Consider the following 71,667-nt stretch of genomic DNA (forward strand, 5'->3'; position numbering starts at 1 on the left):
TCAAGTGATTTAGTGATAGAAACTTTCGTGGTTGCTCGAGGTGCCGAGGAAAGAAAGAGAGACGTGCTGCGAGGGGAGACGAGCGTTGCAAACTTTCCAAAAGCTTCTTCAAAGTTCAACCTTCAAGAAAGGTTAGTAAACTTCTATACTCATAATAGTTTTTAATTACATGTACTTGCTCTTTTGTCTAGGTTAGTAAAAAACCGTTTTTACTTGTAAAAGAAAATTATTAAAATTCCGCCGCTTACCGAAGCGTTAATTATTTTCTTAAACCCTAGATCGATTCCAACAGATGTGTCACGGACTCACCCACTTCGTGACAGATGTGTCACGGACTCGCTGACTTCGTGACACATCTGTCACGAAGTCATCGAGTCTGTGACACATCTGTCACGAACCAGGATCAAAATGAGTTTCTGACACTCACCTTTCGGGAAATACCAGTGGTAGGACTCTCCAAGGCGGTCGCAACGCCCGAGGACTCAGCCTTGTTTTTTGGCTATATCAAACACAAAACAAAATCAAATAACCATACATTGCTCTAATTAAGTCACTTCATTTTTACTGTATACCTTCTTTATCTTTGTAGGTGCGACGATGAACGCGTCGTCATCGTTGGAATGCTTGGACGGCGAAATTATTTTCCTTTTCGAAGCCGTCCTAGAACTTCTTCGAACGTTTGAGGCCTCCTCGACCTTGGTTCCTTTAGACTTTGTCATTGAATATAAAACCTAAAACAAATCAAGTCACCAATTTTCAACAACTTCAAGACCAAATACACACACACACACACTCGCCAAACCCTAACATTGTTCAATCAAATATACACACGAGCACGAAACACACACAAACACACACTCGCCCAAACACAAATACACACAAACACTCAAAGACAACACATTCTCGGCCAAACACAAATACACTCAAACACCCAAACACAAATACACTCAAACACCCAAACACAAATACAATCAAACACCCAAATACAACACATTCTCGGCCAAACACAACAAACACTCGCAACAATCTTTTCTTCTTCTTCACCGATTAACGTCAAAGCTAAAACACAAAGTCCTCCAAAAAAAATACAGATAACCACAACAACATCAAAAAAATCGCAACATCTCACTTAGTCCTCCAAAAAAAAATCGCAACAATAACAATCTACACAACAATCTCACGATAACAAAAAATCGCAATACCAGTTAACCATAACAACAATCTCACAAAAAATGAAAACGAGACTTACCTTGAGCGAGAAACCCTAAATCGCGATCGGGGGAGAGAGAGCGAGAAACTGAGATCTTGGGTTGAGCGAAATCGTGGGTTTGGTTGAGCGAAATCGTGGGTTGGGTTGAGCGTGGAGGTTGAGCGACCGAGTGAGAAGAAGAAGATGAAGATGAAGAGGTGTGCAAGAGATAGAGCGAGAAGAGAGGCTAGAGAGCGAGGAGAGGCGCGACAGAGAGAGAGAGAGAGCGCGAAGATGGGTTGGGTTGACCGAAATCGTGGGTTTGGTTGAGGGAAATCGTGGGTTGCGTTGAGCGTGGAGGTTGAGCGACCGAGTGAGAAGAAGAAGAAGAAGATGAAGAGGTGTGTGTGGAAAGTTTTGAGAAAAAAAAGAGTGAATTGGCTTTGGAATGGTTTTTTTTTCGTTTAAATGAGTTTTAAGGGTATAATAGTCTTTAACCAGTGGTCTAGGTACTACATGTGTCAAATTTTTCATTTTGGGCTATATTTGGTAAGGGACATTCATATGGTATTATTTGTGTCAATCCCCCTTAAATATAATCTCGTAAAACTTGCCGAAAGTGTATGAATAATGTTTTTTAAATCAATCGCAATAGCAGGAATGGTCCGTCTAAGTTTTATTTATCGTGAAAACAATGATTTTCAAAAAAACAATAAGAAAGAAAAACAGTTCTCTTAGCTGTTATTTATATTAAATATTTTTAGTGCAAATAGTGTTTCATTTTGAATGTTCGCTGGTGTGGTCTTATTAATGTAATATATTTAGGGAAGGTATGTGTATTAAGCTTAAAAGATATTCTTATATTTCTGAATGTTAAACGGATAAACTACGCATTTCGATCATTTCGATTAAACACATGTGATATTTTTTCTATATTTTTCTCGCCAACTCTTCTGTCAACCTTTTTTTTTTCCTGGCATCACATATTATTTATTTTCTCGCCAACTCTTCGAGTTCTCTTTAATTATGCTTTTGCGAAATGCTATGCATAGGCTACATATTCCAAGTTCTAGTTAGTTAGCACTTGATTGAATGATGTGTTTTCTTTTCTCATGAATTGTTTGGCAATGTCATATAATATTCATCTATAAATCAACACAACGAGAGCACTGAGTTGTGTGTGAGCTGATTCAGGAAGTACTTCAGGCGAAAGAAAAAAAAAATTGAATAAAGCTGTTACCATAAAGAAAAGAAGAAAAAAAATAAACATGTGACATGTTCTGTATTCACAATTATTAAACAAGAATGCGTCTCTCGTGTGCCATAATGATACTAAAAAATATCTATACATCAAAGTAGTACACTGAAGAGTATAATACTTTCTCGAACCATGCCTTTCTTTTTCTAAATTCAATCTCCAAGTACTCAAAACTTTGCATCTTCTTTAATCTCATGAAAATCTACAGAATCACCAAGCCAAGTAGCCGTAACTTAAGGTAAAATTTTCAAATTTCTAAGGTAGCCTTACCTTATATAATTAAAGCAAATACTTACTGATGAAGCAGGCAAAATCTACCTCGTTAATCGCTACTCGAGCAAAGCGTTCAAAACACCCCTACAGAAGAAGAAAACCTCGAGCTAGTCGGTTAAAATTCTAAAATTACCAAGCCATATTTTCATGAATAATTTTCTTTCTTCTGTTTCTTACCAAAATCCCATGCCTTTTTTCGTTTGATCTCTGTGGAAAAATTAAGATTACAAAAAAGTAGTTCAATTAGAAGAAATTAGTTCAAAATAACAGCTGAGTAAATACCTTTCAGTTCACACCAAGAATAAAAATATATTCCAATGGAATATGACCAGACACGTTTTACCTTGATTTCCCATCGAAAGCGTCGTTGATTTCATCAGGGGTTGGTCTCTGAGGAAACTTTGTCACCGTAACATATTTTTCTTTCCCGAACGACTCATCCACTCTCTTGTACAACTCATACGGATAAGGATAAGTCATCCTAAAAAAATAAAAATAAACTAATATTAGTACGTAAATTTTGCATGAAAATTCTCCGACGCACTACGAAACTCGCAAACCCGAGAAAACTATGCGGTATTCTTTATTTAAGTAATTTAATTGTTTACGAAAGTAATTAGGCTGACCTAATCGCACCCATGATCGGGTATTGAGTTCCAGCGTAATAGAGAAGCCGAAAGAAATAGCAGTTCTCGAACGACGCAGCGTACGCCAGTCTCTTGTCACGGCCCATTGTCTTTCAAAAATTAAATAAATGCACACATAAATATATGACATTGCCAACCAATTCAAAAACAGAAGATAAAAGTTTACTTACTTGCATGATTCCACTAGAAGCCGGTAAATCCTGAAATACAGAGAAATTTGTGAACTTTTTAATCATTAAAGTTATTCCGAGCTATGACTAAAATGAATCTTCCGAAACCTTGAGCTTAGGGTTGACGAGAACGACCGGTCGATCCCCAGCAGCTTTTGTCATGGCTTCTAGATCCTGCACAATCAACATTTTCTCAGTCGAAATTCAAAGTAAATAATAATTATACTAAATTTAAAATAAAAACAAAATATAACTAGTTTATACTTACTTCAATGATACAGTTTCCAACGGCATTTTGAGGAGCGATTAAGATAAACATGTCGTCTTGTTCGTCTACTTCCGAGGCACCTAGATAAAGCCAACAACAACACTTCTCTTTTCTTGTTTGGTCGCGCAACAGAAACAAAGCAGGGATTTGAAAGCTGTGTTGTGTGTGTGTAAACCTATAGATCCGATGTTGATGAAATTTCCTTTCGCGCCATAATCACCCCAATCCATGAACTCCAAAATCTTTCTTGTGCCGGCAAGTTGCAAAGGCATTCCTGCGAGAGCACCGGCACCCATAGATCCTTGGACACAAACCTTTCAGAGAAAAAAAAAAAAAATTATTCGGGGTTACCATACCACTAATCGGTCTACTAAATCCGTTTAGCGTAAAAAATTTATATATAAAAAATAAAAAAATAAAAAAATAAAAAAAAAATCTTGTTCTGGTCCATTGATAACCGAGGCTAAAACTGCGGTAATTAGAAATGCAAAAGTAGGAAAATAACTTGATATTATCATAAACGCCTATAAAAATATCATTGTAAACCAAGAACAAAGACATACTCATTCAAACCGAATATGTCTAATCTTTCGGGAGTTCTTGTTTGAAAAGTAAATCCTTTTTTTCTTTTCTTATTATAGTGAAATTAGGATGATCGAGTTATACCTTGACGCGTTTTCCATCATCGGCAAAAGAAAGAGCGATATCCCGAACAAGTTCCATTAACGTGCCTATTCGATAAACGTCCTGTTCATGGAGCTCATAATCAAGAAATAGTCAACGCAGAATGAATCTTAGGGAGTTTAATCAATGAAAATAAAACCCAATCCCTTACCATTTCCGGGTTCAGCTCGGGGATATTAATCTCCACCTATAGAAGAAGTGTTAGCTTTTTTTATTTTTGTTTTTCTCACACTATCTCATGGGATCAGTTAATTAAACCTTGAGGCGAGTTTTTCCATTGCTTATAGCTCTCTGCGTGGCTTGTAACACATCGTCGTAAAAATATTTCCTGATTTCTTTTGAATGAGGAATGTTGTTCAGTCTAGTAGGGATTCCTATCCAGATTTCCTGTAACAAACTACCCAAAAAATAAGAACAGGAAGAAAATATATGGGGGAAAAATCAATAACTTAACGAATTTTTTTCCATGAAAGCTTGTAACACAACTTATAGCCCTAAACCTTTGAAGACGACTTCTTCAATTCGCTACCACTTTGAAGTTTTGATTTCTCTGAAACATAGAAATGACTCGATTACCCAAAAAAAAAAATATATATATATATATATATATATATTATTATCCAAATGGAAATCAGACTTTGAATATGTTGCTGCATAAGCTTACCTAATTTTTCTGTCTTTTCTTTCTCTCTCTGAACTTCTGATAGCAATGATTCAATGTCCGCAAACACTTGTTGCTTCGAACGATTCCCATCAATCTTTGCAGTATTCGATCAGAAATTTCTTATAATTTGTACTCCTAAAACCAAGACGCATATTCAAAACTAAAAAAGCATCGCCGAAATACCTTTCTCATTACGCTTGAGTACGTCGATAAGATCGCCGACACGTTTCGCTTGTATATATCGAGGCGTGATTTCACCTTCTCCTCGGTATCGTCCGAACGCGTAACAAGCCTCTCTTTGATCTCTTCGGTCTCCGGCGGGAAACTCGTGACATGGTAGATCTTCCCCGTTTCAGGGTCCAATCTCCTCCCAACGCACCTGTCGATCAGAGTTTCATTGGGAACCTGAAAAAAAAAATCTGATCAGATCATACCACTGTTCATAACGACCCCAAAAGATCGAAAAAGAAATTGCGGGCAATATTATAATTTATAAACACGTACGTCTAACACGATAAAGATATCGGGCCTGATATTCATCTTCTCGAGACTCTCTGCCTGTGCCGGGCTGCGAGGAAAGCCATCGAGAAGCCATCCTCTTTCCTTCGCGTCAGCTCGGGAGAGCCTCGATTTCACCATCTGTTTTTGTAGAAAGAACCGAAGATAATTTATTGTTTCAATGTACACAATAATAATTCATTTCGAGAAATGTGATCAGTGTGAAATTCATACAGAAGTCACGATTTCGTCGGGGACTAGGCGACCGGAGTTCATGTACTCCTTTGCCTTGTTCCCGATCTCTGTCCCGGCCGACACCTCGGCTCGTAGAAGATCACCAGTTGATATGTGTACCAATCCATACTGTACAAAAATTCGGCGAAAAAAAAGGGTTCACTTTAGCATATTCGTCTGATATATAGACAAATTTGAACATGCCGTAATATTTGAGCTCAAAACCGTTCATCTTAGAGAAAATTGAAGTGAATACGTAGTGAGATCATACCTTCTGAACAATGAGCTCGCATTGTGTTCCTTTGCCCGAAGCCGGAGCACCCGAGATCATCACCTTCAATGGCTGGCTTTTCGCTGAACAGTTCACTTTCACAGCCTTCCCAACAAAAGGACGAAATTTATCAGCAAGTGAGCAACAAAATATCGAAACGCATTGAATTTTGGGTGTTAGACTTGGATGAACTAACCTTGGTCTTGGAGGTGGTTTTTAAGAAGGTGACATGGTTGTTGTTGCGTAGAGTGAGAGAGAAGGGCTTGTATGATTGTTGGGAAGACAGAAAAGAAAATGAATTGGAAGGAGAATGAGAAGAGGATGAAGAAGAGTGAATTGAGAGTGAAGGAGTTGAAGAGAGATTGGCTGAGCGAAGAGGAGTGAGTGAAGTTGACGCCATTGTTGTTGCTTGTTGAGTTTCTCTGCTCTTCAGAGAGAGAGAGAGAGAGAAATGGGCTTCAAGGTTCAGTGGCTGACACCAACTGACAAACGGTCACCACTTATTTCTCTCGTTAGTTTATTTTTTATTATTATTATTAAAACTTTCCGTCAGCTTTTTTATTTTTAATGATAAATGAATAAGTTACCAACAAATTGTTCAAGTATGATATACCTTTTTTTTTTTTTTGAGGGAAGTATGACATACCTATTGAAGTCAAACTGTAAATATATTTAGTAAAAAAAAAAAACATATCTCGTAGTCACATTATAATCATAATATTCTTCTAATAGTATAAAAATATAGAAAAATACCCTTTTATCTTTCAACTTTTTTTTCCAAAAAAAAAATTAAATGAATGCCCACTTATGAAATCATTTTGAAGTTGGTATGAAGGTCCATCACTTGTAAAATTAACACAGCAACAAACCAAAAGTCGACACAACAGTTATGAACAAAAAACAACTTGGGTTTCTCAAATTTCTGTGTAGCCCATACCTTCATATGAGCAAGGACCGTTATTAAGAAGAGAGCTTGGAAGTTTTGAAGTCCACCATCATTGAAGAGCAAAATTTAATTACAGCCAAACTTATAAAGAGTATTTAAAGCATTGCACTTTCATAATGATCTTGATTGTCAAATGCCATATTGATATCATGAACCTTTTAATCCATTCTGCCAAACTTTACGCCACAAGAAATATGTAATCATAAAAACTCCAAACAAAAAAATAAAGTAAAAATGTTTGCCTTTCTTTTATCAATTTAAGAAACTAACGCTACATCACAACACAGAGCTCTCTCTATTACAAGTATCAATCACTGTAGAACCATTTCAGCTATTCAAAAGAATATTCAAAAGCTAAAAAAAATATTGTTCGAAATTATTACTCGCCGCTATCGCGTTTCTTCTTTCATCTCCCTAACAATACCACAGAGCAAACCAAAATTCGACACGAAAAAAACAAAAAACAAAAAAACAACGTAAACAACACATCGACGACTAATAATAAAGAACAACCTCCAACACATATCTATTCTCTAGTCGAGCTTGACAGAGGAGAACAAGTAGTGAACGAACCAGAAGGACGAGAGAAACCCGACAGTCCCCGTGGAGAGCATCACCGCGATGGCGATGAACAGAGAGTATCCCAGGTACAGCGACGCCGAGACGGGCCCGCTCAGGCTCTTGAGGTCGAACACGAGGTAGTTGACCGAATACAGAAAGATGTAAATCGCGACCGAGCCCGAGGCGAAGAACGACTTCCACCACCACCGCCAGTCCTCGACGCAGAGGTGCATGTAGGTCAGCACGAGCGACACCTCAGCGCAGACCACAACGAGCAAGACCATGACAATGAGCAAGAACCCGAAAACATAGTAGACCCGACCCATCCAAATGCTCGACATGATGAAGAAAAGCTCGATGAAGAGAGTCCCGAACGGAAGCGTCCCGGCTCCGAGGACGAGCATCCAAGACGGGTATTTCTGCGCCGGAACCTCCCTCGGGATCTGGTTCGTCCTGACGGGGAACTCGATCGGGGCCGCCTTGGCGCCCAAGTAACCGCCGACCATGGTGAGAGGTACGGCGATGCAGAACCAGAAGAGGACTAAGACGACGAAGAGCGAGAACGGGATCGCGCCCGTGCTCCGGCTCCCCCAGAGGAGGAAGTTGAGCGTGGTGAGGATCGCGAACGAGATTCCGGGGAAAAAGCACGCGGAACGGAATGCCACGGAGGTCCAGCTTCCGGTCCCGCCGAGGGTTCGGAAGAGGCGAACGGAGACGTATCCGGCGGCGATTCCGAGGATCATGTAGAACGAGAGCATTCCGGTTAAGAGGGCCCCGCGGGAGGCCGGGGACATGAAACCGAGGGCGGCGAAGAGGATCGTCACGACGGCCATTCCGAGGATTTGGACTCCGTCGCCGACGACAACGCAGAGGAGGATGGGATTCGCCGGGGCGCGGAACACGTCCCCTACCACGAGCTTCCACCCGGAGAGCTCCTCGTTCATCTGGGCCTGGGCCTCCTTGTCCAGCTCCTCGTACCTAAAGAAAGACGCATCCATTCTCGGTTAAATAAACTTTTTCAATTTTTTTTTTTTTTTTTTTTTGTAAATGAAACCGAAATTTATGTTGAAGTTAGCCATAGATTTGTGATTGATATCATTATGAAAAGTTGGTTAATTTCGAATGCTAACCGAATATGCACCTTAACTCGCCTAAACATCCCTTTTCGGCCATAGTAAAATCTCGGTTTGCCAAGCATTTGTGATTAATTCAATCATAAAAAGCTGATTTATTTCCAATGTTAACCTAAGTCAAGCAAGTATGTATATGTACCTTTACTTGCCTAAGATATATTATATTAAAATCTCGGTTCACCAAGTATTTGTGATTAGTTTAATAATAAGGTCTGTTATCTTTGGGATGTTAAGTTAGCCTAACTCAACTGGATATGCACCTGCACTCGCCTATAGATACATTTTCGGTTAAATAAACAATTTTGAACGAAATTAAGGCTAAAGTTAACCATAGTATATTCTCAGTACACCAAGAATATGTGGTTATTTTAATTATAAAGTCTATTAATTTGGAATGTTAAGCTAACCCAAGTCAACCAAATTTGCACATTTACTTGCCTAAACACGCATTTTCTATTAAACACACAATTTAGATTTTTCTAAAAGAAACCGAAACTAATGTTAAAATAAACCCTTGAAAAACTTGGCATCTGTAATTAATTTAATTTAAATAGATCAAAGAAATAAAAACGGTTAATTTACGCTAACCTATCCGAAAATGGGAAATTAGTTTAACCGAAACTAAGTTGAGCAATTATACCGGGTAAGATCGCGCCTGACGGTGCGGAGGAAGATGACGAGCACGATCCCAGCCAAGAAAGTGATGACCATGAGCGAGTTGAGGATCGAGAACCAGTGAACCTTTGAGCCTTCCATCTTCAGATACGCGTCCCACCTCGATGGCCACTTGATATCGCTCTCCTCGAACGCCACCTCGTACGTGAACGCCAACGGCTCTCCCTCCTTCGCCGGAGCCACCACCGAGGTCGGATCGCACGCGACCCTCCCGGGGTACTTATCGTGCATCTTCAGCCCCTTCGTCACCTCGGGGTCGTGCCTTGTGTTGCAAGGCACCACCTCGAACCCCACCACCATGTACCCGAGCGCGTCGCCGTCGCCGGATTTCGGCTCCGGCGGAATGAGCTCGGCCGCGTCTCCGGTGCCCATGACGCCCGAAACGTTCGGCTCCTCGTACTTGTGGACTAGGACCTTGAATTTCAGGTGGTTGAAGACGTAATAGCTTCCTTTGAGCTTGACTCCGACGGGGAATCCGGTCCATCGGAGCGTGTATCCCTCTTTCTGGGTGTAGCGGATCGCCGGGAGATTCTCGAGGAGGAGGTTGACTTGGTACATCTCGTCGATCCTCTCTGACAAGAGCTTGAATTCCTCACCCGACAAGGGTTTGGTCTGGCAGAGGAAGATGTCGGACTCGTTCTGGAACGTCTTGAATCTGTACGGAGAGCTCTCGATCCGGTCTCCCATGAGAAGCTCGCCGAGATTCTCGGCCATGTCTTTGACTCCGCCGGGCGGCTGGCAAAAAGGGAGGCTGTAGTATTTGAAGGGCATTTCGGTCTCGATGGAGGTCAGAGAGTTGACTTTCGGGCTCAATTCGTCTCCGACGAGGTGCTTGTGGGGGTAGCTTCCGGGGAGGTAAAACCCGTGGGCTTGGGTTGCGATCATCGTCGAGATAACGAAGACCCAGATCGCCAGTCTGTTTGAAGGCTTCATCTTTGGCTCAGATCTGGAAAACCCAGATCGGGAAATGAAAAAAAATGAAAGACTGTGTCAAGATTCAAGAAAGATTGAGATCTTTGGTTTCGCTTGACTGTATTTTTCAATCAGAGACTCGCGAAAATAAGTTTTTGAAGAAGTGCGAGTTTTAGAGAGATGAAAGAGAATGGTAACTGACCTTTGGAGAGGAACTAGTCATGTGAGAATGGGAGAGATCTCGGAGGTCTGTGAGTCTCTTGTGAATTTTTTTCGGGGGTTAAGGCAAAGAGGGAAAGAGAAAATCACGATATTGAAGAGTATTTGTGGGAGTGATTTGTTTGTGACACGAGAAAATTATTTATATTTTCACTTTGCGTAATTAAATACGTCACCGACGAGGCGACGAGTCTCTCTCTCTCTCTCTACTTTACGTTTTCTTATTTAATAACACTATTATTACAACAAGTGGTCCTCTCTTTTAACACTTTAACATTGTTGTAAGCAATTTCCAAAGACCAGACCTTTTTTTCTTTGAGATTTAAAAGAGAATAGTTACGAAGGATTGAAATGTCATCATAAATTTAGGGTATTTAATTTACCATATCTCGACGATTACCAGCAATTGATATGCATTCACCCACGAAGCTAGGTAGTACTGAAGGGGGGCTTAATTGTCAAACAGTAAACAAATAATACGTATATATGCTATATAAAATAAGAGCTCGGTTATTATGGGAGAAATTTCATTAATTGGGCTTAATAAAACATTAAATATCAAGTGTAGACTTTAATGTTTAAAAATATCATAAAATGGACTTTTATATCGAAAATTGACAAAAATGTCCCTGTGACTTATATTATCGATTTGAACGACTTTCCCTCTCACTCTCACTTTATCTCACTCGCTCAAATCTCTCATCTAAAAAAGTTTCCCGTACGATATCATACGATATAATACGACCCTGTACGATTCAATACGATATACTACGATGGCGTACGATAAACAAGCTTCAATCTCCGGCGGCGCTGATGCTCAGAAATCCCGAGTTCTCAAAACGTCGAAAAATGTGAGTTTTTCAACTAATTTCTTGTTAAATCTCATCGAAAATAGTCAGAATATGTATTAGGACTTAGGATTTATCTGATTTGTGGTTATTTGAGCTGTATTTTATCATAATTAGAAAGTTAGGGTTAAAAATTGGGGCTGAAATACGATGAGAATCATGCATCGTACGATGTCGTACGATGATGTACGATGTCGTATGATGAAATTCATGGAGATGTACGATGCGATACGATGTGTACGATGGGTTTAAGTTTTTTTAAAAAAAATTGTCGTGCGATGCCATACGATGATGTACGATAGTTTTTTAAAAAAATGTAAATTTTTTTTATTTACGATGCTATACGAGTCTGTACGATGCCATACGATGAATTATGATTCTGACCTAATTTTGTCGTTTTTTAGGACAATTTGAACTACATATACAACGTCTCATTCCCGGGTCGTATCACCTACGGTGGGACGGGGATCTTGAAGCTCGTACGGAGGAGATTTGAAGAGCTCGGGATAAAAGATCGAATCCTCGAGACTCCGTTCGAGCAATTTTTTTCGGAGAGCGAGCTCGGTTTCTCACCGGTGCTCGTACATACTTTCCTTCAAAAGAAGATCGAGGCGACAGTACGGGGGGAGATACATTTTGGTATCGGAGGCAAACGAGTAAGATTTGGACGCCTCGAGTACGCACTCGTCTCGGGGATGAGCTATGAAGACGGTCCGACTAAAGCCGAACAAGACGAGCGAAACAGCGACCGATTGATCACAGACTACTTGAACGGCGTCGTCGGAAGCAAGTTGAGCGCGTTGATCAACGCGCTCACCAAATATCGGAGCCATGACGACGCGTTCAAGCTCGGGCTGCTCGTATTTGTGTATGGGTATCTTCTGGGACAGCCGGCCAACAAATTCATCGAGGAAAGGTGGCAGAAATTTATATACATCGTAGAAGACCTCCCCTTCTTCTTCAAGATGCCTTGGGGAAATTTGAGTTGGGCGGAGACATATTCCAGCCTCTCGGTGAACCTAAGGCATTATCACGAGACGCTGCACAAGAAGGTGAAGGACAAGCCGGACGTGGCTCAGAAAGAGGCCAAGCACACATTGAAGGGTAATCTTCATACCCTTCATTACTGGGCGTACAAGGCTATCCCAGAGTTCCGGATGAGGTTCGTGTGCCCAGGATGCACTCGTGGTCTAGTAATGTGGTCATCATGGGCAAAGACATCGAGGCCGTCCTGAATAAAAAAAAACGTTAACTTTTTATTATTTAACTTTTATTAAATGTATGTTACATTATTTTGGAATATTAATAATTGTTTTTGGTTTTGTAGGTGGGTGTTCTTCAAATGCTTAGACCAAGGGCAGCAGAGAAAGAATTTCACTCTCCTCGAGACACAGATGAGCAAATATCTATATCCCATAGACGTCAAGGGAGAAGACGCGACAGAGCCACGAGATATCGATGAAGAAATAGATCTAGTCGCGACTGTTGCAGAAGATGTCATCGTCGGAGACTCCGACGACGAACACGTGTCAGACACTCCACGTCTTGGTAGTCCGACCACTCCCGCAATGGGATCGAGGCCCACACTGACCACTCCCGCAGTGGGATCGAGGCCCACACCGGCCCCTCGCGCCGACATTCCCGAGCCCTCTGTCCTAACACGAGAAATGTGAGAAGAAATACGAGCCTCCCAAGAACAACTGCTGCAATCACAAGGGATGGTCTTACACGCTCTTAACACGAACGGGCGTAGAATCGCGCGCATCAGGCGAGACCAGGTTAGATTTAAATCAAGTTATGTTTAAGTTTAAATTTCATTTTAGAGTTAAGTTTAAATATAATTTAACGTTTTGAATTTAAATTTCTTTTTAGAGTTAAGTTTAAATATAATTTAACGTTTTAAAGTTAAATTTCATTTTAGAGTTAAGTTTAAATATAATTTAACGTTTTAAAGTTAAGTTTAAATTTTATTTTAGTTTAAATTTAATTTAACGTTTTAGAGTTAAGTTTAAATTTAATTTAACGTTTTAGAGTTAAGTTTAAATTTCATTTTAAATTTAATTTAACATTTAAGAGTTAATTTTAAATATAATTTAACGTTTTAGAGTTTAGGGTTAAATTTATATTTTATTTATAGTTTTTGTGACAAGTTTAAATTTCGTGACATATTTTGTTACTTTGACTTGCAGCTTGATATGTGGAAGAGGCTTAACATTTTCTTCGAGGACCAAACGGGCTTGCCTAGGGTGACATTCTCACGACCCAAGCTGATGGTCGTCGTAAACGCCGGACCCCTCCTCCTTTTCCTCCTCCTCCTCCTCCGACGGCTGGTCAAAAGCCGGCATCTTCATCGCACGAGTCGTCTTCTTCGCATCGCGAGTCGTCGAAGAAGTCGAAGAAGCCGTCTTCTACGCATCGCGAGTCGTCGAAGCGATCGGAGATTAGGCCGGTGACTTCGCCGAGGTTCTCGACGTCTTCGTCGAGTCCTCGTAGAGAAGACATTCCGGATAAGCAACGCCGGCTCACAACTCCGCTTAAAAGGAAAAGCGACAAGGCCATCGAGCTGGGAGCAGAGCCCGAACCCGTGTAAAAAATCTACTAACTCCGTATACGTTACCTCTTTCGGAACTACGAATGCACGCGTATCTACATTGGTGAAAACCCATTGGTGTCCTTCCTTCTCCCATGTGCCGTTAACCATGACAAAAACTGCAAAAAATAGTCAAACTATGCTAAATTAGCTTATCTATCATACAGCATCGTACAGAGTTGTATCGTACAGAATCGTATAGCATCGTACAGCATCGTACAGACCGTAATTTTTTTTTCTAAATTTCATCGTACAAAAAAGTTAAATCTCATCCTACCATATCATATACAATCGTACAAAAAAGTTAAAACTCAAAATTTTGGACTATGTTTTCAGGTTTGATCGATTTTTATTGCTACATTATATCATATACAATCATAAACTTTGCAAAAATGATTAAGTTAGTAATCTTACCCATGATTTTTTTGAAACCCGCTTAAGTAGAGAGGATTTGAGTGTGATTGAAATGATAAAAATGAAGAGTGAGAGATGTATAGGGTTCAGAGAGGTATTTTTGTCCGATTTTGGGTCAAAAGTCTATTTTTAGATATTTCTCAAAATTAAGGTCTAATATTGATATTAATTCAATTATTAAGCCCAATTAATGAAATTTCTCTATTATGATGTCTCTAATGATAACATATCACTTGATTATTTGAATTTCAATCACTTCATCAACTTTTTATTGACTAAAGAGTGATTGATAACAATTTTATTCTTTACTTTACCCTCAATGTATATCATTTAGTCCAATTATGTTTCGGTAAGGGTTCTATTCCAAACCCAATTAATGAATAATATGAGGCATTATCGGTTAGAAGCTTACTTAATCGGTTAGAACAATTTCCACTACTACAAATTAACATATTAGGTGCGGAAGGGTATTAGGTGCGATATGTCGCACCTAAATGTCGCACCTAAGCACATATTAGGTGCGACATGTCGCACCAGATAGTCTTCCAAGCGACTAAAAATTTCGCTGATGATTAGTGCTATCCGGTGCGACTTTGTCGCACCCGATATGATATTGCCGCACCTGATACTATTGGGTGCGACATTTGTCGCATCTAATACCATTAGATGCGACATCTGTCGCACCTAATGGGTTTAAAAATTTAAAACGGTCGGCAATTCTCCCCGAATATTTTGGGTTCTGGAATTTCACATTGGGTGCGACAGTGTCGCACCTAATAGTCATATTAGGTGCGACATTGACGACTATTAGGTGCGACACTGTCGCACCTAATAGTTTTAGGGTATGTTAAATACCCGAGCGTCTTCTTCTTCGCCCAAACCGACTCTCTCACTCTCTAACTCTCTCTTCTCTCTAACTCTCTCTCTCTCTCTCCGACGCTCGTCCCCGGCGCGACCAGCCCCGCCTCCAGCCTGCCACGCGTGACCCCATTCCCCGGCGCCGTGAATCTCGCCGTCCTCCAGGTACGCCTCACTCTCTCTCTCTCTCTCTCTCTCTCTCTCTCTCTCTCTCTCTCTCTCTCTCTCACCCTCTCTCCGTCAATCTCACTCTGTCTCTCTCCGACCAGGCCCGACCCACCCGAACATCCTCCGGTGAACTAGTCCTCACCTCGTACACCGCTCCGGCCTTGCTCCCCGGTAGTTCACCACCTCGCTCCCTCCTCGAACACCACCGAGAACGGCCTCAGCCTCGCTCACGCACAACAGCCCGCAGGACCATCACCTCGAACGGCCTCAGCCCTCGCTCACGCACAACAGCCCTCGGCCCAGCCCCCGGCCCACCTTCGGCCCAGCCGTCGCCGCAGCCCCGTCGTCTCGCAGCCCCGTCGTCTCAGTGCTTCGTCGTCGCCTCGGAAAAACGTTAGTTATTTGTAATTATTAATATTTATAGATTATTTAATATTTTTAGATTATTTCATATAGATTAATTAGTAATATATATGAAAATATAACTTTGATTAGATGTTAACACGTTTAATTAATTAATTAATTAGTAACATGTTTAGTTAGATTAATTAGTAATATATATGAAAATAGTAACATGTTAGATTAAATGATAATATAACTTTGATGAAAATAGTAGCATGTAGTAATAGTCAATTTTTTTAATAATGTGTAACATGTTAGATTAGATTAATTAAGTTAAAAGTAATATATTAAATTAATTAGTAACGTGTTTAGTGTAATTTAATGTAATTGTAACATGATTTGTTTAAGTTGATTGCAATTTGTTGAAAATTTGGTTAATTAATTAATTTAATACTTTTTTAGTTAGATTAATTAGTAATATATATGAATATATTTTAAAATGAATTAGTAACATGTTAAATTTAATTTAAACTTATTGAAAATTTATTGCAATGGAGCTACGGAGGTTCAATTTAGTATTTAGTATGTTAATAAGATAGTCTTGATTGGTTATATATGTGTTTTTTTTTTAATTGCAGATTTTGGTTAGTCAATATTTTAGGGGAAACTCTGCCGAATTTTCGGTAGAATAAAACGTATTTGTCAAGAAAATTAACTCTTTTGATAATATATTTTAACGAATTAACTAATTTGTCGAAATTGGTTAACTCGTTAATGAAATCAGTAGTGAATTTGTATATATTAACGAATTCTAACCACTTTTTCATTGTCAATCACAATTTGAATTTAATACATGTCAATCACAATTTCTCTTTCATTGTTACAAATTCGCTCTCGAATCTTTCAAATATTAACGATCCACTATCAATTTTCTAACAATTCATCACTCTCAATTTCATAATAATTCACTCTAAATTTCAAATATTAACGATTCACTCTCAATTTTACCTCTCAATTTCCTAATAATTCATTCTTACAAAATGAATTCTAACGATTCAGTTTTATATCCCAATTTCCCGTCTCATTCAGAAGAATGTCAAATCCAAGTAGGGACTGGATTACCGAGAACAATCAGTTGAGTTTGCAATATAAAACAGGGGTTAACGAGTTTATCCGCGTTGCAAGCAGACTCCCGAACGAAAACGGTCATTATCGTTGTCCTTGTAAGTCTTGCAATAACGTGAGATGTCTGGACATCGGGGTCGTAAAGAATCACCTTTTGAACAAGGGGTTTACTCCGGGATACACCGAATGGTATCATCACGACGAACGTCGAATGGTAGAAGATGCCAGCGAGACTAACCAAAGAGGAGTCGGTGGATTGCACGATGCTCTCCATGATATAATGGATCACAAGGACTTCGACGATTTTACGGATCCGACTCCGAGTGAAGTGCGTGCAGATGAGCAAGTGGAAGATTTGTTCGCTGAGTTGGAAGCAGAATTGTACCCTGGGTGTAAAGAGTTTTCGTCTTTGTCGTTCTTGGTTTCGTTGATGCACATCAAAGTCACGAACCATTGGACGAACAAGTCGTTTACAGAATTGTTGCAGCTCTTGAGGAAGTCTCACCCAATTGGTAATCGAATTCCGGAAAAACACTACGAGGCAAAGGCGAAGCCGAAGCGTTTCGGCATGGGATACGATATGATCGACGCGTGCATCAACAATTGTGTGTTATTTCGAAAAGATCTCGAGAAAGCTGAAGTGTGCCCAATTTGCAATGAGAGCAGATGGAAGCCAACCGGGAAGAATGTATCACAAAAGATATTACGATACTTTCCCTTGAAAGATCGATTGAAGCGATTGTACGCTTCTCGACACACGTCGCTTGAGATGCAGTGGCATGAACGAGATCGCGTCAAAGAAGAAGGCGTTTTGCGACATCCTGCAGATGGTTCGACGTGGAAGAATCTACATGAGAGACACCCAAATTTCGCTGCAGAGCCTCGTAACGTACGTCTGGGACTAGCTTCTGATGGGTTCAACCCGTTTGGGGAAATGAGTCTAGCGTATAGTATGTGGCCCGTGGTACTAACTGCGTATAACTTGCCACCTTGGTTGTGCATGAAAAAAGAGTACTTGATGCTAACGCTTTTGATACCTGGACCGAGCTCACCTGGAAAAGACATGGACGTGTTTTTAGAACCACTAGTTGAAGAGCTGAAAGAATTGTGGGATAATGGATTCCAAGTGCGAGACGGGGCGAACGATGAAGTGTTTCGGTTGCGTGCCGCGCTTCTATGGACGATAAACGACTTTCCGGCTCGATCGTATTTGTCGGGATGGAGTGGCCAAGGGTATCTTGCTTGCCCCACGTGCAACATTGAGACGCCATCTATGAAAATTAGAAACAGGGTTGTCTACTATGACCATCGTCGATTCTTGCCTACGCCTCACCGATTGAGGAAAAGCACTGATCACTACGTAAATCGTCACGAGAAGCGCCTGAAACCTGTCAAGTTGACTGCGCAAGACATACTCGATCAGTTGACTAGTGTGTCTTCCACGACAACCGGCAAGCATATCGGTAAACAAAAACGTGTTGAGTGCGAATTGAATTGGACCAAAAAGAGCATCTTTCATAAGTTGTCTTACTGGTCAGAATTGGAGTTGAAGCACAACATGGACGTCATGCATATAGAGAAGAACGTGTGCGAGAATCTTCTCGGGACGATGCTCAGCTTGGAAAAGAAGAACTACGATACGGAGAATTCGAGATTTGACTTGATGGACTTGAAAATCAAATCTTCTCTGCACTTGAGACAACAAAGGAATGGGTGGTACAAACCGCCAGCAGCGTACACGTTAACGCTTGAGCAGAGACATCGGTTTACCGAGTTCCTCCAATCTGTTAAATTCCCAGACGGGATCGATGGAAATTTGAAGAAAAATGTAACTGCTGACGGGAAGCTCACAGGTTTGAAGTCGCACGATTGTCACGTGATCATGCAGAGGCTGTTGGCTGATGGTATTCGCCCTTTTGTGCCAAAACCGATACAAGAGATGATCTCAGAGCTCTGCAACTTTTTCAAGTTGATCAGTTCTAGAACCCTGAGAGTGGACGATCTCGAAAAAGCGCAAGATTCAATCATTGAGATATTGTGTAAGCTTGAGATGATATTTCCGCCAGCTTTTTTCACGATCATGGTTCACGTGATAATTCATCTACCAGATGAAGCGTTGTGTGGCGGTCCGGTGCATATGCGATGGATGTACCCAATTGAGAGATACCTTGGAACGTTAAAACAATTTGTCAGAAATAGAGCTAGACCCGAAGGCTCCATTGCGGAAGCGTACGTTATAGAAGAGGCATTGACATTTGTTGCAAGGTATCTCGAAGATAAGAAAACTGTCGATGAAGTTCAAGTGCGGGAACTTAGTGTTTTTCGATCTGAAAACTGTGTGCCTTACGGGATGATGAAGCCGATAGTTTTAGACGACGACCAAAAAGAGAAGGCGGAGTGGTACATTTTTACCAATTGTCCAGAAATCGATCCGTATTTGATGTAAGGGAATCTTTCATTTAAATATGTACATTGTTGTCGGTCCGTCTCGGACCGACAGGGACTAAGGCGTCACTTCGGCCCACGCGACCGGTGCAAGGCCTCGAGCGGCGAAACCTGACCTCGGCCTTTGGCCGGCCCAAACCAACGGCCGGCCCAAAGGTCAGCCGGCCGGCGGCCGGCCATATGATCAGCCGGCCAGCGGCCGGCCATATGCTTGGCCGGCCTGTCGCCGGCCCAAAGGTCAGCCGGCCAATGGCCGGCCATATGCTTGGCCGGCCTGTCGCCGGCCCGAAGGTCAGCCGGCCAATGGCCGGCCATATGCCAAGACCGGCCCTCCTCCATGGCCGGCCGGCTCTCCAAGGCCGGCACTCCAAGGCCGGCCTCCCTCCATGGCCGGCTCTCCATGGCCGGCCCTCCAAGGCCGGCCCTCCTCCGTGGCCGGCTGGCTCTCCAAGGCCGGCGCTCCAAGGCCGGCCTTCCTTCCACGGCCCTCCTCCATGGCCGGCCGGCTCTCCATGGCCGGCTCTCCAAGGCCGGCACTCCAAGGCCGGCCTCCCTCCATGGCCGGCTCTCCATGGCCGGCCCTCCAAGGCCGGCCCTCCTCCGTGGCCGGCCGGCTCTCCAAGGCCGGCGCTCCAAGGCCGGCCTTCCTCCATGGCCGGCACTCCAAGGCCGGCCCTCCTCCATGGCCGGCCGGCACTCCAAGGCCGGCCTCCCTCCATGGCCGGCTCTCCATGGCCGGCCGGCGCTCCAAGACCGGCCTTCCACGGCCGGCTCTCCATGGCCGGCCGGCACTCCAAGGCCGGCCTCCCTCCATGGCCGGCTCTCCATGGCCGGCCGGCGCTCCAAGACCGGCCTTCCACGGCCGGCGCTCCAAGGCCGGCCCTCCACGGCCGGCGCTCCAAGACCGGCCTTCCACGGCCGGCGCTCCAAGACCGGCCTTCCACGGCCGGCACTCCAAGGCCGGCCCTCCTCCAAGGCCGGCCCAACCTTGCTCACTCGGCCAAGGGGTCTTCAAACCACCCATTGGCTGCCTATAAATACAAGGGTCCTTCCCTTGACCCAGGTAATCCATTCTTGAGTACTGAAACGCTGCCGAACTCGTACCTCGCTCGTTTCTCTCAAGCTTTGGTCTCTAAACACCCCTAAAGCCTCTATACTCCACCTCAATCACACTAATGTTGAGCGTCGGAGAGGTAAACAGGGGCACCCCCCCTGTTTTCCCTTTGTAGTTCACGTGTTCTCTACTCCTTTTCAGGTACTCCGGCGAACTCAAGGGACATCCACAGCTAATGGACGACTTGGGATATCAAGTCCGACACGCTCGAGTCAAGACGAGGCCACTTGGTCCGGCCTTGGGTCTAACCGTCTTTGGCTCCTAAATAGTTGTCCGAAAAACAGCGACAACATTTTGGCGCTAGAAGGAGGGGATCTCTCGACCTTGACGACGCATTCCCTCTACCAGTTTTCTCCCTTTGTTATCACGACTCTCGAGAGATGAGTCATCTACCCACTACCTCCGCGGGTACCCAAGCGACGAGCTCGAGGTACGGTCTCCGAAACCTCGCGCACCGTCTTGAAGGGCAACCTCGCGATAGCGAGAGCCAGCCCCAAAACCCGGTGAACGACCCCGAGGCCGAGCTCCGAGAGGACACGGCCCGGCGGCTCGCGGAGCTCCTTGACCGTCCCGGCGTTGACAGCTCCCTCATCGCCGGTCTCCTCGGCTACGACGTCGAGGATCGATCTGCTCAAGATTACTCCGACCCCGAGTACGTGGAGGAGTCGAGGACCGACGAGGCCACCCCTAGCCTCGCTCAAACGCGACCCGAGAGGGCCAACGGTGCGTTGGCCAAACCTTTGTGCCCGGCACGACAACAGGCACGGTCACAGTCCCGGGGACTCGCCCCCTCGGTTTCAAGAGGTGGCCAGACACGGCCCCTCGCCGAGGAGAGAGCGACTCTGGTAGACGATGGGGCCGACAGCCAAAGCGCCCGCCGGACGGCCCGACCAAGGGCGACCTCACCTCGCCCCGCGCTGAGTGCGGACCTTAGAGAGCGCTTGACGGCGCAGAGAAACTCCCGAGGGGAGGATCTCCGCCAAAGGCTAAACTCTCGAAGGGACGCGCTCCCCGCCGCAACTCTCGGCCGGCCGCAGGCCAATGTCGTGGACCAAGCGTCCAACGAACGCGAACCGGTGACCCCCGTGGCCCCGACGGTTGGCCCTGCCAACGGGCTTGATATGGTCACAATGATCCAGAGCCTCCAAAACCAAATCATCGAGATGAGGGAATCAGGGAGGCAAAGGCCGTACGGAGGGATCGAGGAGTCATACTCTCCCTTCGCCGCACAAGTCCTCGCGCAGCCATGCGTGGGAAACTTTAAGTTACCGTCCATTCCCCCCTATGATGGACGTACGGACCCTCACTTCCACGTCCAACACTATGAGACGTGGATGACGATGCAAGGGCAGACGGACGCCACCCTCTGCCAAGCCTTCAGCCTGACCCTCACAGGGTCGGGCTTTGAGTGGTTCCAAAGTTTGAGGCCTGGAAGCATCCCGTCCTTCCGGGCCTTGCGAGAGGCTTTCCTCGCTCGCTTTGCCACGCTTGTGGCACAAAAGAAATCGAAGACCCACCTCTTCTCCATTCGACAGGGGAGAGATGAGACATTGAGACAATACCTCGCTCGCTTCACCGAGGAGTCTCACAAAGTCGAGGGCTTCGACGACAGGGACGCCATCACGGTGATTACCGAGGGAGTTCGCACGAGCGACTTCCTCAAGTCCATTGTCGGGCAAGTCCCGCGAGACATGGCGGAGCTGATGACGAGAGCCCGCACACATATGGGAATCGAGGACTATCTCGATGGCCGCGATGGCCGGAAGTCAGGAGGACAAGGTAGTCGCCACCGCGAAGAACGAGACGAAGATCGCCCCGACCCTCAAAGCAAGAGGAGCAAGGGAGGCCGGGCCCCTAACGGTCGCCCCCTCTCCGGTCCAAGATCGTCGCACGTTGATAACTTCCGAGCGTTATCAACGTACACCCCGCTGAACACTCCGCAAGAGCGAATCCTAGCTCTACACCGCGACAAGCTAGGAAGTCCGGCTCCCCTTGCGAAGGACCCCGCGAAGAGGGATCGAAATAAGTTCTGTGAGTACCACCAGGATCACGGGCATCTGACGTCCGAGTGCTACCATCTTAGGCGTCAGATCGAGGCCCTGATTCAAGACGGGAGATTAAAAGAGTATGTCCTGAGAACGGTCGGGGCAGCCACGGTGCACGAAGGCCATCCATGGCAGGGAAGGAAGGGTCCGGCGACGGTGACTGTCATGGACCAGGCAGCGATTGAAGAACCGGAGAGCTCACAGCTGCATGTCGTGGGCTAAGCCCGTCCCCTTTTCTCATTATGTCATTTTATTTCCGGTTTTAAGACAATCTCGAATTTCAATAAGGCCAATGGCCCAGGGATGTAATTTTTGACTATTTGTGCATGATAATTGCATCACATTTCACCTCGAAGTCTCTGTCTTGCTGCATTATAATTTCTAGTCTCCTCTACGAGTACACGAGAAACTCGGGGGGCTAATGGGAAACAATGCTAAAAAAAAAAAATAGACACAAAAAAAGACGCGCAAATCGATTATGCCTTCGTTGGCAAGTCGAGAAAACAAGACGCGCACAATACAAAAAAGACGTGCAAATCGATTATGCCTTCGTTGGCAAATCGAGAAAACAAGACGCGCACAAAACAAAAAAGACGCGCAAATCGATTATGCCTTCGTTGGCAAGTCGAGAAACGTAAGACGCGCACAAAACAAAAAAGACATGCAAATCGATTATGCCTTCGTTGGCAAATCGAGAACATAAGACGCGCACAACACGACAAAGACGTGCAAACCGATTATGCCTTCGTTGGCAAGTCGAGAAAATAAGACGCGCACAACGCAATAAAGCCGTGCAAATCGATTATGCCTTCGTTGGCAAATCGAGAACATAAGACGCGCACAACACGACAAAGACGTGCAAATCGATTATGCCTTCGTTGGCAAGTCGAGAAAGTAAGACGCGCACAAAACAAAAAAGACGTGCAAATCGATTATGCCTTCGTTGGCAAATCGAGAACATAAGACGCGCACAACACGACAAAGACGTGCAAATCGATTATGCCTTCGTTGGCAAGTCGAGAAAATAAGACGCGCACAACGCAATAAAGCCGTGCAAATCGATTATGCCTTCGTTGGCAAATCGAGAAAAGTAAGACGCGCACAAAACGACAAAGACGTGCAAATCGATTATGCCTTCGTTGGCAAATCGAGAAAAGTAAGACGCGCACAATGCAAAAAAGACGTGCAAATCGATTATGCCTTCGTTGGCAAATCGAGAAAAGTAAGACGCGCACAAAACGACAAAGACGCGCAAATCGATTATGCCTTCGTTGGCAAGTCGAGAAACGTAAGACGCGCACAAAACAAAAAAGACGTGCAAATCGATTATGCCTTCGTTGGCAAATCGAGAACATAAGACGCGCACAACACGACAAAGACGTGCAAACCGATTATGCCTTCGTTGGCAAGTCGAGAAAATAAGACGCGCACAACGCAATAAAGCCGTGCAAATCGATTATGCCTTCGTTGGCAAATCGAGAACATAAGACGCGCACAACACGACAAAGACGTGCAAATCGATTATGCCTTCGTTGGCAAGTCGAGAAAGTAAGACGCGCACAAAACAAAAAAGACGTGCAAATCGATTATGCCTTCGTTGGCAAATCGAGAACATAAGACGCGCACAACACGACAAAGACGTGCAAATCGATTATGCCTTCGTTGGCAAGTCGAGAAAATAAGACGCGCACAACGCAATAAAGCCGTGCAAATCGATTATGCCTTCGTTGGCAAATCGAGAAAAGTAAGACGCGCACAAAACGACAAAGACGTGCAAATCGATTATGCCTTCGTTGACAAATCGAGAAAAGTAAGACGCGCACAATGCAAAAAAGACGTGCAAATCGATTATGCCTTCGTTGGCAAATCGAGAAAAGTAAGACGCGCACAAAACGACAAAGACGCGCAAATCGATTATGCCTTCGTTGGCAAGTCGAGAAACGTAAGACGCGCACAAAACAAAAAAGACGTGCAAATCGATTATGCCTTCGTTGGCAAATCGAGAACATAAGACGCGCACAACACGACAAAGACATGCAAATCGATTATGCCTTCGTTGGCAAGTCGAGAAAATAAGACGCGCACAACGCAATAAAGCCGTGCAAATCGATTATGCCTTCATTGGCAAATCGAGAAAAGTAAGACGCGCACAAAACGACAAAGACGTGCAAATCGATTATGCCTTCGTTGGCAAATCGAGAAAAGTAAGACGCGCACAATGCAAAAAAGACGTGCAAATCGATTATGCCTTCGTTGGCAAGTCAAGAAAAGTAAGACGCGCACAACACAACAAAGACGTGCAAATCGATTATGCCTTCGTTGGCAAATCGAGAACATAAGACGCGCACAATACGAAAAAGACGCGCAAATCGATTATGCCTTCGTGGGCAAATCGAGAAAACAAGACGCGCACAAGACAACAAAAGACGTGCAAATCGGTTATGCCTTCGTTGGCAAGTCGAGAAAACAAGACGCGCACAACACGATAAAGCCATGCTAATCGATCACGCCCTCATTGGTAGATCGAGAAAATGAGCCACGCACGATCGACCCGAAAGAAAAAGTCGTCCCTCGCGACGCGCGAAGACCATTCCTCATGACGCAAACCCAATCTATATGAAAGCGTGGATTCTGAGTTTCCACTCGATCTACGCTCGACCAGAAACTCGGGGGGCTAATGTTGTCGGTCCGTCTCGGACCGACAGGGACTAAGGCGTCACTTCGGCCCACGCGACCGGTGCAAGGCCTCGAGCGGCGAAACCTGACCTCGGCCTTTGGCCGGCCCAAACCAATGGCCGGGCCAAAGGTCAGCCGGCCAGCGGCCGGCCATATGCTTGGCCGGCCTGTCACCGGCCCAAAGGTCAGCCGGCCAATGGCCGGCCATATGCTCAGCCGGCCAGCGGCCGGCCATATGCTTGGCCGGCCTGTCGCCGGCCCAAAGGTCAGCCGGCCAATGGCCGGCCATATGCCAAGACCGGCCCTCCTCCATGGCCGGCCGCGGCTCTCCAAGGCCGGCACTCCAAGGCCGGCCTCCCTCCATGGCCGGCTCTCCATGGCCGGCCCTCCAAGGCCGGCCCTCCTCCGTGGCCGGCCGGCTCTCCAAGGCCGGCGCTCCAAGGCCGGCCTTCCTTCCACGGCCCTCCTCCATGGCCGGCCGGCTCTCCATGGCCGGCTCTCCAAGGCCGGCACTCCAAGGCCGGCCTCCCTCCATGGCCGGCTCTCCATGGCCGGCCGGCGCTCCAAGACCGGCCTTCCACGGCCGGCTCTCCATGGCCGGCTGGCACTCCAAGGCCGGCCTCCCTCCATGGCCGGCTCTCCATGGCCGGCCGGCGCTCCAAGACCGGCCTTCCACGGCCGGCGCTCCAAGGCCGGCCCTCCACGGCCGGCGCTCCAAGACCGGCCTTCCACGGCCGGCGCCCCAAGGCCGGCCCTCCACGGCCGGCACTCCAAGGCCGGCCCTCCTCCAAGGCCGGCCCAACCTTGCTCACTCGTCCAAGGGGTCTTCAAACCACCCCTTGGCTGCCTATAAATACAAGGGTCCTTCCCTTGACCCAGGTAATCCATTCTTGAGTACTGAAACGCTGCCGAACTCGTACCTCGCTCGTTTCTCTCAAGCTTTGGTCTCTAAACACCCCTAAAGCCTCTATACTCCACCTCAATCACACTAATGTTGAGCGTCGGAGAGGTAAACAGGGGCACCCCCCTGTTTTCCCTTTGTAGTTCACGTGTTCTCTACTCCTTTTCAGGTACTCCGGCGAACTCAAGGGACATCCACAGCTAAGGGACGACTTGGGATATCAAGTCCGACACGCTCGAGTCAAGACGAGGCCACTTGGTCCGGCCTTGGGTCTAACCGTCTTTGGCTCCTAAATAGTTGTCCGAAAAACAGCGACAACATACATAATCTAGCTCATTGATTTACATCTAATTACGTAATGTTAACAGTGAGCATTTGGAACTTATACAAAATAACTCTAAAGCTGGAACTGCAGATTCTGATCTCGAAGCAATGCACAGAAAAGAATTCAAAATTTGGTTTGCGAAAAAGGTAAATCGAAAGGATTCATTTGCTGAAAGCATACTAAAATTGCTACTAAAATTGCTAATGACATCATCTTAATTTGTATATTCCAGATTTATGACATGAAAGTTAGTGGTTCCGACGTGTCTGAAGAACTTTACGCATTGTCTACGGGATCTATGCAAATCGCTCATCAGTATCCGAGTTGCTTTGTGAATGGCGTGAAGTTCATCACTCGTCGTCGTGATAACCAACGAATCACCCAGAATAGCGGTGTTTGTGTGCCCCTGAACGACTTCAACTTTTACGGTCGAATGGAAGACGTAATCGTGCTGAACTATACACATAACTGTCGTGTCGTACTGTTCAAATGCATATGGTATGGTGACAAGTACAATGCAGGACGTATAGTGCACGTTGATAAGACCACCGGAGCAACGAGTTCATATACCGCCAAAGAGTGGTTTACAGAAGAGCCGTTTATACTCGCGACTCAAGCGAAACAAGTGTTTTACATCCAAGATCTCGTTAAGGGTCGCGAATGGGAAATCGTTCAGGAATGCAATCAACGTGGGATATGGGACATTCCTGAAGTTGATCCGACCACTTCAGCATCGATTCCATTGACAATAGAATTTTCAAATATCGACCGTCTTAATCATCGACACGAAACTGCTACGGCCGAGCTTGTTAATGTCGTTGAAGATGATGAAGAAGTGGGACCCCTGGAGCGAACACAGTTCGCTACGATCAGAATGCGCAGGCATTCTACCAAGACGTCAGGGAGCAAAATCCGTTGATCGGGACGTTCCAAAACCGATTAGGAAACCTGATCAAGAGTACCATTCCGGTCGACCTCCCAGACTGGAATCATGTGCCTGCGCAGAGTGTGGCGGCTCTTATGAACTCGATTCATAACGAGTATAACTTCGTTTATGAACATCCTGAGAGTGGCGAGCTTGTGCCTGCAGATCCTATTCGCAACGAGATTGATATGGCTATCATTCGCGATGCGAAGAGGATGCACCGTGGTCAGAAGTTGAGGTTGTCGCAGCTCTTCTTCAAGACATTTTGCGGGAGTAAGGATCTCGCTAAAAATGAAACTCCCGATGGCTACAACCAGGAAGCCTGGTTGAAAGCAATAGAGACGTTCGACTCGCCGGAGCATAAGGTATGAGTTGAACTTCCGATGATTATTCGAATTTCTTAAAATTAAATTTGACGTATTTATGTCTTGCAGGCGAAATCTCTCCGCAGCCGGGAAAATTCGAAGATGAAGAAGACGAAGGCGAGGCAAGGCTCGCTTAGTTTTTTTGGTCATCGCTCGAGGAACATAAGTCTCTTAAAATTAATATGCAATATATATGTGATTCATATTTTAATGTTGAAAAATTACAGCGAAGAGAAGATAGGAGTATAGGCTCGGCTTTAGCGATATGGTTAGAAAAACACCAGGACGCTAAGGGATCGTGGACGACGGACTTCGCGAAGACGCAATACGTAAGTTAATTTTTTTTATTTACTATATTTAATTACTTTATTTCTTCTTATCTGATAAGTTTTTTGTGGTTTTATTTTGAAGGATCATGTCACCGCCCAGACGATAGATATTTTGCGGCAAGCGGAGGAGCAAAACATCGTGATCTCCCAAGAAGATGCGGAGAGGTACGCGATGCGCGATGTTTTGGGAGTGCGCAGAGACTGCGAAGTCGGTTTAGGGCCTTCGATCCCAAGGTCATCGTTGGGTGTTGCCCAAACGCTAGATGGAGGCTCGTCAAGTTCGTCTTCTCAGACCGATCCATTGGTTGCCGAGATGCGAGCTCAGATGGATGCCCAACAAGCCGAGCTGCAAGTGATGCGGCAACAGATCGCCTTCCTCAGCCAGCAGCACAACCAGCCTCCCACGACTCCTCAACCTCCGCCTGCATCGCAACCAGGTGGGACGGATCAGCAGACGCTAGGTTCCACGCCGGGTTCTACGCCTGGTTCTATGGATTACTTGCGAGACCGTCCTTACGGAAGCGGCGGAACGAGCGGCAGCGCGTCAGGCAGCGGTGGACGAGGACGCGGAAGTGGTTCTCGAAGTTCTGGCAACTTATTCGGTAGAGGAAATTCTACTATCGATAAGTTTTATAAGGAAAAAAATAGGAATTCATTTTTTCGCTTTTTTTGGAAAGAATTTGTATTTTTAATTAAGAATTCTATTTTCAGAATATTATTTCTAATTCATTTAGAATTTTGTTAATTAATTTTTATTTAATTTTAAATGAATTTTAATTTACTTTTTTAATTTTGTATTTTTTTTTAATTTAACAAACATATTCGGTGCGACACTGTCACACCGAATACCATGGCGCGAACATATTCGGTGCGACATGTCGCACCCGATATGTATTTACTTGCCAATTCTATAAAATTTGGCAGGAAAATAACTTGGGCATTAGGTGCGACATGTCGCACCTGAAAGTGTCGCACCTAAAGGGGGACTTATTAGGTGCGACATGTCGCACCCAATACCTTCTGCGACGGGTTATCCGGTGCGACGCTGTCGCACCTAATAAACTTTTAGGTGCGACATTTGAAGCATTGGGTGCGACATTCGTCGCACCGGATAACGTATTTTGTCCTAGTGTTCGTTTATAAGGGTGAAGGGATCAAATTTTCTACAAAAATGTTAATGTTTGTCTACTTGTATTTCATATTTTTTTGTGAGTTAGAATTTTGAATTCTCTACGATATCTACAGGAACAGATAACTCAAAATAAATTTGTCTCGCTTTTTACTTATTCGTCCCTAATATGTATAACTTTGTTTTTTAGACATTAACCAACATTTTTTCGTTTGGGCTCTGATATAGTCGGAATTCTAATAACACCGAACAGACTAAATAAAATACCGATCAAAGGTATTTTAAACATGAGAAACACAATGAAGCATAAGCTAAGCTTCAATGCCGATTAAGTCTAATAAAAACTTCTCGGCACAATAACAGACGTCAAAATAACTCTTACTTGGCCACGTAAGCACAAAAGAAACCGCAAATAACTAAATGGAAGTTATTTTGCAGTTACTAAATAACTGATATAGAACGTGGGTCTGATCAACCTACGAAGAATATATAAAAGGGGAAGAAGAGAAGACAAAGGGGAGGCACTTCTAGAGAGAAACAATATTCTTATTGAAAAAACTTATTGTATTGAGATTCGTCTAGTATAAGAAAAATCCGGTCTTTGTATTCAATTTGTTACAGGTTATACAATCATCGAGACAATTGTTGAATCTATTTTTAGACACCAACAGTTTGGTGCTAGAAGGAGGGGGAATTATCGAACCAATGGCGAGTTCGTCGGTGCAACCAGGGTCAAATGTGGAAGGCAATCCTCAGGGTGACGAACGAGAGCAAATCGAACACCACAATAGGTCGCTTCCTTTAACGACTGACGAAATGGCAGAGATGCTTCCACAATCTTCTCTTCATGAGATCTTTCATGAGATGCAAGAGCGTCTCACTCTCCTAGAGAAGAAAAATAAGGTTTTGGAAGAACAACTCAAAACCAAAAGGGTCGCCATTCGAAGCGAAATTGTGACCCCAGAGGACGATAGATCCCACCATAGGGCAGGGAAAGAAGTCGAATATGCTGAAGAAAGGTCTAAGAAGACCAAAAAACATGCCAGGGATAGGTACGAAAAGAAAGGCGCAGTGAAAACACCGGCAGTTCCGATTTACCCGCTCGATACTTCGAAGATAGGTTCTAGCCCTCTGACGAAGATCCACAGCCAAAGAAGGCTAGATCGAGAAATGCCCGAATGTCACGATTAGAATCAGACACTGAGGAATCAAGAATACTGACCAGTCCAATTTCCAAAGGCTTGAACGCCGACTAGAGGAAGTTGCATTGGGACAAAAAAAACAATTTATTGGAGAAGACTTCGCTTCCCTTTTCGCCTCGAAGGTGTTAGAACATCTCCCTCATCATGGTTTTAAAATCCCGAGCATCCCACCTTATGATGGCAGATCCGATCCAGGAGATCACCTTGATACATACAAATCATAGATGGCCTTACAAGACGCAAGTCCGCAAATGATGTGCCAGGCTTTCTCAATAACACTTTCTGGAACCGCTAAGAAGTGGTATCGAAAGTTAAGACCAAACTCAATCGGGTCGTGGAAACATATGTTCGAAATCTTTATGGATCAATTCGTCAGATCTCGGGCGGGAAGGATACTGAAGGAGCGATTATTTTCTATTCGGCAGCGGTCAGATGAATCTTTGAAAGATTACATTAACCGTTACTCCGAACAGGCAATCTTGGTGGACGACCTTAATGAAGATTTTAAACAATCGAGCATTACATCAGGACTACGTACTAAATCGGTGTTCTGGTGGTCTCTGCAAAAAAATAGGTCCGAAAGATTACAACGAATTTCTCCTAAAGGCTCAAAAATATATTAATGCCGAAGAAGCCAAATTTGCGGCGTTTGGGAAGTCAAAACGTTCCACAAACAATGAATACAAAGGTGATCATTCCAGGCGAGATAATCGGCAAAGGCACGATCGAAACATTGACACAAAACGCAGGGACGATGGCAGACACTCGAAGACAAATCGGAACCAAATCCCAAGCAAGCCTTTCGCGAGTCAGTATAGTAGCTATCAACCACTGACTATGGGAATTGATCAGGTCTACGCATTAACCGAACATCAAGAAGAATTCCCGAAGCCTGCAAGGATAAAGAAAGACATTGCGAAAAGAGATCGACTAAGTATTGCGCTTTCCATCGGGATATCGGTCATAACACTTCCGATTGCTTTAATTTGAAGGAGGCTATAGAAGCCTTGATTAGAACAGGAAGATTGCAAAAAATACCGAAAACAAGATCTTGGGCAAAGCGGAGAAAAAGATGAAAAACTATACAATGAGATTGCCATAATAGCAAGAGGACCACATATAGTCGGCACGTCCCGAAGAGCACAAAAAAGCTACATCAGGGAAGCAGACGCATATTCCTCTTGGGTAATGTACACATCAAATGCCAGACCAGGCAAATTACCTAAAATTGAAAAGGAAGAAATTAAGTTTTCTAACGAAGATGGAAAATGGGTTCAGTTAACACACAACGATCCGATTGTAATCAAAGCAACGATCTGAAATCATGAGGTCGGCAGAATACTAATAGATAACGGTAGCTCGGTCGACATTTTGTATGGGGATACCTTTAAAAAAATGGGTTTAAAAACCAATCTACTCGCTCCATCTCCAACACAACTTTACAGTTTCACCAGAGACGCCGTCATGCCAAACAACGTACTCTCGCTTCCACTTACTATTGGAGAAAATGCCAAATACAGCGACAGTTAGCGCTAGCTCAGTTGTGGTGCCTGGTTCATCGGCTTTTAACGCAGTGATCGGAAGGCCAACCTTGCAAGAGCTTGGTGCCATAACATCCGTAAAATTCTTAACCTGCAAATTCCCGACGAAGCATGGCGTTGGAGTGGCGAGGGGAGATTAAAAGGTAGCTAGAAGTTGCTATTCGGACTATTTAAAAAACAGTCAGGATAAATGTGGACATCTGGTTATGATGATTCGAACCGATAAAAATGACTTAGACCGACGTTTACCGAATAAGAATTATGTCGGTCCTGGCGACGACGTGGAGTCAGTCATTCTAGACGATGCTCAACCCGAGAAGAGTCTACAAATTAGAAAATTCTTAAACAAAGGTATAAAAACTGAACTGATCTCCCTTTTAGCAAAAAATTTAGATGTGTTTGCTTGGAAACAGTCAGATATGGTAGGGATAGACTCCAGCCACGCTTGCCATAGACTAAATATTGATCCAAAAGCAAGGCCAATTAGGCAAAAAAGAAGGCCAATGAATGATGATAGATACACAACATTAAAAGAAGAAGTTGATAAACTTATTTCAAATGGGTCAATTAGAGAAACTAAATATCCTATTTGGCTTTCCAATCCCGTGTTAGTTAAAAAACCAAACGGGAAATGGAGAACTTGTGTAGATTTCACCGATTTAAATAAGGCATGTCCAAAAGATTCGTTCCCAATGCCCAGAATAGACCAGCTGGTCGACGCTACAGCGGGACATGAACTTTTAAGCTTTATGGACGCTTATTCGGGATACAATCAAATCCCAATGTATGGTCCAGATGAAGACCACAGTGCATTTTTAACCGATCGGGGTCTATATTGTTATACCGTCATTCCATTCGGTCCAAAAAATGCATGAGCTACTTATCAAAGACTAGTCAACTTAATGTTTGCCGACCAACTAGAAAAACAATGGAAGCATATATATATGATTTACTAGTAAAAACTGAAAAGGCAGCCAACCATATTGCGGACTTAAAAGAAGCATTCGACATTTTAAGAAATTTTCGTATGAAACTTAATCCGCTAAAATGCACCTTCGGCGTTTTTGCAGGGAAATTTCTCGGATATATAGTTAATGAAAGGGGGATTGAAGCCAATCCGGCCAAAATCCGAGCTCTCATGGACATGAAGCCACCAAGAAGCGTTAAAGAAGTTCAGAAGTTGACCGGATCCATCACGGCGCTAGGAAGATTTATCTCTCGAGCTACGGATAAAAGCGTTAAATTTTTTGATCGCCTCAGAGGCTCAAAAAATTTCGAATGGACCGAAGAATGCAACGAAGACTTCAAAAAATTGAAAGAATACCTTGCATGGCCGCCTCAACTGGTGAAAGTCCAACAAGGGGAACCACTCGACATTTACCTGGCAGTGTCCGAGCATGTTGTAAGTTCGGCCTTAATAAAGAATGAGGGAACAGTACAATTGCCGGTATACTACACAAGCCGACGGATGGAAGATGCAGAGACAAAATACCCGGAGTTGAAAAAATTAGCTTTAGCCTTAGCTACAGCTTCCCGAAAACGTCGGCATTATTTCATGGCACATCCAATAAAAGTACTTACCAATTTCCCCCTTCGCCAAGTGCTCCAAAAGCCGGATACTTCAGGTCGATTAATGAAATGGTCGATTGAACTCACCCAATACGATGTCAGTTATGAACCAAGACCGGCAATCAAAGGGCAGGCTTCTTGGCAGAATTCACATACCGACCAATAGAAACACCCACCTGGGAATTATATGTCGACGTTGCAACAAATATCCAGGGTTATGGTGCGGGGATTGTCTTGTCAGCCAAATATGGTTTTCAAGTAAGAATTTCACTACGTTTTAAATTTAAAGCTTCAAATAACGAGGCTGAATATGAAGCTGTTATATATTGGCTAGAAGTAGCAAAATTTTGTGGAGTTAAAAAAATAATAGTCTACTCGGACTCTCAACTGGTAATTAACCAAATCACAAATGAATTTCAGGTAAGAGGAGCGAGCATGATTCAGTATGCCACCAAAGCACGAGCACTGACCGAATGTTTTGAGAATGGAATTCAAACAAATTCCGAGAGAAAAAAACACCGAAGCCGATGATCTAGCAAAATTGGGAGCAAGTTCAACCAATGATACTCTGGAACAACGAATCATAGATATCACTCTTCCAAGCATCAATAGTGCCGATGTCAACATGGTTGAAGAAAAGGAGTCTTCGATGATGCCGATCATTCAATTTCTCAAATTTAACACTCTTCAGTCAGACAAAGATGAAGCCAAAAATCTGAAATACAAGTCTGCTCGATATATCATGCAAGGAGATTCACTATACAAAAGAGGATTTTCCACTCCCCTCATGAAATGTGTCGATGGCGACGATGCCAGATATGTGATGAAAGAAGTACATGAAGGGATATGTGGAAACCATAATGGTGGTATGGCTCTAGCTCAGAAAATATTGAGACAAGGTATTTACTGGCCTACTGTAAAGGCTGATGCTAAGAAGTTTGTTCGCGAATGCGAAACGTGTCAAAAGTTTGTTAATATACCAAGAAAGCCACCTACTAACCTCATCAACATTGTCTGCTCGGTACCATTTGCAGAGTGGGGAATCGAATTAATCGGACCAATGCCGATGGGGAAAGGAAGCTGTAAAGACGCAGTCGTAGCCATCGACTATTTCACCAAATGGGTGGAAGCCGAACCCCTCGCATGTATCACCAAAAAGAAGGTAGAAGCATTTGTATGGAAAAATATTATCACCTGATTCGGAATTCCCAAGAAAATAATTTATGATCACGGTACTCAATTTGATTGCAAGCCATTCAAATCATTCTGCGAGAAATATGGGATCAACAAAGCGTTTTCTACGCCGATCAGACCACATGCTAATGGATTAGTAGAAGCTGTGAACAAATCCATCAAGCACGGTTTGAAAACAAGGCTGGGAGACTTCAAAGGCGCATGGGTAGACGAATTGCCAGGAGTTTTGTGGGGATACAGAACTTCGAAACATTCTTCCACATGAGAAACTCTCTTCTCGATGGCATTCAGTACTGAAGCAATGATCCCAGTAGACATCGGCATAAATACTCATGCTTGGGAAAATTATGCCGAAGAGGTAAATAACATTAACCTTAGAGCTAATCTCGATTTCTTAAAAGAAAAAGGGAAAAAGCCAAAGAACACAACTTGTTTAATCAAGCTAGGATCGCGCGCTATTTTAAGAGGTCTGTCCGATCAAGGGGATTCAAAGTAGGCGACAAAGTGTTGAAGAAAATATTTACGCACACAAAAAAAACCCAACAGATGGGGTGCTCGGCCCAAATTTGGAAGGCCCGTACATGGTCATCTCAACGCTCGACAACGGCGCGTATAGGCTAAGTCAGGGTGGAAAGGAAGACAAACATGCTTGGAATGCCGATCACCTCATCCTTTTCTTCCCATAATTTGTGTTATTTCAATCAAGGTCTATGACCAATTTTATTGTAAAGACTTATTTTAAGTCAAAAGCCATTAGGCTAATTTGTGTATGTAGGCGACGTGCCAAACATAATATTAATTCAATCAAGGCTTACAGCCAAGTCATTCGAAGTTGCCAAGATAGGCAGACCTCGCATGATTATACCTATTTCAAATTATTCATTATTCTTTAAATGAATATCCCACTTAAATTATTAGTTGCAGATTGGGATATTCCTCTTTAAAAGTTCATCTTTTAAAAATAAAAGAAAAAGAACTTTGTCACTTTTCCTAAACAAAAAATACGATAAAAGGCTTTTAAAGTCTGAGCCACGGACATTTGTCTTAAAAACAAAAAAAAAATATTAAGGTACAAGAGGCTGTTAAAGTCCGAGCCACGGACATTTGTTCCAAAATGATAGGAAATAACAAAAAAAAAAAGAGGAGTCGAAAGATACATAAACTTCATCATTTTTCTCAACCGGTTGCTCCTCATTTTGTTCCGAAGAAAGCACTGGTTTTTCAACTTGAAGAGGTTGCGAGTCGGACGAATGAAAGTCGGTCTCTTTGTTTGTCCCTTGGGATGTCTCGGCATCATCCAGGTTAGATACATCCAAACTTGGATTTTTGGCCTTCAAGCGCTCCACAGTCTCCACCCGACCAAGATAATAATACTTACCAACCTCCTCCTGAAACTCTTCGGATGCATAAAAAGAATCAACGGCTTCATCAATTTTCTTCTGCATAGAAACCTTCGAATCCTTCCATAAGCCCCTCATCTTGGCCCTCGCGTCTTCGGCCACCTTAATTCTGTCTTCGGCCACTCTAATTTTACCCTCCGCATCCTCGGCATTCTTCTCCAAAATTTTGACTTTGGACACAAGATCCCCGTGGCTAGCCTGAACTTTCTTTAAGTCCTCGGACAATTTCTCTTCCAAAAGGCCATTGATAAGTTCCGATGATAAATAAGAGAAATCGGCAACGGCATGTTTTATATGGCACTTGATTTTCCTATGAATTCACCATTACTCTTCGCTATGTTATTAATCTATAGTATAGATTACACTTCCCAATATATCATAATTACCCTAATAAGAAGGAAAATTAGAAGAGAAGATGAATAGACACAAATGACGGAGATAAAATATAACAAAAGTTTCTCTCTTCTTCGTATCAAAGCTTTTTACCTCTCCCCCAATTTTGGTGCCGGCTCCGACAAGGAAGGCCGTCCTCGCTCTCACCCAACTACCGAAACCCCTCATTTTCTTGTTCCTCTTGTCCGTTCTCCCTTTCCGTTCTCTTTTCTCTTCTTCCTTAGTGAATGAAAATAATTAGGAGGAAAGGAGATTCATATTTTTTGTATATGTATCTACAGCACATCGTTCATGTATCGTTGTTTAATCCCCTTCCTTCTACTGTGGATTATTTTGAATTTGCATGATGGTGTAAAAGCCATTGGATGTAAATGGGTCTTTAAAACGACGAAAGACTCACAAGGCAACATCGAGAGACATAAAACAAGACTTGTAGCCAAAGAGTTCACTCAAAGAAAAGGAACCGATTACACAATACATTTTATCCTATGTCAAAGAAAGATTCTCTTCGCATGATTATGGCATTCGTAGCTACTTTGAATTTGAGCTACGTCAAATGGATGTGAAAACGGCATTTTTTAAGGGAGATCTAGAGGAAGAGGTTTACATGAAACAACGTGAAGGATTCTCATGTAGTCATGGTGAGCATTTAGTCTGCAAGTTTAATAAATTCATTTACGATTTGAAACAAGCCTTTCGCCAATGGTATTTAAAGTTTCATGATGTCATCACTTCATTCGGCTTTAAAAAGAATGTTATTGATCAATGTATATACCAAAAAGTTAGTGGGAGTATGATATGTTTCATTGTTTTATATGTGGATGATATTTTGCTAGCAACTAATGATAATGGAATATTGTATGAAGTGAAACAATTTCTTTCAAAGAACTTTGATATGAAAGATATAGGTGAGACATCTTATGACATTGGCATTAAGATCCATAGGGAAAGATCAAGAAGTATTTTGGGTTTGTCTCAAGAAACCTATATCAACAAAGTTCTAGATATATTTCGAATGAAAGACTGTTCATTAAGTGTAGCTCCTATTGTGAAGGGTGACAAGTTCAGTCTGGATCAATATCCAAAGAACGACATTGAACGGGGACATATGAAGGATATTCAATATTCTTCTGCTGTAGGAAGCCTTATGTATGCTTATGTTTGTACCAGGCCTGAAATTACATATGTTGTTGGAGTATTGAGAAGATATCAGAATAACCCAGTTATTGACCACTAGAAAGCTGCAATGAAAGTTTTGAGATACCTTCAAGGAACAAAGTGTTGAAGTTTAGAGAGAGAAGATAAAGAAAGAGAGAATCGGAGAAGAGAGAGAGTGTTCCGAGACTTTGAATATTTCTTGTATTTAATATTAATTTGTATCACCTATTTATACATAAGGTGGGTACAAGAGAGAGTGTAATAAATACATGTGAAAAAACTACTTCTAGGAAAAAGAGAATAATAAATATACACAGAGAGCAAGACATCGGAAATAACATGACAAATAAATGCGACAATTTCCCATGAGGAATGAGTTCCAAGGAGAGGACTTCCGAGGCAAGCTCGACGCGGAAGGGCGAGCTGACGAGCTCGACGCGGAAGGGCGAGCTGACAAGTTCGACGCGGAAGGGCGAGCTGACGAGCTCGATATCAACACTCCCCCTCAAGCTTGACTGTATATGTTGAGGAGGTCAAGCTTGCTACATAGCTCGGAAAAGGTTGCTCGCGGAAGGGCTTTGGTGAGAATGTCGGCGAGCTAATGACCTGACGGAATGTATTCCATATCGATTATTTTTTCTTCAATCTTTTCACTGATGAAGTATCAGTCGATCTCGATATGTTTTGTTCTGTCATGATGGACTGGATTTTTGGCTATGTTGAGAGCAGCTTGATTATCGCAAAAGAGCTTGATTGGACCTTCGGTGATGATCTTGAGGTCGTCGAGAACTCTCTTCAGCCAGATGCCTTCACATACTCCACTTGCTAAGAAACCTGAGCTCGGCTTCAGCACTACTTCTTGAGACAACGGACTGCTTCTTGCTTCTCCAGGTAACAAGATTTCCCCAGACGTATGTGCACATGCCTGATGTTGATCGTCTGTCTGGAACATATCCGGCCCAGTCTGCATCTGTGAATACTTCGACACCTCGACTTCGTCTTTTCTTGAAGGAGAGACCAGTCCCTGGGGCAGATTTGAGGTATTGGAGAATCCTCATGACTACGTCCATGTGAGTTTCTAAGGGATTACTCATGAATCGACTTACCATACTCACTGCGAATCCAATATCTGGTCTCGTGTGAGTTAGGTAGATGAGTTTTCCTACGAGCTGCTGAAATCTTTCTTTGTCGGTGGCGGCCTCGTTGGTGCGAGCTAGAAGTTTCACATTGGCATCCATCGGAGTGTCAACTGGTTTGCAGCCAAGCATGCCAGTTTCTTTGAGGAGATCCAACGTGTACTTGCGCTGGGAAACAGAGATGCCTTTTTCTGATCGAGCTACCTCCATGCCGAGGAAGTATCGTATGCTGCCGAGGTCCTTGACTTCGAACTCAGATGACAAAGTTTGCTTCAGCCTCCTGATCTCTTCCAGGTCGTCTCCGGTGATGACTATATCGTCCACATACACACTAAGAATGGTGTGCTTGCCTTGTGTGGAGATTTTTGAGAAGAGTGTTGGATCAGCTTGACTCTGCTCGTAGTCACAACGTTTGAGCACGTTGGTGAATTTTCCGAACCATGCTCGAGGGGACTGTTTTAGTCCATATAGTGACTTCTTGAGTTTGCAAACTTTATTGGCTCCTTGATCTTTGTCAAATCCTGGTGGGAGTTGCATGTAGACTTCCTCTTCCAGTTCGCCGTTTAGAAAAGCATTCTTTACATCGAGCTGGATGAGAGGCCCATCTAAGTTGGCTGCTAGTGAAACGAGGATTCTGATGGTATTGAACTTTGCAACTGGAGCGAATGTTTCTTGATAGTCAATGCCATACGCCTGCGTGTACCCTTTTGAGACAAGTCGGGCTTTGTATCTCTCCACTGTCCCATCTGGATTGTGTTTGATGGTGAAGAGCCATCTACATCCAACAGTTCGCTTGCCTGGTGGTAGCTCGACGATATCCCACGTATCATTTTTTTTCGAGGGCTTGGATCTCAGCATGACTTGCGTCTCGGCACTCAGAACTTTGAAGGGCTTCCTCGATGGAGTTCGGCACTTTTCCTTCATCTTACTTCGCCATATAGGCTTGGTAGCTCGTAGATAAATTCCCATAGTACATGTAATCTGCCATCCTGTATTGAGCACACGACCGAGGAGGTTTTCTCAATGCAATGGGTAAGTCTGAAGATTCGATGTTACCATGTTCAATAGTGTCGTGGTTCAGGTTCGAAGAGACATCTTGGTCGCGAGCTTGTACCGGACTCTGGGTGATATTCAGTTCGCATGGAGAGGGTTCAGAGGTTTGCGAGCTGGGAATTTCTTGAACAGGTGAGGCTGGAACATGTGAGGTCGGATTTTGAGGCGAGCTGGGCGAGCTGGGAATTTCTGGAACAGATGAGGTCGGATTTTGAGGCGAGCTGAATTTTGGGTTTATGATGAGCCAATTTGGGAAGTCATTTTCGTCATTCTCCCCCTGACGAGCTGAATTGGCGAAGTAAAGACTGAACTCATGAAAAGATACATCCATTGAGACTATGAATTTTTGTGATCGGGGTTCATAGCATTTGTAGCCTTTCTGGGTTGCTGAATAACCAAGGAAGATGCATTTGAGCGATTTTGGTTCAAGTTTACCTTGGCCATAAGAATGGGTGAAGACTGAACAGCCGAACACTTTCGCAGGTAGGGTTGAGATGAGTCGACAGTGAGGGTATGTCTCTAGAAGGACTTGAGATGGGATTTTATAGCCAAGGACACGAGATGGCATTCTGTTTATGAGGTAGGTGGCTGTGAGGACAGCTTCTCCCCAAAAATGAGATGGGACGTTTGAGGAGAACATGATGGCTCGGGCGACCTCGAGAATGTGTCGATTTTTTCGCTCGGCTACCCCATTTTGTTGCGGGGTATGAACGCACGAGCTGGAGTGAATTATGCCATGTGTTTTGAAGAAATCGCCGAGATCAGAATTAAAGTAATCTCGAGCGTTGTCAGTGTGGATAATTTGAATGGATGTGTCGAACTGTTTTTGGATCATTTTGTGAAAAGTTTTGAATAGATTGGATGTTTCAGATTTTTGTTTCATCATGTATATCCAACTGAGTCTAGTGTGGTCGTCAACAAAGAGAAAGAACCATCGAACTCCAGTGATATTGGGAACTTTTGAGGGCCCCCATATATCACTGTGAATTGTGGCAAAAGGACGAGATGGTTTGTACGAGACGGGGTGATACGAGCTTCGAGAATGTTTGGCGAACTCACACATGTCACACTGAATGGAATTGATATTTTTATTGATAAACAAAGAAGGAAACATTCTTTTGAGATACATGAAATTTGGATGCCCTAGTCTAAGGTGATTGAGCATGATCTCTTTGTACTGGGGTGAATGTTGGGCGAGCTGACACATGGCGAGCTGATCTGGCTTGATGACATAGAGTCCGGTACTCAGCTCGGCATTACCAATCTCTCTCCTCGTGACCTGTTCCTGAAACACAAATGAACTTCCATCAAAAATAGTTCGGCACTTAGAGTCTTGGTTGATCTTATGCACAGATAAGAGATTGCATTGTAGTTGAGGCACAAAGAACACCGAGTCTAACCTCATGGACTTCGTCAAGACAACGGTGCCAATACCAGTGACTTGAGTTTTGGCTCCGTTGGCGATGGTGACTGATATGCTTTTATTGCAAGCGGAATAAGTTGTGAATAGACTTCGATTACCAGTCATGTGATCAGTGGCACCGGAGTCGACAATCCATGCTGTGGGATTCTCTGAGCTTACATTGAGGGCTCGAGGAGAGGTACCTAGAGGACCAATGCCCGAGTGTTCTCCACTGAGTTGGACCTGTTGAAGAAGCTTCTGGAGAATAGCGAGCTGGTCGTTGCTGAAGGGAGAGGAGTCTGAGGTCGAGGTCGAGGCAGCGGACGAGGTGGATACTAAGTTTCCGACTGAGTTCGGATCCTTAGTATCTTGAGTTGACTTCGAGCTCGGTGGTTTCCTATGCAGCTTCCAGCAGGTTTCTCAGAGGTGTCCAGGTCGTCTGCAATGATCGCAGTAGGGGCGAGGTTTGCGAGGTTTCTCTGTTGAGACGCGGGCTGCAAGAACTTCGTCTCCATGTGTGGTGAGGGCGGACGAGTCTGAGGATGAGCCCGGAAGTGAGCTCGATTTGATAACTCCCAGCATGAGTTTCCTCATGCTTTCCTCGTGTCTGACCGCGGAGAAGGCTTCACGGAGAGATGGTAGTGGTTTTGTACTAAGTATCCAACCTCTGACCTCATCAAGGTCTTGGTTGAGGCCGGATAGTAGTTTAAACACACGTTTGGTCTCCACTATCCTGCGGTAGATTTTTTAGTCTTCGGAGCTGGTCCACTGATGCTGTTCGTAGAGGTCGATCTTCTGCCCTATATGTGTGAGCGAGCTGAAGAACTGAGTAACAGACATCTCTCCTTGACGTAGGTCGTGGAGAGTGTTCTCAGTTTCAAACAGCTCGGACATATCTTCTGAGTTGAAGAAGATTTCTCTAGCTGCTTGCCAGATTTCTGCTGCCGTTCGGTAAAGGAGGAAGGTTTCTCCGATTTCGGGGAGCATAGAGTTTATGAGCCAGGACATCACCATGTTGTTTTCGGCCTTCCAACTCTTGAACGTCGGATCTTCGATCACAGGAGATGTGGCCACGCCTGTGAGGTAGTCATCTTTACCTCGTCCCGATATGAACATGAGCACAGATTGGGACCACTGTAGGAAGTTGTGGCCATTGAGTTTGTGGCTCGTGATATGTTGGGAGAAGGATTCAGATTGCGACTGAGTGGGCGTGGTCTGAGTGGTGTTCATGATGGTTGATTTTCCTTGCTCTGATACCATGTTGAAGTTTAGAGAGAGAAGATAAAGAAAGAGAGAATCGGAGAAGAGAGAGAGTGTTCCGAGACTTTGAATATTTCTTGTATTTAATATTAATTTGTATCACCTATTTATACATAAGGTGGGTACAAGAGAGAGTGTAATAAATACATGTGTAAAAACTACTTCTAGGAAAATGAGAATAATAAATATACACAGAGAGCAAGACATCGGAAATAACATGAGAAATAAATGCGACAATTTCCCATGAGGAATGAGTTCCAAGGAGAGGACTTCCGAGGCAAGCTCGACGCGGAAGGGCGAGCTGACGAGCTCGACGCGGAAGGGCGAGCTGACGAGTTCGACGTGGAAGGGCGAGCTGACGAGCTCGATTTCAACACAAAGGACTACATTCTTATGTTCCCACGGACCGATGAATTGGAGGTGGTTGACTACTATGATGCTGACTTTTCTCATTGCATGGATTCAAAAAAATTCACTTCAGGATATGTTTTTATGCTAGATGGTGGAACCGTATGGAGGATGAGTTTGTATCTTGTTTTGAAGCTACATCGCAAGGTGTTTGGTTGAAGAGTTTCATATATGGGCCTAGAGTTGTCGACTATATTTCTAGGCCACTAGAGTTGTAATGTGACAATTCAGTTGCTGTTTTTATGGCTAAGAATAACAAAAGTGGAAGTCGAAACAAGCACATCAACATCAAGTATCTAGGCATAAAAGAATGTGTTTGGTTGATGATTTTCGATCGTTTGACTAAAGGCATGCCACCAAAAATGTTCAAGGGTCATGTAGAAAGCATGGGACTTGGTTCCATGATATAATCTTTTTTTGTGTCATATATTTTTTTTTTTAGTTTGATATTTTTTCATATGATTGTGCACATTCATTGAGAAATATTGTTTTAGTGGACCTAGAATAAACAATATCAAGTCGCGAACATGCTATTTAGAATGTAAGAATATTTCCTTGATTCTTTGCAATTAATAGAATTGATATGGAAATAATCTTCCTTTAATATGGTCCATATATATGCAAATGACCAATTGAAAAACGCTCACATTAATGGTCAAAATGAAGCAATTACCTATAAAGTGGGATTGTGATATTGCCCATTAACGATTATGGGGCTATAAATACAAACGATTTGGAGTCCCTAAGCTCACTCACACATTTTGAAAATCAACACCATCTCAGGGTGAGAGCGAGAGCTTAGAAGAACCTCGAAATAACTCGCCAGAGTCGGTGCCCGAAACTCGTCGGAAAATACAACAATGGTTGGAGGTAACTCGATCCTTTTTGCTTTTGCTTTTACGTGTTCATATTGTTTAGAACATCTTTAGTGTGTAATAAGTTCTTACAACTTCCCGATATGACAATCACCGCATATTATTGTACAGGTTTCGACACATGCTTCACACGTGTTTATTTGGAATTATTGGTCGGTATGTTTATTCAGGTTATATGCTTTGATGAAGTTCTATTTTAACACGAATAAAAGGAAACTAAATAATGCATTCACCCTGATTGTTTTGAAGAGAATTCTAAATATCATAGCGTACAAAAGATGTCGAAAAGATGCAAGTAGAATGAAGAGGTATAAAAAAAAGTACCCTATAAAAAACAACTACCATATGAACACATATTTAGACAACGTCAAGAGTTTTACGAAAGAAAAAACTTACGTTATGAACAACTTCTAATTCAGTACAAAAGATACGGCACAAAAGATTATTACCTTATAAACAGAGATTAAAAGTGTTAACCTGAGAAATTGGTTACACTTATCTTACGAAGTAATCTGAGTTCCGAGTACACAGCCTCGAAGAGTCTCAAGACCTAGGCAAGACTTTCTCTAAATAAAGACGAATCTGTTACAAGAGAGTGAAAATGAAATAAAGTAAAAGTTAAAGCTAAATCTAGTTCTCCCTTCTTCCAGCGATGCCCCCTTGGTCTTGTCGATTTCCCTATTTATAGAAGCTTGAGGACCTTGGCATTTGTTAGTTGATGTCGTGGGAGAATGCTCTGGATCGTGGGGTGATCAACCTCACGTCCTATGGCAGTTATTTGATCCCCACTATTTTGTATGAAGAGTAGGTGGTTATCTGTGTTATCCTCGGTGTTAACCATTGAGGTGAACATTTTGATTATTTATTACACGTGTTTTATTGTCCGACTAGTCTTTTAAACCTATTGTCTTCTCTTCTCTTCGAAGTTCTGAGTAATAGGGTCCGTTCTTTGTTAGTATGAACGTTCACTCCTTAACTTTCATGAGTTCTCAGACCTTTGGGTACGAACTCTAGTGCTGGATATCTCTATTCTCGGAATACCGACTAGATCGTTTGACTTCAGCGGATTCTATGAGTAACAGCAACCTTCCAGTTTCTTAGTATTTAGTAAAAATGGTAAGGAACTAGAAGAAGTCTAATCTTTGATTCAATTAGACCGTTACACTTTTACTAGATTTTCTTATGTTCGGATTTATACCGACCAAGCGTTCGTCTTAACTTTGTCAAATGTGTTTTTGTTTCTAAACGCGGTCGTTTTGCTCAAAGGGGTCGCGACCGTTCGCATTCGCCCCTAGATCGGTGAGGCTTCTTCAACACGCTTGATCTTGACCGTTCTTTTGATCGATTGGTGCCACATATAAAAAGGGGAAGAAGTTGTCGGTCATGTTCATTTTCGTCTTCGATTTCAAATTTTTCTTCTTCCTCTCTTTTCACTCCGCGTTCCCAGATATTTTGGCGACTCTTTCGGCGAAGATTTTTGCTTAAATCGTCTGTTTTCCGGCACCTCTTGTCATTATAAATCTTTGGGCAAGTCTTTTCTTACTGGTTTATTTCTTTTTCCTGCAATGCATGGGTGTTGATTTTTATAGAATTGCAAAAATTTGGGCGCCGGGATTTCTTGGCTATTCGGAGTTCTGAGGAGTGCAACTATTTTTCCTTAGGATGTTTAGTTTTCCCTTATTCATAGGATATGGGAGGTTCGTTTTGACCTGATTTGAGGATTGACTCCCGAATAGTCAGAAGGACCGAGCCCGATCCTAAGGAAGTGATTCTTCCTTTTGGGTCGAGCATTCCTTTTTCCGGGATCCTGAGTGGTATCACATTCCCGAAGTTGGATGGGACCGGCCTGTTTTTGCTATAGAGCTCTCCTGGGTGTTCCATCGTCCACCCTTTCATCCTGCGCTCGTGGGTCGAGAGCTAAAAGATCAGATTTTTTATCCTTCCCAGTTTGATTGTAGGGAACAAACAGAGGGGCAGTTTTCTGCCAAACAATGGACTTCTAGGGTCAGTGATAGCTATATCAATGGCCTTTATGAGGAGTTCAAGATCCCTGAGGGGATTAGGCTATCCACTCCTCGGGATGACGAGCGCGCATGTGACCCTCCTCTAGGAAAGGTGGCGTTTAATGCGTCAATTCTGAGGGTGATTGGCGGCCTACCCATTCACCCTATGGTGGCGGAGCTCTTATCAGTGATAGGGTTGGCTCCTACTTAGCTCGTGCCATCCGTCTACAAGATATTTGTAGGCCTTATCGCCCTCTGGGCGAAACATTATAAGTGCACTCCTCTCCTGGAGGATTTCACTCAGTTTTATAGCTTCAAGACTTCCATGGGCCAGCACAGACTCTACTACGCTTGTGCTCGGAAAAATTCCGAGAAAATATTGACCTTCCTTCCGTCTAGCCAAAAGAACTGGAAGGATTACTTTTTCTGGGTGGAAGGGGATTGGTTTTTGGGGGACAAGGTTGTCCCCACTAAGTTCTCTGAGCTCGGTGCGGTTTCGTTTAGATAGCATTTTGTTTATTGTTACATACATTTATGGCTTTACTAACCTGTCTTTGGATACATTTTAGGTGAGCTACCTGTGTACGGTCCGGACGAGCTCGAGGACCGTTCGACAATTTTTGACTTATCTGAGTAAGACCGCTCCCAGTTCACCATTCTCGACCCTGATTTTTTGGACAAGTTTTACTGTCATCCTTACCGGAGTAAGTATATTTATTTTCTTTTGAGTTCTTATTATTAGTTCCTTATTAGTAAGGTTTGCTCGGTCTCTTTCAGAGATGGGGAGAAAGGCCGCTCCTAAAGAGGTTCCGAGGAACCCGAAAAGAAAAAATCCTTCCTTCAGGGTAGGGAACTTCCCGATAAGAAAACCAAGGCCCCCGTTTCCAGCCCCTTGAAGCCATCTGAACCTCCTATGGTAGTCCTTTTGCCCGATGCACCGGAGCCTTCCGGTGCCCAAGTGCATCTTGCTCCAGCCTTCTCGTTTCTTCAGGAACGAATCCATGCCGATGAGGTGGAGTCCCAGCGTGAGAAAACCACGGATGAAGCCCTGACCCTCTACGCCGAGCTCTCCGCCAAGGTAAATGAATCTATTCATTTAACTAGTTGTGTATTATTCTAATTGCTCCTTCTCTTTTTTTTTGCAGGCTTTTGTCGGTATGGTCCGGCTAGCTGGCACGGTTGGGTCCGAGCTCGCTTCTCTTCGCTCTCGAAATAAACAACACTTCAAAGAGAAGGAGGTGGCCAAGGCAGAGGCGAAGAAAGCTAAGGTCGAACTTCGGGCCAGGAGTACCGAGCCGAGATCCAGAGAGTTCGAGAGGCTGTGGCAATCGAACCCGTGGAGGCTTACAAGGCTTCCCCCGAATAAAAAGATATGAGGGATGACCTCTACTCGGCTGGGATGGACCAAGGATTTAAAAACCGGGGGAACCGGACGGGAACCGGTCCGGTTCCCCCTTTTTGGAGCTCCCCGGCACCGGAACCACCAAAACCGGAACTTTCCGGTGGTTCCGGGAAAACCGTCGCGACCCAGACCATTTTTGCCAGCTTTCCGACCGGTTTCCGACCGGATCCCGCCGTCCCGCCCATTTCCCGACGCGACGAAGGCCAAATCTTCCCAGATCCCGCCGGTAACCCGTTTCCCGGTCCACTTCCCGGCCAAATTTTATTTTTTGATGATTTTGAGTTTAAAACTTGAAATTTCTTGATAATTTTTGAAGATTAAGTATAAATTGATAGTTGTGAACTTAAATGTAGTGTTGATTTAAGGTTTGTGTTCATGATTCTAATTTTTTGTAATTAATCCGAATTATTTGGTAATTTTTTTATTATTTAGTGATGATTAAGGTTATGATGAAGTGGTTTATTGATTTATGAAGATATTTTGTGACTTGTTTTTAATTTTAGAAATTTTGTGTTGATGTTTGTAATTTTTTTGGATTTAATCCGAATTATTTGATAATTTTGTGATTAGTTAGTGATGATTAAGGTTATGATGAACTTGTTTATTGATTTATGAATAAATTTGTGACTTGTTTTTAATTTTAGAAATTTTGTGTTGATGTTTGTAATTTTTTTGGATTTAATCCGAATTATTTGATAATTTTGTGATTAGTTAGTGATGATTAAGGTTATGATGAACTTGTTTATTGATTTATGAAGAAATTTTGTGACTTGTTTTATCCTACGTACTTTGTATATTTTTTTGTATATTTATTTTCTGAATTCCCCTCGGTAAATACCGGTATTTGACGGTATTCCTCTACGGTAACGGTAAGTTCAACGGTACCGGTTTCCTTTTTTTTTCTCGCTTCCCCCGGTATTCCTTTACGGTACGGGCGGTTACCAGTAAATTCGAAGGCTCGGAACGGTAACGGTAACGGTATTTCGATCCTTGGGATGGACTACAGGTTGGAGCTCCTTCGGAAGTGGAATCCTAATCTGGATACCACAAATTTCGACGATGACATGGAGTCGTCCGAAACTGTTCCGGAGGAGGCGGCGGAGGGTACTGAGGCCGGGGAGGATCGGGAAATGTTGTCTTCCTCTTCGATTTTTTTATTCGGCCCGAATGGCTTTTGAACTGATAGTCCGTGGTCGGACTGATTTGTAATATATTTCTAATGGTTTTGTTGGGCCTTATTTTATTTTATCTCAAACTTTTACTTATTGTTATTTGAAAATAAGTTAGACTGGGGTTAAAAAATAACTGCAAAGATAAAAGAAATATGATTAATAGTCTGCCTTCATTGAAATGGGCGGCCATGCCGCTTTTCAGAATTTACAGGAAATACGGCCAAGCCGTTTTTTGGAAATAAAAACTAAACATAAAATTTTCTTAAGTGCTCAGCATTCCAGGGGTTTCTTTCCATCTCCCTGTCTAATTTTTGGATCTTGTACCCCCCGTTTCCGCAATCTTCTTTGACGATGTATGGCCTTTCCCAGTTAGCTCTGAGAACTCCGTCTTGTGGATTCTTTGTGTGGAGGAAAACTTTTCTAAGGACTTTATCACCGACGTTGAAGTTTCGGGGTCGGACTTTCCTGTTAAAATGTCGAGCCACCCTTTGCTGATTAGTTAAGTTTTTTAGTCGTGTCCTTTCTCATCTTTCTTATAATAGGTCAAGACTTAGGTTTTAGATTTGAAGTGTTTACCTCCGTGGAGAATTTTTCCCTTCTGAGGGTTGGGATGAGGACGTCTATTGGAATAACCGCGTCTGCACCGTATACGAGGGAGAAAGGCATTTCTCCAGTTGCGGAGTGGCCGATGGTCCGATATGACCACAATACCTCTGGGAGCATTTCTACCCATTCCTCTTTGTGGTTGTCCATCTTTGTCTTCAGACTATGCTTGATGGTTTTGTTGACTGCTTCCACTAATCCGTTGGACTGTGGCCGGACTGGAGTAGAGAATACTTTGTTAATTCCATATTTCTTACAAAAACTTCATAAATTTTTGCTGTCAAATTGTGTTCCATGATCGAAAATTATTTTGACCTGGATTTCGAATCTTGTGATGATATTTTTCCAGACAAATTTTTCGATATTGTAGGAAGTTATTTTATTTAATGGTTCAACTTCAACCCATTTCGAAAAGTAATCTATAGCTACGACCGCGTACATGCATCCGCCCTTCCCCGTTGGTAGTGCTCCGATTAGGTTGATTCCCCACTCTGCAAATTGTATTGGGCATGTAAGTGTGGTGAGGGTGTTCGGAGGGAACCGTGGGAAGTTCGAAAACTTTTGGCTTTTCGCGTATTTTAGAACTTTATCCTGGGCGTCGTTTTATAAAGTAGGCCAAAATAGCCCTTGTCGGATTACTTTTTGGGCCAAAACGTCTGCCCCTATGTGACTTCCGCATATTCCCTCGTGGATTTCCTGGAGCGTATACTCGGCTTCCTCTTCATCTAAGCATCTCAGCAATGGGCTGGAGAAGCCTCTCTTATACAGCGTTCCTCCGTCTAGGAAATAGCGTGTCGCTCGGAATTTCAAATTTCGAGCTTCTGCTCTGTCCTGTGGGAGTAGTCCCTCATTCAGGAAGAGTCAGAGTGGCGTCTGCCATAATTTTGAACTCTGTATTTGGAAGATAGGATTCCCTTCTGCGATGCTCGACTGTTGGACCTGTATCACCGATATGTGCTCGGAGGTTGATCCCTGAGTGGCCAGCTTTGCCAGTGCGTCCACCTTTTCGTTCAAGCTTCTCGGAATCTGTGTGATTTCGCAGAGCTCAAACTCGTTTGTGAGGTTTTTAGTTTTCTCGGCGTAGAGCGACATCTTTTCGCCTTTAGCCTGAAATTCGTTTTTCATTTGATTGATTATTAATTGAGAATCCGAATAGACCTTTAGTCTTTTGATCTCTAGATCCCTGGCCATTTGTAGGCCATGAATCATGGCTTCGTACTCGGCCTCGTTATTGGAAGCGGGGAATGAGAATTTCAAAGCGATTTTTACCTTTTAGCCATCTGGCCCGGTGAGCGCTATTTCGACTCCAGCACCTTTCTCATTCGCCACTCCGTCTACATGCATGTCCCATATGGGATGCTCTATTGGTCGGTCGGTGAATTCGGCGATGAAATCTGCCACAGCATGGCCTTTAATCGCTGGTCGGGGTTTAAATTGGATGTCGTACTGAGTCAGCTCGATTGACCACTTCATGAGTCTTCCGGATACATCCGACTTCTGCAGGTCTTGTCGGAGAGGGAACTTGGTTAACACCGTGATTGGATGCGCTAGGAAATAATGCTTCAATTTCCTGGAGGCCGTCACCAATGCGTACGCCAGCTTCTCTAACTCCGGATATCTTCCTTCAGCATCGTTTAGTCGCCGGGAGGTATAGTAGACGGGGAGTTGATGATTTCCCTCGTTTTTATGAGAGTCGAGCTGACAGCGTGCTCTGATACCACCAGGTAGATATCAAGGGGCTCTCAATCCTCTACTTTTCTTAAAGTTGGCGGCCATGCTAGATGTTCCTTCAAGGATTCGAAATCTCTGGTGCACTGCTCTATCCATTCAAAGTCCTTAGACCCTCTTAGCGGTTTAAAAAAGTTAACGCTTTTATCCATGGATCTTGAGATAAAGCGGCTTAGGGCTACGATGCACCCGGTAAGCTTTTGTACTTCTTTGATATTCCTGGGCGGCTTCATCTCGAATAGCGCCGTGATCTTCTCGGGATTCACTTCTATCCATCTTTCATGGACGATGTACCCTAGAAATTTCCCTACAGAAACACCAAAAGTACATTTTAAAGTGTTAAGTTTCATGCGGTATTTTCTCAAGATCTCGAAGGATTTGCTTAGATCTTCGGTGTGCTCGCTTATTTTGGACTTTTTACTAATAGATCATCGATGTATGCCTCTATCGTATTCTCGAGTAGGTCTGCGAACATGCTATTTACCAATCTTTGGTACGTAGCACCCACATTTTTAAGACCAAAGGGCATTATTGTGCAACAGTAGAGTACTCGATCAGTGATGAATGCAGTGTGATCCTGGTCTAGACCATACATGGGGATCTTATTATAGCCCGAATATGCATCCATGAAACTTAGAATTTCATGTCATGCCATTGCATCAAGTAGATGATCTATCCTCGGCATGGGGAAACTATCATTTAGGCATGCTTTATTAAGATCTGTAAAATCTACACAAGTTCGCCATTTGCCGTTAGGTTTTTTCACTAGTACGGGATTAGCCACCCAGCTCGGATATTTGGTTTCTCTAATTGATATGTTTGAGATTAACTTGTCTACTTCTTCTTTTAAAGCAGCATATCTCTCGTTATTTAGAGCTCTTCTCTTTTGTCTAATTGGTCTTTCTTTGGGGTCTATATTCAGCCTATGACATGCTAGCTCGGGATCTATCCATATCATATCAGCTTGAGACCATGCAAAGATATCCAAGTTTCTAGACAACAAACCAGAGAGTTGGGATTTCATACCTGATTCGAGATATTTCCCGACTCTGAGCTTCTTCAGTGGCTGATTTGGATCAGGGATTATTTCTTTGATCTCGTCTCCATGTCTAATTACGTCTCGGCTGGGCAAACGTGGGTCGAGATCGGAACCGATTGTCATCACCTTTAGTGCAGATTTGCTCTGGCTGTTCTTTAGATACTCCGCGTAGCAACTTCTTGCCAACGCCTGGGTTCCCTGGACTTCACCAACTCCCTGGTCGGTTGGGAATTTCATCTTCAGGTATTCTACGGAGGCTATGGCTCCGAGTGCCTGTAATGTGGGTCTTCCGATGATTGAGTTGAAAGAGGACGAACCTGGGACCACTACCCATAAGTGATTGGTGGTCTTTGATTTCGGGATCTCTCCTACGGTTATTGGGACTGAAATGACACCCCGACGCCGAATAGAATCACCGGTGAATCCATATAGATTTTTCGGGGAAGGGGCTAGCAAGTCTTCCTTGAGTCCCTTCCCGGTGAAGGTCTCTTCATAGAGTACGTCTACCGCGCTTCTTGTGTCAACCAGGATCCTGTGAACTAGTCGGTTACCTATGAGGGCCGAGATTACCAGCGGGTCGTTGTGCGGGTACATCACACTCCGGGTGTCTTCGGTAGTGAAAGTGATTGGTTACGCGCTTGACTTGATGATCTTGTTCGGCCTTTGAGTGGTAGCGAAAAGGATTTTTCGGTGGCCGGCCTGAGCTTCGCGGATGTAATTTTTTAGGGCGTTTCGTGTATTACCTCCTACATGAGGCCCTCCGACTACTAGGGAGATTTCTCCATAGACTTCTCTTTTTTCTCGATCTTCGGGTTGATCTGTCCTGAATTTCTTTAATGATCCTCTTCAGATTAAAGCTTCTATAGCTTCTTTCAGGTTGAAGCAGTCGGCCGTCCAATGTCCCACGTCGTTGTGAAATGCACAGTATTTGGTTTTGTCTCTCTTTGTGATGTCTTTCTTGATCCGGCTAGGCTTCCCAAAGTCCTCTTTTTCTCGAGTAAGCGCAAATATTTCCTCAATTGAAGTGCTAATGGGGTGATATTTATCAAACTTACTTGCGAAAGGTTTGCTGGGGCAACTTCCGACCTGCTCTTCTTGGATGGGCGAGAATCTTCTGTACGTCGTCCTCGATGTTCCTCGTGCCGAGGCCTTGGGACTTCGGCCTTCCGTGCTCCCCGCTTGGCCTCCTCGGCATTTATGTATTTTTGGGCCCTTTTCAAAAAATCATTATAGTCTTTAGGACTCGTTTTTTGAAGTGACCACCAAAATTCTGATTCTGATCGGATTCCCAATGTGATCCCAAAGAGTTTGAAATCTTTGTTAAGCTCATCAACTTGTAGTGCCTGTTCTGAATAGCGATTAATGTAATCTTTAAGTGGTTCATCATGGATTTGCTTCACGGTTAGCAGTCTCTCCTTTGGAACTTTCCCTGAGCTTGATCCAACAAACTGCTCCATGAACTTCCTGGACAGTTGTTTCCATGATCCCACAGAATTTGGCTTGAGCTTTCTGTACCATCTTTTGGCTGAACCGGCTAAAGTGATAGAGAATGCCTGACACATGACTTCTGGGCCAGCTCCCTGCAGATGCATCCGTGACGAGAAGGTATCAAGATGATCTCTAGGATCGGTCTTACCGTCATAGGCCGGTATAGTCGGCATTCTGAAGCGTTCTGGCAAGGGGTGTGCTAACACCCGAGTAGTGAAGGGGGAGACGGTTTCTCCAATCGTGAGGGCGGGTTCTTTCTGGCCTACATCTACCTCCTCAATTCGATGCTCCAATCTTTTGAAGTTGGTCTCATTGGTGCTCGCACTGTCGCTCGTCTCAGAGCTCCCTCCATGATCTTTCATGGTCTGGGAACGGCTTCTTTCTCCGGAAGGCTGGTACCTGTCAGGGATCTTTCCCTGAATGGTCTGGAAGCCATCCGAGTTGGATTCTTCCCGGTCTCTTCCATAGCGATCCTTGGCGTGTCTCTGGGATGTCTTAATCCTCAACTCCTGCTCCATGGGCTATTTCCCGGATCAGTGAGAGGGCTCTTCATCGGGGATCACCACTGTGCTCCTCATGGTGATCCTTTTCGCCTGGATCCTCCGGCGTAGCTCCGTATTGCTAGTCTCCAATGCCCGAATACGCTCTCCCATCTCCTTGAACTGTTCAGCAAGGCTGGGCTGTTGGTGGACCTCTGCCATTTCCTCCGCAATGAGTGGCAGAGTGTTGTTGTGATGCTCAATCTCTGCGTCGAGATTATCATCTGTGGTGTTATGGTCTGGAATGGATGAATTGGCCATAATTCTTTAGACCCCCTACTTCTAGCGCCAAAATGTTAACCTGAGAAATTGGTTACACTTATCTTACGAAGTAATCTGAGTTTCGAGTACACAGCCTCGAAGAGTCTCAGGAACTAGGCAAGACTTTCTCTAAATAAAGACGAATCTGTTACAAGAGATGGAAAATGAAATAAAGTAAACGTTAAAGCTAAATCTAGTTCTGCCGTCTTCCAGCGATTCCCCCTTGGTCTTGTCGATTTCCCTATTTATAGAAGCTTGAGGACCTTGGCATTTGTTAGTTGATGTAGTGGGAGAATGCTCTGGATCGTGGGGTGATCAACCTCACGTCCTATGGCAGTTATTTGATCCCCACTCTTTTGTACGGAGAGTGGGTGGTTATATGTGTTCTCCTCGGTGTTAACCGTTGAGGTGAGCGTTTTGATTATTTATTACACGTGTTTTATTATCTGACTAGTCTTTTAAACCTATTGTCTTCTCTTCTCTTCGAAGTTCTTAGTACTAGGGTCCGTTCTTTGTTAGTATGAACGTTCGCTCCTTAACTTTCATGAGTTCTCGGACTTTTGGGTACGAACTCTAGTGCTGGATATCTCTATTCTCGGAATACCGACTAGATCGTTTGACTTCAGCGGATTCTATGAGTAACAAAAAGGTTCGAAACTCTTTTCAAAAGAGTTATTTGAAGCGTGCTATTTTGTGAGAAGATGTAGAAGATTCATCATTTTCGTTGTCGGAGGTGTTATCATGAACTCGGTCTTTTGAGTATCGTGGATTCTGGAATATTTTCAATGTGCTGCCTTTTTTTGTCTTTGGCTTCATGAACTCGGTCTTCAATTTTGGAGGAGTCTGAAATGTTTTTAATGTGCATCTTCTTTTTATCTTTGGCTTGATGGATAGTATTTATGTCACTAATCTTGAAAACTTGATTCACTGTGTACTGTTGTTGTGTCGATGTAGAAGACGTGTTTGAATAGTTGACGTAGAATGCTTTTGTGATTGTTTCTTCTACTTTAAAGATTGTTTTCAGCATCATTTTTTTGTGAACCCTAATGAATGAAAAAAAGGTAAAAAAACAGAAAATTATAGTAATAACAAGTAAATTAAGATTCTGTTATGTATGTTAAGCTTTGTAATTACATGTTATTAGCCTCATACATGAATACACATAATGAACACTATAGTTAGACTTGTTTATATTAATAATACGTTGGCTTATAATGGAGTTCAAAATATAAATATTAAAACAAAAATATCAAATGCAATGTTAAAAACAAATGCCAAATGTTAAATACAAATCTTATAATATGCACAATGTTGAAATAGTATGCTGACAAGTTAAAGGATATATAATTTTATTATATTTGCATCAGTATGAAAGCAGTACTCATACCAGCTAAACTGGTTATTAATTATGTCACAATAAACTAATTACGAACTTTCCAATAATCACAAAGTTCTCTATAGACCAAATTACTAGAACCAAAATAGCAGGTGACATATATTCTTCTAATTTCCTTAGCTATGTAAAAAGGCAGTCCATAGTTGATATTTTTTTTTTTCTTATCTAATTATTATAATGCTACATATTTGTTCAGTTTATTGTGGTATTTAATTAGGTCTATGCTATGAATGAATAAAGGATAATTTGTACAATTTTAAGATTTAATAAGTATCTATAATAAAATATAGATCCGAAAATATTAAGATATTTAAACTTATACAAACAAAAAAAAACAAAAAAATCGTATACAATGAACTAGGATAAAGTGAGAACTCAGAGGATCAGAATTTGTACATGTTCCAAGAGTTTAGATATATTTGCAGTTTTGCAAGAGAAGATTTTTTCAGCGGTGTGTCCAAAAGAGGTTGCGTCCAATGTTTGTGAGGCATCAGTTAGTTTTAATTGAACGCGTAACCTGCATGGTTAAGGTGAAATCATAAAAGCTTGTATAAATTTTGATCGGCTTAGGAAAAAACATTTACTTAAAATTTACGTCTGTAAGTATATGAAAATGGTTATTTACCTAAAATTTACGAAATATTGGTTATTTAGTACTGTTAAACTGTAAATGTGATTATTTATCTAGTGGATCAAAAATAAATTGATACGTGACATTAATATTAATGAACAAGAAGAGTCCAACACTGATAAGAAAGAACCTATAATGATAGTCTTAATTAAATGCACTATGCCCAGTGTCAACGCTTATTAATAACATGATTTATAACAAAATGACGCTCAGCAGCCAATAAAATAAATAGTTTAGGAACTAAATTTAATTTATTTTAGGAACTAAATTTACCAAAATTAAGATTTAAAAACCAAGTGCAGCATTCATATTTGATTCTAGAATTGCACCTTCTACTGAAATAAATCAGCAGCGTGTTCATATTTTTCCTTAGTCAGATGTAAACCTGATAAGCTGTCTATAAAGAAATTCTTAAGGCCATGCTTAAAATGAAGGGTATGGCCACTAAACTAATTTATAACTAGACATAATATAGTAAATTAACAAGGATGTTAATTATATTAAATTTTTCAAGTAAAATAGTAGATAATAAGATAAATTCCTATTTGGCACCCAAACCCCTTGATTTTGGTAGCCTCACAGCAGAAAGAGGGTTCACAATTCCTTGCGAATCTCTGCCTAGTCCCGTGCCTTCAACAAAACCCATCTTCGCCATCATCTTCGAGCCAAACCCTTTCGTATGTTTTTCAAAAGAACCAATACTTGGACTTTGAGACACAGTTTTTCGAGCCTTGGTTTTCGCCGATCTACTTCTAGGCGGGTCTGGGGTCACAGTGTCAGTAACCACATCGGAGAATTCCATGCCGAGACCAAGCGCTTTGGGCCGTTGGATCGCTTCAATCGGTTCCGCGATTCCTTTTCCGTCTTTTCCCAAGCCTCCACCTTCGACGAATCCCATTTTGGCCATGATTTTGGATCCGAAACCCTTGGTGTGTACCTCAAAGGCGCCGAAATCTGCCGGGCCGGCCATCACGCCCTTGTTCTTGCCGCTCGAATCGGTTTCCACTATTTCTGTAGTCGTGATTTCGGTACTTTCTGTCACCATCACGCCGCTCGACACAAACGAGACCGGCTGATTGGAATACGACTCCCTTTTAGGGTTTTGTTTACTCTCATTGGATCTGACATGGCGACTCGCCGATGCCTTGTGTCGGGAAGATTGTCCGGGCTGTGGCGGGCTAAATGGATCGCGCTTTGGGGCTCTCCTTGATCTCTTTTTTTCGCCACTCGCCGACTTTGGGTTCGGATTCTCAACTAAAGAGAAGTCATCATCCTCTTTCCCTATAAGCTGAAATGATTAAAAAAAAAAACAGCCATTATTACTACTTCCCCGCAAATAAAAACACAGAACAATGTACCATTTTAGATTTTTAAAGATATGTTTGGAACCCGGACTTTTTACCATGGAAAAACGAAAATTTAAAAGAAAAGGCGAGCCAAAATAAAATCCTATAAGGTGTTTGGATGTCAGAAAATTTCCTTGGATTTTCATTTCCTAGACATTTTACTAGGGAGAATTACATTCCAATTTTAGTTATATATACTTACCCTCAAATTTTTTCTATCTCGAACTTTCCTCAATCCAAACATCACAAAAAATACAAGAGATTGTCATTTCTTCCCCCCTAAGATTTTCCAGGTTCCAAGCATACGCTTAATAACGATACAACAAAATTGGTTTCGGAAAGCAATTTCATAGATAAGAGGATTTTTATGTACTTTTTCCAGGCGGAATCTGTCACTAGAAGATGGCATGCTTGTGTGTTGAGTTCGCACCACTGTTACAAATCTGAAGAAAATTTGACATTTTTTTAAAAAGTAACTGAACAAATATTATATAAACAACAGAACAACTGCAACACATACCCCTTTTTACCCGAGCTTTGAACACCGCTCCACAGGCGATAAATGCTGGCTAACCGCCGAACCTAAAACAGTCAACAGAGAATGAGTTAATACAAACAAAAAAAAGTGAATGCACAGGTACCGAATCTTTTCTCAAGAAACGCGTAAGAGATAACTAAGTCACGCCCATTAAATTAATCTTCACCTGGGAACATGCACTGGAGTGCATAGGCTGAAAAGTATGCATATCTTCTCCATTCAAAACAATTTGCTCCAATCTCTACAATTCAAGAAAATTTAGCCATTGAGAACTATTTTCAATAATAAATGTAGCGATTTCACTCGGGAAACATACGACTGAATCTTTGATAAGAGAAGTCCTAATATCCTATTCATCTACTTTTAACCACAACAATGCAAACCTTGTTTCGCTTACCAAATTTATAAATTCGAGATCAACACCCCGGCGCAGCAATCTCTCTCTACGCTTCACAACGATTGTTTCTTTACGATGACTCTTTTTTTCACCTTGACGCGCGAAAATGAATAAGTAACACCAAGCATTAGTTTAAATCAAAAAGTTCCATGGAAAACATTAAAACTACATAAATAAAATTTAAGATAGCTGCAGTGACTTGGTTAGCGCCGCGAAAAAAGAATTCAGACATCAACCAAATTCTTCTTTCAACTTCCATGGTTCAGCTCATATGAACTGAGATAAGTGTGAGCACAGAAATGTAAAGGAGATTTATATGGACAAATATCTCAAGTCCAGTACCTGAAAATTTTCTCGAACTTTTACTCTTCTGAGCTCCAGAAACCTGCTTCTTTTTTCCGGAGTGTTTTCTTGAATCCTTAATGAGCATATAGTCATCCATGACTGGAGACCAAGAATCTTTGGCGGGCCCGTTTCCTTTCTTTCCTGAAAATGTCTTCTTTTTTCCATACTCTCTTGATGCTTCTTGCAGAGCAATCCCACCCAGCTTCCTTACAGTCTCGTTATATCCACCGCTAGAAGAAGTATCATCATCATCATCATCATCCGAGCCACCAAGTTCTTGCTTGACCAACCATTTTGCATCTAGAAGACTTTCGGCCCCGCCGATTCCTTCTAGATAATCTTTCGCGATGTCATCATCCAAGTCCGAACCGCTCTCCGATGTGCCCTCCGAGTCGTCACTTTCGGACGACCCGATCTCATCAGATTGCGAACTTCCTCCTCCGTTTAACTCTTCATCGCTCTCTTCATCGGATATATCTTCAGTATACAGTTTCATACCTCCAAAAGACAAAAACCCGGAATTTCTACTGGGAGTTTTCTTCGGTGCCGGAGTTTCTTCAGGCCTTGCAATGCCCATAACACGATCGTTTCTGTCTCCAGTACACTTTTCCTGTTCGGAGGACAGTAATTTCAAACACGGGTCTTCTTCCACTTCCATTTTCTTTGAGTCGGACTCAACGCCGCTGGGAGTTTCCTCGTATTCCTCGGAGAACCCCAATCCTCTGTGTGAGCTTTCACCCAAGGAAAAACCTGAACTGTAGTTATAGATTATACCCATATCTGGGGATCTAGACATTGGTGTTTCGTCTACATAAGCAAAAATCGGAGCCTCCTTTGATCCAACTAAAGCAATGGTTTCCGAATCATCGGAACTTCCATCTTCATTGTCACAGTTCAGCCGTGACTCTGAAAGAAAGCTCTCCTGCCACATGGCATGAAAATAATCTGAGTCCACAGTTTATAACCTCAGTTTATTGTTAACAAATTTCTGATGCAAAGAGGACTTGTTCTTGTAGTAACGCCGTCGCCTCAATTGTACTTTCTTCGTAACGAGAAAGCAGAAAAATATTTCAATGGAAATCAATCATATGATAAATAGACAAAATAAAAACCTGAAGTTCAATCCGTATCTGCAGACAAGCTGTGAAGTGCTATTAATAGATGAGAACTATTTCTACTACTAACCTCATCCATTAAGGAAGGGAAAGCAAGAAATCCAACATATTATTTGCAAATTTCAATACAATAACTGGATTAATATTATTAGAATACGAAGCTTAACATTAGAAATAACATTGCTTTATAGCAATACAAAATACCTGAAAGAGAATTCATAATAAATGGAGTACTATAACATAGAGCCCCTAAAAATTCAGATTCAGATATATAACTAAACGCATTGATTAAATTGCAATTTACAAATAATTTTATATATATATATATATATATATATATATATATATATATATATATATATAAACAAGCTAATAAAACGTCGTTAAGCTTCGATCAACACGAACAAACCTGAACATCAGAAGGGTATTGGAACGCAAAAGTATTCCGAGATTTCCGAGTACCACTCTTTGACCCAGAAGCGGCTTTGGTTCGATCAAAGCTTCCTGATTTAGACCCAGATTTACTATTGCTGATCTCATCGGGATTTTTCTCTGTGATTAAATTCAATTAAAAGCACTTCGTCGGAAAAAAAAAAAACATCGCCGAGGAAGAGGCACAAACATCAGAAGATTCAAAAGAGCAACTATAACCAGAAGAAAAATAAAACCTCGAGAAACATTGCGAGTGTTCGACCAATCCGATAACAAACCGCCATCGACGAACATCGAAGGTCCCGAGCTATTTCTTCTCCGAATCTTTCTCTCATTACTGTTACTGTTATAGTTTTCATTGTTAGGGTTTCCTCTTCCCCTTCCTCTCCCTCTTCCTCTTCTTCCAAAAGCCATGGCAGCTTCACCAACCGAGTCGGGCTTCGAATATCCGCTGGTTCTTCTTCCAAGCCTTAAGAGAGATTGGGAGAGAGTTAAATCGCGGCCGTTGGAGATTTTGTGGGGCCTAGATCAGGACGTGGACGGTCGCGATGGTGAGAGTGCATCGCAAGGTTTGATTTTTGTTGTCCTTGGTGCCCAAGGACGAATTAAAAAGCAATTATTATAATTAAAATAAAATATTTATGATAATTTTTTTTCTTTCAACTTTCCCCATTCCGTCAATTGTTATTAATCTTGTTAAAAAAAGATTAAGAGTAAATATTCTTTATTCTTTACTTTTTTAAATGCATAAAAATAAAAATAATTATTAAATATTTTTAAAAAATAGAAAACCTCACTCGCAGGGGCGGACCCAGGTGGAAGGCTCAAGTGGTCTGGGCCCCCCAAGACAAAAAAATTCGGACTAAAAAAAAAAAAATTTCAGCCTAAACTGAATTTTGGCCACCCTCTTTCCAAGTTTTGGATCCGCCACTGCTCACTCGCACTTTTAGAGTTCATAAGTCTTGCCCAATTAAATTGCTTCTGAGTGCTCCACTAAATTGTTCGTTCAAGTGAGACATCTAATAAAAAAGAGAAGAGTAAAACACATCTCAACCAATTTTGCTCGATCAAGTAGGTACGTATGAGCCACGAATCGTATGTACACAAAATTATAATCGAGTAATTTTTATAACACTCAGAGTCGGAGGCTTTGAGGCTTAAGTAAACGTGGCCTAACGGTAGCGGGATGGGACGAAATCCCCGCTACCGTTAGACACAGTAACAAGAGCGGGACTCCCGTTACTGTAATGGTAATGGGACGGGAGTCCCGTTACTTACACTAATGGGACGCGGTGGTCCCGTTAGTCCCGGCCTATTTATTTATTTTTTTTAATTCTGGCCATTGTATCAAAGATCCAACGGTCGAAAAAAAAAGAGCCGTTATTGGTGGAATTGATCTAGGGTTTAAGAAAAAGTTTAACGCTTCAACTAAGCGGCGGAATTTTAAAAATTTTCTTTTGACAAGTAAAACGATTTCACTAACCTAGACAAAGAGCAAGCACATGTAAATAAAAACTATTATGAGCATTAATAATTTACTAACCTTTTTAGAAGCTTGAACGTTGATGAGCATTCGGAAGGTTGAAAACGTTCGTCTCCCTCCCATCACGTCTCTCTTCTTTCCTCGACAACACGAGCAACCACGATGGTTTCTATCACAAGAATCACTCGAGAGAAAGGGAATTAGTAAGTGGGCACTTTTAAACACTACGACTCAAGAACAAGTCTTAAAGTCGAAGAACTAAAAACGCTAGGTCAAATGAGGACCTAGGTGCCAAAACAAAAACGAAAAGAACTTAGAGAGAGAGATAGAGGAGTGGGCGGCCAAGGTAGAGAGAGAAGCTCTCAAATCTCTAAAACTTGGGATGAATGAAATGAGAAGAATAAGGTCCCTATTTATAGGAGAGGCTTTACATTCAATAAGGTAGTTTTCTCTTCTATAGAATATCATATATTCATGAGCAAATATTCCATATTTCCTTCTCTCATTTGGACGTGCAAGGTAAGTTTTCTAGAAGCAAAATTGTTTCGTTTTTTGCTTGCCTTCTCCTTGTGTTGGCCGTGTGGTTTATTTCCTCTTTTCTTTTGGCAAGTATCTTTATACTTCAAGGAAAAAAATAATCTCTTTCACACCATGACATGCACGAAATTAGTCTCTCCTTTTTCTCTTATTTGGACGGCCAAGACACCTTTAAGAAGGTGTTTCTATATTTTTCTTCATTTGTTCATGACAACATAAGAAAGGCCAATTACGAATTTTCAAGTAAAATTCCATGAAATGATATTAATCCTCAAGGCTCAAAATCTTATCATGGCCGAGTGTCAATATGTCATCATATGACAATGTCAAAAAATTTATTGACATTCATTTCAAGCTATGTCCAAAAAGACGGAATTACCCTTTTGACAATTTTCGTAAAACTTGTCTCGTTCTTGTTTTGACTTAGCTTCTAGTTTAACTATTCCTACTCGATATGATTTGTGACAGTGACCTCATGGATCCAAATGAACAAAGCTTGAGCTAAATACTTGGACTCAAAAGTTCACAAACATTTTCCAAGTTTAGCTTAATGTCAACTAACTCCACTAAAGAGTTGACACTGAAAATCTCTCGGTTCAAATGAATTTATTTTCTACTCAAGAATTCAACCAAATTATGATGAGCGGATCCACTGAATATTATCTATGTTTACCCTTCATGAATATCATCAGCTAGTCGGGATTTGCGAAATTACCATTTTACCCTTCTAGCTGTTATTTCCTCAACTCATTTGTCGCTTGTGAATAAGTTAGAAACAATGTATTGACGAGGAGCTAACAAGTCACATTTTTTCATCCAAAAGAGTCAGGACTCAATTTGGACACTGGCTAGTTCATTTATTCACACTCCAAGGAACAAAGCATGCGGTGATATACATTGCATTTCAGCAATCTTGTACATGAATTCCATATCTATGAGAACTTCACAAAGTTTCTCATGACATTCTCACAACTTAGTACTTCACCAATAGGCCATGTTCGGAATCACATAGTGAGTCCGAACTCTGACTTTCTCAAATGAGAATACTAAGGTGTGAAATGGCATGTCTCATTTCAGGATTAAGGTAAGCACGATGCAATTCATACGTAGTGACTTCGAGACATAAGAGGTTAAATGGTTTGTTCTTATCTTGTCTCTAGAAGTGCACTGGTCAGTTCAGTACCTTCGGAAGATACCTAGAAGAACTATAGAGTCTCTAACTCTCAATGCCTCATAACCAGACATCATAGATTCTTCTAACAATCGTACTGAGGTCAATAGTCATTTGACCCTTAGATTGCGAATATATCGTTTTAAGCAAACTACGAAGAGTTTGTTCATGCAAATCTACATTTGTCTCTTCGTAAGTTGTTAAGTTTGTTTATGGACTAAAGACTAAGTTTTATCATAAAGCTTCAAACAGACAAAGAAGAATGAATGAACGTTTCAACTTTTTATTAATGAATAAGCAATTACAAGCAAGAGTCTTCGTGAGACTTTATTACATCAAATGTATAAAATAAAGACTACAACTCTTCTTGTAGGCACCATTGACAACACTCTCAATGCCCCATAACCAGACATCATAGATTCTCCTAACAATCGTACTGAGGTCAATAGTCATTTGACCCTTAGATTGCGAATATATCGTTTTAAGCAAACTACGAAGAGTTTGTTCATGCAAATCTACATTTGTCTCTTCGTAAGTTGTTAAGTTTGTTTATGGACTAAAGACTAATGTTTTATCATAAAGCTTCAAACAGACAAGGAAGAATGAATGAACGTTTCAACTTTTTATTAAATGAATAAGCAATTAAGAGTTTGTTCATGCAAATCTACATTTGTCTCTTAGATTGCGAATATATCGTTTTAAGCAAACTACGAAGAGTTTGTTCATGCAAATCTACATTTGTCTCTTCGTAAGTTGTTAAGTTTGTTTATGGACTAAAGACTAATGTTTTATCATAAAGCTTCAAACAGACAAGGAAGAATGAATGAACGTTTCAACTTTTTATTAAATGAATAAGCAATTAAGAGTCTTCGTGAGACTTTATTACATCAAATGTACAAAATAAAGACTACAACTCTTCTTGTGGGCACCATTGACAACAATTATTTTTTTTATCGTTTTTTTATAGCCGTTGGAGGAAATTTTGGACCCTTTTTAATTTTTTTATATCCATTTATTTCTAAAATCTATAATACCCTCTATTTCAGTCATTTTTTTCACACAATTCTCTCAAACTCTCTCAAACTCTCAAGCTCTCGATATCAATTTTTCATGGCATCTTCATCCCACAACTGAGGAGGTCGAAGGGGAAGAGCTTCCCGAGGTCAACAAATGCACCGATTTGAAGAGAATTGGTTGCACTTGTCTCAGAACGCCCCCGAGCTAAACACCGAATACAATTTTGATCCAAATTATGTTGCTCCTACTTTCGTCCATTCTGAATTCACCGAAATTTCAAACACCCAAGTGCCATACTACCCTCAATTGGATCTCGAGCAAGCCTATCAAGCTCAAATTCTGCCATCCGAAGTGGCTTATGAAGCATTTCAAGTATGCGAGCAACATATGCGTGAATCCCAAAATCTAAATAAAGAAGAAGATGACGATGAAACCCAAAATCCAAATGAAGAAGAGGAGGAGGAAGAAGAAGAAGACCTACCACCACCTACACCTCAACGTCGAAGTCAAAGTCAAAGCGATCCTGCCGTTAGTGTGCCACGACCTCGACAACGTGAACAACAAGAGGAGACACAACAACGACGACAATGACGAGCACGACAACAACAACGACGACAACGACAAGCACGACAACAACAACCACCACCTCAACAACAACCACCACCACCACCTCAACAACAACAACAACCATCTCAACAACAACAACCACCTCAACAATCACAACAATCACCACGACGTCGAAGTAGGTCCGTTGTGTGGACGTTCTTTGAAGAGGTGATTGCTAACGGCAAAAAAGCCGGAAAATGTCACAATTGTGAAAAAAATCTTCAACGCTCACAACACAAGAGTCGGGACGTTGCTCTTGTGGAGTCATCACAGTCACTGCCAGGGGACGCAATCTGGAGCATCGTCAAGCGCTGTAAGTAATATCGATCCTGTAGTCTTTAGACGTGATTTAGTAGAATACTTTGTTTTCACCGATCAATCTTTTAGTCATATCGAATCTCAAGGCTTTGTTAGATTCATGAGTTCTATAATTCTAAACGCTCAAATCATGTCTAGGAAAGTCTTGAGTTCTGATATCCTAAAATAGTTTTTAGGAGAAAAGGAACAAATGAAAGCCACAATATCATCTGGCAGGTATAGTGTAGCCTTAACCTCGGATATATGGACTGGTCAATCAAAGATGGATTTCATGAGTGTTGTAGTGCATAACATAGACGATGATTGGAACTTCAACAAACGTATCATAGCCTTTAAGAGGATAGAAGGTTCTCATACTAGTCAAAACATCTTAGATATCATAGTTAGTGTTATAGCTGAGTAGAGTTTGACCAATAGGATTATCTCTGTAACCTTGATAATGTCACAAGCAACAACGCCATGGTTAGAGAGTTAAAAGATATACTTCATTGTGAAGATACCCTTTCGCATCAACGATGCGCTACCCATATCATAAACCTTATAGTTCAAGCTGGAGCCGCTAGTTATGACCCTTCCATCAACAAAATTAGGTATTACATTAGTTGGATCAATAGTTCAACCTCTAGAGTAGACGAGCTTAAGAGAAGCCTTAGACACAACGGTCTCCAAGAGCGCACCTTTCATCTAGATAACAAAATTAGGTGAAATTCTACCTTTCTTATGTTAACCATCTTTTTATCTGAGCATTATGTCAATGTTATTGTTTCTATTAACAATGAACATGGCGATGACGCTATTACCGTATATGATATTAAGATGGATGAATCATTTGTTTCTTTTCTTGACGTTTTTTACAAAGAAACTTGTTATCTTTCTGTTGTTTACACTCCTACTTCTTTTCTCGGTCTTCATACTATGACCGCAATTGTTGTGCATTTTGATAAATATAAAAACGAAACAATTTTTGAAGATTGTATTCAAGAAATGAGAGCCAAGTTTCTAAAATATTGGGGGGTTGGAAAAGTTCCATTATTATACGGTTTTTAGAGCCATTCTAGACTGCCGATGTAAAATTGGTGGATTAAAAAAGTTTCTTAAGTACATTAGAAATCATTTCGAGGATCAAGATTACATTACACTTGATCTTGCGAGGATCGTGCAAGCTTTTTATGATCTTTTCAGGGTTTACGAAGCAAAACTCCTTCCGCAATATCGAACGCAGCCAAGTCAATCACATACGCAATATCCAAGAAAACACCAATACACGAATGTGTTCGTCAACACGCCTGCTTATAGCCCATCTCCTCAGCAACATGAAGTTGGGACAAGTCAGCCGAGGTCGAGCCCAGTCGACACACGTTCCCATCCCGAGATACAAGAGTACGATAGGAACGAGTGGGTCAAACCGGATGACGAAGCCATCGACCTCTTGGTTTGGTGGAGACATAACACAAGGAGGTTCCCAGTGTTGTCATCTATGGCACAAGAAATCCTCACCATCCCTGTTTCAATCGTGTCATCTGAGGCAGCTTTTAGTAGCACGGGACGCATCATCGATGATAGAAGATGTAGCTTGAAACCGGAGATGGTCGAAGCATTGACATGTGGTAAGGATTGGATTCAACATAGAAATCGAGCACAAGAAAAATTCATGTACTTTGATATTCTGGACGATTTTGAAGTTGATTTTGCAAATGTAAACATCAATGGTTAGTCTAACTTGTATAACTAAGAGATATCCCGGCCCTTATCCGGGATAATTTTTCAAATAATTAACGAGGTAAGGGCTGCTCTTTTTCCTCGTCGTCGCACCTTTTTAGGGGTCGGTGGGGTTTTTTAGGAGGCCCATTTTTAAATTGATATTCTTCTTTATTATTTCTTTCTACTCATTTAGCTTAAAATCCTTTTAAATAAATCCTTCTATATAATTATTTAAAATCTTTTAAAAACTTTTTTTTTTAATTTTTTCTTTTTTTTAACCTAACGGTGTCCGAATCCCGTTAGGCGATATCCCCGCTACCGTCCCGTAACTTAACGGGATGGGACTCCCGTTTGGTCAAAAAACGGGAGTCGAACCGGGGGCGGTAGCGGGAGATGTGGTATCTCCCGCTAAGGCACGTTTAGGCTTAAGTCACTTAGACAATAGCCTAAAAGTTCAAATTTTTGGTGGAAAAAATGCAAAAAGAAAAAGCCTTAAATTTTAAGCAAATAAGTTATTATACCTAATTTTGTTTTAATATATGTTTAGTAAGCTCTAAATATTTTACTCTTACTTGGCCACATAATAGATTGGGTTGTCCTTGATAATAATGCCCTTAAACTCTTACACCTTGTTTGGTATGAAGGATTTTGGAAGGATGGATTAGGATAAATGTATTTGGGAGGATGGATAGTATTTATTTATTGTTTGGTATTAAAGAGAGAAATATTGTGAGTTGTGGAGGGATGGATTTATATCCATGGGACCCACCAAAAATGCTCTACTCCCATTTTGCACGGATTGAAGAAGGGAGAGCAACAATTTTTTATAAAATTACAAAACTATCCTTCACTTATAATATCTATATAATATATTAGAGTAAAAATGACTCTTTCACTTCCATAACTTCATCTTCCATATCTCACACATCTCACATGACAATGGAGTTTGGTGAATGCGTTTCTCCACCATTGACAACTTGAGTTCACAAGTAAGTTTTTTTATTTTAAATATTTTCACTAATATAATTTTAACTATCTAATGCTTAATAAAATTCTTGTATGTTTCTAGAATCAAGGTCTTGAGCTTCTTTTAATCTCTTCATAATATATTGCTTCATTGGTATGTATTTTATCTCTTTTGATTTCCTCTTTTTTATATATATGAAATTTATGTGCATTCTAGTCTTTTTTTTTTTTTTTTTTTTTTGATGTTGCTGATTAAGTACATTTATTTCCATTTTCATTGTGTGATTATTTTCTTTCATCACCAATTTATGACTAGCTTTTCTTTTGTCATGATCAAATAATTGTTTACTCGAACAAAAGTTTGAATATTTTTATCACTTTGCAAATCGATTTATTTTTCTTTGTTTGAATTTTGTGTATATGGTTATCAAATAAGTTTGAATACAACTTATTTGCTATATGGTTTTAAAAAAAAATTCTACTTAGATGGATGAACAAGAAAACTCAACAAATGATTGGGAGATAAGTTCAAGAGATGAGAATTTAGGATAGAATTTCATTGTAACATTCCAAGAAAATATTCGAAGGTTCAAGAATGAATGGGAAAGACAAAGACACATAGCTACTATCTAACTCGTGTGCTATATAGTGGAGATGATTTGCATGATGGAATTGTTTTATTGCTCCAATTACGTAGATCCGGGCTTACGTAATAGTAGTGTCGATAGTGAAACAATTAGGAATCAACTTATAAACCATATGAGTGTTGACGAGAAATGCCGTGATGTAATACGAATGAGTCCTTTTACATTTCTTAAGTTGTGTGATCTACTTCGGCAATCGGGTCGCCTCAAGGATAACAAAAACTCAATAATAGAGGAACAAGTGGCTAAGTTCCTCTATGTAATATCACATTGTGCTAAAAATCATCTTATATCACTTTTCTTTCGTCGGAGTGGTGAGACAATAAGTAGACATTTTCACGAAGTGTTAAGAGCAATAATATCATTAGAAGACACTTTTTTTAGGCAACCCGATGGAGAAAAAAATACCCGATGAAATACTCAACAACTTCAGATTCTACCCTTATTTTAAGGTATTCATTACCACTAATATAATTCATATAATTGACTTGATAGGAATATTTAGTTAGAAATTGAAGTATAAGTTAATTTCAGGATTGTGTTGGAGCAATTGATGGAACTCATGTCCGAGTGAAAGTGCCTCGAAATGAGGCTTCACGATATCGAGGAAGAAAAGAATAACCTATAAAAAATATCATGGCCGCATGTGGATATGATATGAAATTTACTTATGTTTTGCCTGGATGGGAAGGAATGGCTTCGGATTCAAGGATTATCAAAGATGCTTTAGTAAGGGAAGATAAACTAATGATTCCTAAAGGTATACAAGTAGACTATTTTCGTATATATAAATATAATTTTATGCTAACATAACTAACTAAACACAAAATTCTTTTGCATAGGAAAATATTATTCAGTTGATGCGAGCTATATGTTACGAAGCGAGCTTATCACCCCATATAGAGGAGTGCGCTATCATTTGAAAGAGTACTCACAATGTGGTCCGGAAAATCTAGAAGAGTTCTTTAACCTTCGACACGCGTCATTACGCAATGTCATAGAGAGAACCTTTGGTGTGTTAAAAAAAACGGTTTACAATCATATCGAGTGGTACCGAGCCTCAATATCCTATCAAGACACTCACGGAAATTGTATTAGCTTGTTTTATTTTGCATAACTATCTAATGAGCGTGGATCCGGATGATGAATTACTTAGACAAGTAGATCGATAACTTATGGACCGAGAACCGGAAGTAGAAGAGTTTAATAACATAACAAATGATGGAGAAGATGCTAGAAAAGGAGCCGTCTTGAGGGATAATATAGCACAAGTCATGTGGCATGACTACTTAATGAATAGGGAATATTTTTTATTTTGTTTTATGCTATGTGAATTATTTTCCTACTTGTATGTTTGTACTTTTTTGTGGTAGTGACTACTATGGTACTCGTATGATATATAATGAGACTTGTGATTATTTTTGTTATAATATCATCTTTATAATTTATATTCATGCAGATATTCGAATATATAATCAATATGACGAAAAAAGGAAAGAGTGCACTTGAGGTTGAACAAACAAAGAGGGAGACAATGAAATGGACGGAACAAATGGATGTTGTACTTATCAATGCTTTATTGGAGCAACATGTTAATGGAAATAGGGTTGATGGAACTTTTACAACAAGTGCATATAATAATGTTCTCAAAATCTGTCAAGAGGAGTTGAAATATCCATTTGATAAAGACCACCTCAAAAATAGAATCAAAACATTGAAAAGTAATTTCAATGGAATTCATGATCTTTTCAAAGGATTAAGTGGCTTTGCTTGGAACCCAATGACAAAGTTATTTGAGGGCGAACCCGAAGTTTGGAACGCTCTTATAGAGGTAATCGTAGATTATTAATATTTTCAAATGGTCTAGCATTTTTATCACTATTGTTATTGTTATTATCTTCTTTTTTTATTTATTTTATTGTCATGTTGTTATGTGTAGAAAAATCCTAAAGCAAACAAGTGGAGATATAGTGCAACTCAAAATTATGATAAATTATTTGAGTTATTTGCCAAAGATAGAGCGACCGGGGAACATGCAATGAGTGCAAAAGAGAAGGCTAAGAAATGGCAAGATGAAGTTGAAGAAAATGAATTTGTTGATCTTGAGGTTGACGAGACTACCCAAACTAACATCTCCCAACAAAAGACTTCACAACAAGCCTCCCAAACTCTAAACTCATCTAGAGGTACAAAAAGAAAATTAACTATGATGGATTCGTTTGATAAACATATGGAAGCTATGCAATCAAGCATATGAGGCGTTGTTGATGTAATGAAAGAAGGTAATCTCATCATTTGAGAGAGCAAATTGATGCAATTGAGAGAGAGGAAGGCCAAAAGTTTATTCGGATGAGGAAGTTTATGTCAAACTATTGAAGATTGATGTTCCGGATCATATTCAACTTGATGCTTTTCTATTTTTAATCAAGGACTCCTCTAAAGTCCGAGCTTTTTTTGCCGTCCCAATCGAGCGTCGTCTTGAACTTCTTCAAAAGATGATGCCTTCAAGCAACAAGGAGTGAAACTTTGTGCTTATGTGATTCTAGAACATCATATAACACTTTTTTGTAAAAATTATTAGTAATTGCCTATTTTGCTCTAGTCCATAAATTTATTTTGCTTGTTAAGACGGGACATTAATAGTTAAAATATTAATCTTTTGAACGTAAAAACAAGTACAAGAAGTTCTATTATTTATAATTTTTATAGGACAATTACTCTTGTTTAAATACTTTATAATATATGCAATTTTGCATTTAATAACATTATATATATAATATAATTATTCAGCTACGTAATTGCATGCATATGGCTTTTATAATATAAATAAAATATGTGCAAATTAAATATCAATTTGATAATATATAAGGGTATTATTGTATTTTACCATACTAAAAATTAGTCACTCTATTCTTTTCTCTATTCATACCAAACAACTTTTAAAAAAGTTACAATCCACTCATTTCATTTCCTTTCTTTTCCATCCTAAACAATCCA

The 71,667-nt window shown here is 41.8% G+C and overlaps 4 protein-coding genes across 5 annotated transcripts; 1 reads left to right on the forward strand and 3 right to left on the reverse strand.

The window, feature by feature from the left end:
- Positions 1–2,893: 2,893 nt before the first annotated feature.
- LOC149397727 (adenylate kinase family protein) lies at positions 2,894–6,679 on the reverse strand. The gene is made up of 16 exons (XM_089615825.1): positions 6,353–6,679; positions 6,157–6,261; positions 5,886–6,014; positions 5,658–5,792; positions 5,337–5,558; positions 5,150–5,247; positions 4,748–4,886; positions 4,641–4,676; positions 4,472–4,552; positions 3,981–4,119; positions 3,806–3,885; positions 3,646–3,711; positions 3,538–3,567; positions 3,347–3,456; positions 3,064–3,201; positions 2,894–2,927 (listed from the first exon to the last, which is right to left on the reverse strand). Exons 1-16 carry the CDS (start codon positions 6,554–6,556, stop codon positions 2,894–2,896), a joined length of 1,746 nt encoding a protein of 581 aa, XP_089471951.1. The 5' UTR covers positions 6,557–6,679.
- A 647-nt stretch (positions 6,680–7,326) lies between these two features.
- LOC149397728 (Endomembrane protein 70 protein family) lies at positions 7,327–10,830 on the reverse strand. 2 transcript variants are annotated; one of them, XM_089615822.1, is made up of 3 exons: positions 10,586–10,829; positions 9,437–10,417; positions 7,327–8,641 (listed from the first exon to the last, which is right to left on the reverse strand). In XM_089615822.1, exons 2-3 carry the CDS (start codon positions 10,402–10,404, stop codon positions 7,636–7,638), a joined length of 1,974 nt encoding a protein of 657 aa, XP_089471948.1. In that variant the 5' UTR covers positions 10,405–10,417; positions 10,586–10,829; the 3' UTR covers positions 7,327–7,635. The 2 variants fall into 2 exon arrangements, with proteins under 2 accessions (XP_089471948.1, XP_089471949.1); XM_089615823.1 differs by having other exon boundaries at positions 9,437–10,830.
- Positions 10,831–33,997: 23,167 nt separating this feature from the next.
- Positions 33,998–34,711, forward strand: LOC149397729 (uncharacterized). The gene has a single exon (XM_089614328.1). The coding sequence runs from the start codon at positions 33,998–34,000 to the stop codon at positions 34,709–34,711; it is 714 nt and encodes a 237-aa protein (XP_089470454.1).
- A 21,640-nt stretch (positions 34,712–56,351) lies between these two features.
- Positions 56,352–60,807, reverse strand: LOC149397730 (D111/G-patch domain-containing protein). Its single transcript, XM_089615161.1, has 8 exons — positions 60,464–60,807; positions 60,205–60,347; positions 58,678–59,602; positions 58,336–58,427; positions 58,105–58,179; positions 57,921–57,982; positions 57,774–57,843; positions 56,352–57,342 (listed from the first exon to the last, which is right to left on the reverse strand). The coding sequence occupies exons 1-8, from the start codon at positions 60,639–60,641 to the stop codon at positions 56,596–56,598; spliced, it is 2,292 nt and encodes a 763-aa protein (XP_089471287.1). The 5' UTR covers positions 60,642–60,807; the 3' UTR covers positions 56,352–56,595.
- Positions 60,808–71,667: the final 10,860 nt, after the last annotated feature.

Source organism: Urtica dioica, chromosome 5 (genome assembly GCF_054948205.1).
Source record: "Urtica dioica subsp. dioica isolate 48M chromosome 5, U.dioica_male_clone48M_v1_H2, whole genome shotgun sequence".
NCBI classification, from domain to species: domain Eukaryota; kingdom Viridiplantae; phylum Streptophyta; class Magnoliopsida; order Rosales; family Urticaceae; genus Urtica; species Urtica dioica.

What these genes read in the sequence shown, in the direction of transcription:
- LOC149397729 (XM_089614328.1), top strand. Translation starts at nt 33,998, where the DNA reads ATGGAATTCAAACAAATTCCGAGAGAAAAAAACACCGAAGCCGATGAT.
- LOC149397727 (XM_089615825.1), bottom strand. Translation starts at nt 6,556, where the DNA reads ATGGCGTCAACTTCACTCACTCCTCTTCGCTCAGCCAATCTCTCTTCA. An exon ending in ATGGAAAAACTCGCCTCAAG is followed by an intron (nt 4,677 to 4,747) that starts GTTTAATTAACT and finishes CTTCTTCTATAG; the next exon opens with GTGGAGATTAATATCCCCGA. An exon ending in CTTCTAGTGGAATCATGCAA is followed by an intron (nt 3,457 to 3,537) that starts GTAAGTAAACTT and finishes AATTTTTGAAAG; the next exon opens with ACAATGGGCCGTGACAAGAG.
- LOC149397728 (XM_089615823.1), bottom strand. Translation starts at nt 10,404, where the DNA reads ATGAAGCCTTCAAACAGACTGGCGATCTGGGTCTTCGTTATCTCGACG. An exon ending in GTCAGGCGCGATCTTACCCG is followed by an intron (nt 8,642 to 9,436) that starts GTATAATTGCTC and finishes GTCTTTCTTTAG; the next exon opens with GTACGAGGAGCTGGACAAGG.
- LOC149397730 (XM_089615161.1), bottom strand. Translation starts at nt 60,641, where the DNA reads ATGGCTTTTGGAAGAAGAGGAAGAGGGAGAGGAAGGGGAAGAGGAAAC. An exon ending in AAGTTCGAGAAAATTTTCAG is followed by an intron (nt 58,428 to 58,677) that starts GTACTGGACTTG and finishes TCGCGCGTCAAG; the next exon opens with GTGAAAAAAAGAGTCATCGT. An exon ending in CAAAGCTCGGGTAAAAAGGG is followed by an intron (nt 57,844 to 57,920) that starts GTATGTGTTGCA and finishes AATTTTCTTCAG; the next exon opens with ATTTGTAACAGTGGTGCGAA.